The sequence below is a fragment of the Lontra canadensis genome, unplaced genomic scaffold (assembly GCF_010015895.1).
Source record: "Lontra canadensis isolate GAN:19392208 unplaced genomic scaffold, GSC_riverotter_1.0 scaffold3, whole genome shotgun sequence".
In the NCBI taxonomy this organism is placed as follows: Eukaryota; Metazoa; Chordata; class Mammalia; order Carnivora; family Mustelidae; genus Lontra; species Lontra canadensis.
This window is the reverse complement of record NW_022630997.1, coordinates 9,687,634-9,759,722: the sequence shown is the minus strand read 5'-3', so window position 1 is coordinate 9,759,722 and position 72,089 is coordinate 9,687,634. Positions and strand designations below refer to the sequence as shown.

At 45.9% G+C, this 72,089-nt stretch overlaps 1 protein-coding gene across 2 annotated transcripts; it reads right to left on the bottom strand.

Moving 5' to 3' along the window:
• Positions 1–16,574: 16,574 nt before the first annotated feature.
• On the bottom strand, positions 16,575–69,970 carry XPNPEP1 (X-prolyl aminopeptidase 1). 2 transcript variants are annotated; one of them, XM_032880489.1, is made up of 21 exons: positions 69,842–69,970; positions 62,013–62,101; positions 54,441–54,565; positions 42,780–42,843; positions 41,493–41,597; positions 39,049–39,141; positions 38,583–38,726; positions 36,514–36,609; positions 34,308–34,389; positions 32,555–32,765; positions 30,880–30,969; positions 30,268–30,318; positions 28,928–28,986; positions 28,710–28,787; positions 26,806–26,877; positions 25,205–25,265; positions 23,654–23,723; positions 22,609–22,782; positions 21,803–21,879; positions 20,484–20,582; positions 16,575–17,128 (listed from the first exon to the last, which is right to left on the bottom strand). In XM_032880489.1, the coding sequence occupies exons 1-21, from the start codon at positions 69,871–69,873 to the stop codon at positions 17,000–17,002; spliced, it is 2,001 nt and encodes a 666-aa protein (XP_032736380.1). In that variant the 5' UTR covers positions 69,874–69,970; the 3' UTR covers positions 16,575–16,999. The 2 variants fall into 2 exon arrangements, with proteins under 2 accessions (XP_032736380.1, XP_032736386.1); XM_032880495.1 differs by lacking the exon at positions 62,013–62,101 and having other exon boundaries at positions 69,842–69,967.
• Between the last annotated feature and the right edge of the window lie 2,119 nt (positions 69,971–72,089).

Here is a 72,089-nt window from a genome sequence, read left to right as displayed (position 1 = left end):
CAAGCTTTAAATGAGCCTACAACCTTAAATGCACATGGCTAAGTGAAAAAAGCCAATCTGAAAAGGCTACGTACTGTGTGATTCCAACTCCAGGACATTCTGGGTAAGGCAAAACTACGGACACAGTAAAAGACCCGGGCTGGCAGGGGAGCGGGGATTGGGGGATGAACCGCTGGAGCACCAAGGTTTTTAGGGTAGTGAAAAATTCTGTATGATACCATAATGATGAATACCTGTTCTTACACATTTACCCAAACCCACAGATCGCAAAATGTCAAGGGCAAAACAGAATATAAACTATGGATTTTAGCAATTATAATGCATCCCTGTAGGTTCATCAAATGTAACAAATGGACCACTCCGCTGATGGGTATTAATGACGGGGGAGGCTGTGCAGGTGTGAGGGCAGGGGTATATGGGAAATCTGTCCCGGCCTCTCAGTTTTGCTGTGAATCTAAAACTTCTTTTGAAAAAATTAAGTCTTGGGGAGCCTGGGTGGCTCAGTCCTTTAAGTGTCTGCCTTCAGCTCAGGTTATGATGTCAAGGTCCTGGGATCAAGTCTATACCGGGCTCCTTGCTCAGCCCGGAGCCTGCTTCTCTCTCTGCCTGCTGTTTGCCCGTTCATGCTCTCTCTCTCTCTCTCTCTCTCACAAATCAATCAATCTTAAAAAAAAAAAAAATAAATAAGTCTTTTAAAAATAAAAGAAAGGTCGGGAGAGCAAAGCTGTGGTGACTGTCTAGCATCTGGTACGGTGAAGCAGTCGCTGCCTTACTTAGCCAGATGGGCTCCCACAGCTGGGACGTTCTGAGGCGGGCATCCAAGTGCCAATGGGCCAGAGCACCGCAGGGGGTGCCTTAGAGAGGTTCTGCAGAAACCTCCTGCCGGCCCCACTTACACCATAAACCCCTGTGTGGTAGTCACCCGGGGACACGTGTCTCCCTGAATGCACCTGCTCTGTGAGAGGCCCCGCCGGGTGCACCTCTCCGTGCCCATCACACCCAGCTGAGGGGCCCACCAGAGCTGGCATTTCAGTCCTTCTTTGTTAACTGAACTCTCCCGACATTCCTGCCTATAGACACGGGCTGGGTACAATGATCTCTCAGAGGACACCGAGTGGCAGCCCCGTGAGCAAGGGAGGGTTCTCCGCAGGTCTTTCCTAACCCCCGAGAGTCCCACGCACGTCCCCGCCCGGCTCTCTGAAGAACCGCACTGCCATCTGCTGGCAGAACACGGGAGGGCCGCTGAGGCCCTCCTGTTAGTCCACGCTTACAGTCCTTTCCAATTGTTATGATAAAAAAGACGTCTTCCAGTAGATAAATGTATGAACAAACTGGAGTATCTATGCGATCGAATATTACTCGGGGATATAAAGAAATAAGCTATCAAGTCATAAAAAGTCATGGATAAAGCTACATATTGCTAAGAGAAGTCAGTCTGAAAGACTCTACGTACTGTATCGTCCCAATTATATGATCTTCTAGAAAAGGCAACATTCCAGAGACAGTGGACGGATCAGTGGGTGCTAGTCGAATGCACAAGAGGTGGGTAGTCCGAATAGGTGAAGCCCAGGGGACCTTTCAAGGGTGGTGAAGCTATACCGCACGATGCCGCAGCTGTGGATACGTAACACTACGCATGCTCCGACACCCAATGACCCACACAGCACCAAGAGTGAAGCTTACTCCACTCTTGGGAAAAATCATTTAGAGGTTGGGAGAATGCCAGGTTGGAACACAGACTGTGACAAGACACTTTAACTGTATTCAAATGTGGGAAACAAGTGTTCTGAAGGGAGAGGGGGGTAGGGTGCTGACTTAAGTCACTTTGGAAATGAGTGATGTCTGCAAACCAAAGCACAAGGCAGGCACATAAACAGTGTACTCGAGTTGATAAAAGTTCTTCCCACAGTGGTACAGGCTCACCATCCTAATACTGCCACACATGCACATCAGAATTCAAGTTAGGCAAATGGAGTGGGAGGTTCCAGATAAGGGGGGGGGGCATTAAGAATCATGGATTAGAGCTAGAGACATCAGTACAAGCTCACATCTAGCTTAATACAGACACAAATGGTTACATGTAGAAATTGATAGGTAAATGGATGACAGGTAGAGAGATGATAGAGATGGCTTAGTGTACATACATACATTTCCCTGCTCTCAGCTGGAAAGGCCTCCAAACAATGACAGTCCAGTAGCAAAGAACCCATCTACTGCCCAGATGGTAATTTTTTTAAGGATTTTATTTATTTAATTGACAGATAGAAATCACAAGTAGGCAGAGAGGCAGGCAGAGAGAGAGGGGAGGCAGGCTCCCCGACAAGCAGAGACCCCAATGTGGAGCTCGATCCCAGGAGCCTGGGATCATGACCCAAGCCAAAAGCAGAGGCTTTAACCCACTGAGCCACCCAGGCACCCCCAAGATGATAATTTTAAATACCTTTCTCCAATAAAAGGAACTAGGGCTCCTTGGAGAAATGGCTGATTCTAGAACTAAGACAAGAAACATACAAGATAAGCCTGGGGCTTCTTGGAGTGCCAGAAAATAAGAACATGCTTAACACACACACACACACACACACACACACACACACACACACATTATGGGAGTGTATCAAAAAGACAAAGGAGCCAACTGAAAGAGTTCCCTATGACCAAAGATGGAACAATTTGAGCAGTAGTATTAATTATAAACTAAAGCATAAGTCAATTTGGATATGAAATATCAAAAAAAATGTGAAAAAAGAAATAAATCTATGCAGAATTCCAAATAATTGATTTAGATAGACCACCCTCAAGAAAATTGAGCACAGCTTAGTAGGCTATACATAGTAACTTCCTTCCAGAGGACAGTGTGGAAATGGGAGATTAAAAGAGTAACTACAGTGGAAAAACCTGACAAACGCCACCACAGCCCGAGGACCATGGTCAACAGCAATGGGAAAGTCAGGTTCTAAGTCTGTACCTTGATATGATGCAGTAAAATTGACCCTTTATCTCTGTGGTTTTCCTCAGACATTCTACAGTACTCCTCAAAACTGCCATCGTCACCCAAAACAAAGAAAGTCCAAGAAGCACAGATAAGAAGAGCCTCAGGAGATATGACCAAAAAATGGAATGTGATATCCTGAATGGGACCCTGGAACAGAAAAAAGGACATTAGGTGAAAACTAAGGAAATCTGAGTAAATTATGGTCTGTAGTTACTAATGAACACCAACATCAGTCCATTAATTGTAACAAATGTACCATAATATGAAAGATGCTGTAACAGAGGAACCAGGGACATGGTGTAAAGGAACTCCCTATACTATCATCACCATAAATCTGAAACCATTCTAAACAATAAAGTTTATTTTTTAAAATAATGATATAAGAAAGAAGAAATAGGGGGAAATAAGCAGAAAATTCAAAAAGAGCACCTCACCTTCTGCTTAAAAATATAGGTGTCCCAGCTAATTGACTACTTACTACTTTACCTGTCTAGCAGTAGGCTAAGTGTTTTGTGCACAATTTTTCACATAACCCTCACAAATGTGCTAATAGTAAATACCGTATCATCCCCATTTACAGACGAGGATGAGGCCAGAGAAGAAATGTAATTTGCCCCACACTAGCTCTTAAGAGGTAGGACTGAATTCAATTCACTCCCGTGGTTCACTCTGTTAACATGTTTGGAATGTCGTCCAAATATTCACTGAGTACCTACTGTGTGCCCAGTCCTGGAAATAGCTGGTGTTGGACCCCAACGAGCTACAAGTCTACTTGGAGAGATGTGGGCAATGTTTGGTTTTAAGAAGGGAATATCCACTACCGTTTGTGAAGAAAGTAAATGCAACAGAAATTTAGAGCAGCGACTCTCAGAGACTTCACAGAGACTCTGAAGAAGGGAAGGAATTAGAAGGACAGGAGGGGGCCCCCTGCGGGGAGGCTGGAGCCAGTGGCTGTATGTGCTACAGGTCGGGTGTTGGGCAAGCAGCTCTCCTCGGTGGAAAGCTCTGGCTGGAGAGCCAGGAGACCCAAATCGGTGTCACACTGGTGTGGGCCTTCCATCTGACCTATTTCCTCCTGTGGTCCCTACCACCTCTTTAAAAATAATAATAACAAAAATGAGAAGATGTTAGAGTCCACACTAACAATGAGAAAGAGCCCCTCCACCATGTGACCCGGTGTGTCTTTTGCAGCCTCTCCTTTCAGAGAGAGTGGACGGGGCTACAGGAGCCCCCGGTGTCCAGGTGCTGCCGGACCCCAGTCACCGGGCCTCGAAGCCTGTCCTGGAGCTGACAGTCCAACAAGGAGACACCACAGCCACCCAGGAACCAAATTCAGGTCCCACGTGTGTGTTTGACCCACATATATTTTAGTTTTTTGTTTTATGTGAAGTCGGTTGTGGATGTTTAAAAACGGAGACTGTCTCCCTCCCTCTCTCTCTCTCTCTCTCTCTCACACACACACACACACACACACACACACACACACAGCTTCAGCTCCTCTTTAAAATCACATTAAAAAGTAATAAAATAAAAAATATGATCACATTTTAACGCTTCTCTTGTGAGCCCACCTTATCACAGGTCATGTGAGCTGCAGGCAGGCACCTCCTGCCTCCTTCACACCAGACACACAAAAAGACATGACACAAATGTGGGGGCTCAATGAATTATAATGCACACCCCAGTCACCACAACCCCATGTTCCTTCTGACCTAAAATGTTGCTGTGCACAATTCTGGATGGCAATCCCATACTTTTCCTACTGTTAGTTACTGGATCAGTTGTTTGAATACTAAAGGACATACTCTTTTCTTTAAAGTATGGTAACTTTAAAAAAGAATAATAATAAAGTATGGTAACTTTATTACAATATGTCCTGTTGGTCATTCTGGGTCTATTTATTCAGTCTGGGGGTGTTCTCCTGCAATGCATAATTTCAAACTTTTTGGGTTTTTTGTAATCCTGGGAATGTTTTCTAAAATTATAGTTTTTAATTTCTGTTCTATTTCCTTGCTTTAGTTTTCTTCTTTGGGGAAATCTATTGCATAAATGTTAAAACTTTTGCCTATCTTTTATAACTGCCACTTTCTCTTAAATCCTTTTTATTCCTTTTGGTTTTATTTTTTATTTTCCTCTATTTATCTTCTATTGATTTTCAAACATTGTCGCACTGATTCACTCCTGTGCTCCTTCTGGTTTTTCCTTCCTATTTAAAATGCTTCCTTTTTCTAATTCTTTCCTGAGTTCCCAATTTCCCATCTTTTCTAGTTCTGTCTTATGTCGTTCTTGCATGTTATTCTTAAATCTATAGATACCTTTTTGAAACATTGTTGTCATTTTTTTATAGGCATGTCTTGATGGTGTGATTTCACTGTAGGTAGGTCATTCTGCGCATTACTTTTAGGCTTGCAATAGCACGTTACCTCAATCTTTTCTTCTGTTGCCCATTTATAGGTGACATTCATTCTTCTGGAAGAGAAGCTTGAACTAAGGTAGTTTTATTCAGGGCTCTAGAGCCCCCTTTGCTGTCGACTTTGTGATGTGTTTAAAAATACAGCACTTCCTTTCTGCGAAGTCCTGGCTCTGTTCCCTCCGGATGGACGGAGAGAGGAGTCTTTCCTTTGTCTCTCCTGCACCAGCACTTGCTTCCTTTGGGATCCCATCCCCAGCAGCTTCTCCTCAGTGTGGGACTCTGTCCTAGGCATTCCTGGGACACCAACCACTCCAGCCCCAGGAGGCCTTACCGCAAATCCCTCCTGCTCACCTACTGGAGTGTGCAAACTACCCCCCAGTTCCAGGAGCTGCTCTCAAGTTGGCTCACTGAGATTTCAACTTCCTGAGAGTTATTTGGGGGTTCCTGGGTCCACTAGACCTTCAGCTTCATCCAGCACAGATGCTGATGACATGCTCAGATTAAGGGCTTCTGAGGATACTAACTGGTATAGACCTCCTCCATGAGCTTGAGTTTTGCTATCCCAGCAAAACCCCCATTTTCACGGCATGATTTAGGGAGATCCAAAAACTACAACTACCATCACCTTGCCAAAATCTGCACTTTTGTTTTTAAACACGGACACTATGTATTTAATCCTGACTCTGTACTCCAAGTACTTTCACATCTAGCAACCACAGTATGGGCTCTACCTGCCAACCCCTTCCCTGCCCCTCTGCACCTCCCCTCGGAGCCAAAAGTACTCTTTCAAGCTCCTGCATGAAATGTGTCACAAAGTGTTCTCATCCACTCCTCACATCCTTGCTGGCATGAATCCCCCAGCTCTGGGGAAACAAGACGGCAAAACCTCCTCCATGGCTCACAGGTACAATCTCGCCTCCTTGCACAATTACCCACTCCTATCTCAGTGCTGGGCAGCCAGTGCCAGGACAGGCCCTCAGGCTGGATCAGCAATGAGGGCTGGTGGTGGGCAGGCCCCTCACACCATGCATGGGAGACAGATGGACTTATTTGACCAGTGGGAAGTCAGCCCCTGATGCAGTGTCGGTAGAGTGGACCCCATATCTGTAGCCTTCCTGGAATCCTCTCTACCTTGTACATTAAACTTCACCAAGGGATAAACTGAGCGAGAAAATCAGGTATCTGGAGCAAGATGGCAGAGGACTAGAACTAGTATCATTGGGGCCCAGGAGTTCAGCTAGATAGTTGTCAAACCATTCTGAACACCTACAAACTCAACAGGAGATCGAAGAGAAGAAGAGCAGCAATTCTAGGAATAGAAAAGCGACCACTTTCTGGAAGGTAGGATGTGCGGAGAAGTGAATCCTAAGGGACGGGAAGATAGACCACGGGGGAGGGGCTGGCTCCCGGCAAGCGGTGGAGAACAAAATCGGAAATTTTTGAAGTCTGCTCCCCTGAGAGCCATCGCTCCAGAGGGTAAGCAGGGGTGAAGCCCTCGCAGGGACAGCGTGGTCTCAGGACCCGTGGGGTCACAGAAAGATGGCAGGTGTCTGAGTGTGGCAGAGCTCCCAGGTATCAGAGCGGGGAAGCCCACTACAGACACGGTGCCAAGGTGTGTGCTCTCAGCTCGGGGTTACCTTAACCCATGATCCATGACACAGTCTTCGAGCAAGGACCCTACAAGTGGCAGAACCAGGGAGACTCACCTTCCTCCACCAGGAGGAGCAGCGTGGCAGGAATCTTCTGGGTTTGGAGACTCCAAACAGGGCTGTGCGCCAGAGCTGGAAACACTCAGTCACAGGCCGGGTGACCTCGGATAGCAGCTGGAGACCAGGGAGATGGGAGTGATTGAGCACTTTTCTCTGAGGGCGCACTGAGGAGTGGGGCCCCGAGCTCTCAGCTCCTCCAGGCCAGAGATTGGGAGGCCGCCATTTTCATTCCCGTCCTCCAAAGCGGTACGGAAAGTGTTCAGGGAACACAGAGCTCCCGAGAGCAAACCGAGCAGATTACTTAGCCCGGCCACCTGGCAAGGGCAGTGCAATTCCACCTCCGGCAAAGACATTTAAGAATCACCGCAATAGGCCAATTCCCCCGGAAGATTAGCAAAAATATCCAGCCAAGACCAAGTTCACTGATCAAGGAGAACAGCGGAGTTCCAGAGGAGGCGAAAGCAACACAGAATTCATGGCTTTTCCCCCATGATTCTTTAGTCTTTCAAAGTTAATTTTTTTTTATTTTTTTCTTATTCTCCTTTTTAAATTTTTCCTCTTTCCTATTTTAACATTTTTTTAACTATTCTATCTTATCAATACCTTTTAAAAATCTTTTTTTAAATTTTCATTGTTAAAGTCATATTCTATCCCTTTATTGTATTTAGCCTAATTTTTTGTATACATATAGGTTGATTTTTTTTTTTTTTTTTGGATACAATTTTTTTTTTTAAGATTTTATTTATTTATTTGACAGAGATCACAAGTAGGCAGAGAGGCAGGCAGAGAGAAGGAAGCAGGCCCCCGGCCGAGCAGAGAGCCCGATGCGGGGTTCAATCCCAGGACCCTGGGATCATGACCTGAGCCGAAGGCAGAGGCTTTAACCAACTGAGCCACCCAGGTGCCCCGGATACAATTTCTTCTAAAAGGTCAAAATATACCCTAAATTTAGTGCATGGCTTTGTTCTAGTCTCCAGCCTGATCATTCTTTTCTTTTCTTTTTTTTTTCTTTTTTATTTTATCAACCAACATCTTATCAATTCCTTTTTTAGAATCTTTTAATTTTCACCTTCACATTCATATTCCATCCCTATATTGTGTTTACACTTATCTTTGTGTATACATATGTTTTTTCTTTCTTAAAATTTTGGGAGGCAGTTTCTTCTAACAGACCAAAATGCACCCAAAATCAAGTGTGTGGCTCTGTTCTATTCACCAGTCTAATAGTTTCATTCTGTTTTCTCCTTTCTTCTCCCCCACCCCCCACCCCAGTTTTGGGTCTCTTCCAATTTGGTTAGTGTATATTTTTCTGGGGTTGTAGCTACCCTTTTAGTATTTTGCTCTCTCATTCATATATTCTTATCTGGATAAAATGACAAGGCGGAAAGACTCACCTCAAAAAATAGAACAAGAGGCAGTACCAACTGCTAGGGACCTAATCAATATGGACACTACTAAGATGTCAGATCTAAGAGTTCAGAATGATGATATCAAAGTGCTACCTGGGCTTAAAAAAAAAGTATGGAAGATAGTAGAGAATCCCATCCTGGAGAAATAAAATCCCTTTCTGGAGAGATAAAAGAACTAAAATATAACCAAGTTGAAATCAAAAAAGCTATTAATGAGGTGCAATTAAAAATGGAGGCTCCTACTGCTTGGATAAATGAAGCAGAAGAAAGAATTAGTGATATAGAAGACCAAATGATGGAGAATAAAGAAACTGAGAAAAAGACAGATAAACAGCTACTGGACCACGAAGGGAGAATTCAAGAGATAAGTGATACCATAAGACGAAATAACATTAGAATAATTGGGATCCCAGAAGAAGAAGAAACAGGTTTGGGGGCAAGAAGGTATATTGGAGCAAATTATAGCAGAGAATTTCCCTAATTTGGTGAAGGGAACAAGCATCAAAATCCAGGAGGCACAAAGAGCCCCCTCAAAATCAATAAAAATAGGTCACACCCCATCATCAAACAAGTCTCAGTGACAAAGAGAAAATCCTGAAAGCAGCTCAGGATAAAAGGTCTATAACACACAATGGCAGAAATATTAGATTTGCAGCAGACCTACCCACAGAAACCTGGCAGGCCAGAAAGAACTGGCATGATATATTCAGAGCACTAAACAAGAAAAATATGCAGCCAAAAATACTATATCCAGCTAGGCTGTCATTGAAAATAGAAGGAGAGTTAGAAAGCTTCCAGGACAAACAAAAACTAAAAGAATTTGCAAACACCAAACCAGCCCTACAGGAAATATTGAAAGGGTCCTCTAAGAAAAGAGAGAGCCTAAAAGTAACAGACCAGAAAAGAACAGAGACAATATACATTAAGAGTCACCTAATAGGCAATACAATGGCATTAAATTTGTATCTTTCAATAGTTGCCCTGAATGTAAATGGTCCAAATGCCCCAATCAAAAGACACAGGGTATCAGAATGGATAAAAAAGCAAGACCCATCAATATGCTGTCTGCAAGAAACTCATTGCAGAGGCAAAGAAACCTTCAGATTTAAAGTGAGGGGGTGGAAAACAATTCACCATGTTAATGGTCATCAAAAGAAAGCTGGGGTGGCAATCCTTATATGAGATAAATTAGATTTTAAGCCAAAGACTCTAATAAGAGATGAGGAAGGACACTATATCAGACTTACATGGTCTCTCCAACAAGAAAATCTAACAATTTAAAATATCTATGCCCCTAACATGAGAAATCAGGGGCACTTGGGTGGCTCAGTGGATTAGGCCTCTGCCTTCACCTCAGGTCATGGTCTCAGAGTCCTGGGACTGCTCTGGGTCCTGCTATTAAGTCCCACATCGGGCTTTCCCCTTTTCTCTACGCCTGCCTCTCTGCCTACTTGTGATCTCTCTGTCAAATAAGTAAATAAAATCTTTTTAAAAAGTAACAAAATCAAAGAAACACATCAACAATAATACAATAGTAGGGGACTTTAACACCCCCCCTCATTGAAATGGGCAGATCATCTAAGCAAAAGATCAATAAGGAAATAAAGGCCTTAAATGGCACATTGGAGCAGGTGGACATCACAGATATATTCAGAACATTCCATCCTAAAGCAACAGAACACACATTCTTCTCTAGTGCACATGGAACATTCTCCAGAATAGATCACATCCTGGGTCACAAATCAGGTCTCAACTGGTACCAAAAGATTGGGATCATTCTCTGCATATTCTCAGACCAAAATGCTTTGAAATGAGAACTTGGCCACAAGAGGAAAGTTGGAAAGAACTCAAATACATGGAGGCTAAAGAGCATCCTACTAAAGAATGAATGGGTCAACCAGGAAATTAAAGAAGAATTGAAAAATTTCGGGGAAAAAATGAAAATGAAAGCACAACTGTTCAAAATCTTTGGAACACAGCAAAGGAGAGGAAAGTATATAGCAATACAAGCCTTTCTTAAGAAACAAGAGAAGTTCCAAGTAAACAACCAAACCCTACACCTAAAGGAGCTGGAGAAAGAACAGCAAAGAAAGCCTAAACCCGGCAAGAGAAGTTAAATAATAAAGATCAGATCAGAAATCAATGAGATAGAAACCAAAAGAACAGTAGAATAAATCAATGAAACTAGGAGTTTTTCCCTTGAAAGAAATAATAAGATTGATAAACCCCTAGCCAGACTTATTAAAGAGAGAACAGAAAGGACCCAAATAAATAAAATCATGAATGAAAGAAGAGAGATCACAACCAACACCAAAGAAATACAAACCATTGTAAGAACATATTATGAGCAACTATACACCAGCAAATTTGACAATCTGGAAGAAATGGATGCATTCCTAGAGACACAGAAACTACTAAAATCAAAGAAATAGAAAACCTAAACAGACCCATAACCAGTAGGGAGATTAAAGCAGTCATCAAAAATTTCCCAACAAACAAGAGCCCAGGGCCAGACAGCCTCCCAGGGGAATTCTACCAAACATTTAAAGAAGAATTAATACTTATTCTCCTGAAACTGTTCCCAAAATAGAAATGGAAGGAAAACTTCCAAACTCGCTTTATGAGACCAGCATTAGTTTGATCCCAAAACCAGACAAAGACCCTCCATCAAAAAGAATTACAGACCAATATCCTTGATGGACACGGATGCAAAAACTCTCATCAAAATACTGGCCCAAAGGATCCAACAGTACATTAAAAGGATTATTCACCACAACCAAGTGCGATTTATTCCTGGACTGCAAGCTTGGCTCAACATCCACAAATCAACCAATGTGATGCAATACATTAATGAAAGAAAGAACAAGAACCATATGATACTCTCAATAGATGCTAAAAAAGCATTTGACAAAGTACAGCACCCTTTCTCGATCAAAACTCTTCACAGTGTTGGGACAGAGAGTACATAGCCCAATATCACCAAAGCCATCTATGAAAAACCCACAGCGAATATTATCCTCAACGGGGAAAAACTGAGAGCCTTTTCCCTAAGGTCAGGAACATGACAGGGATGTTCACTATCACCACTGTATTCAACATTGTACTAGAAGTCGTAGACTCGACAATCGGACAACAAAAAGAAATTGAAGGCATCTGAATCAGCAAAGAAGTCAAACTCTCACTCTTTGCAGATGAAATGATACTTTATGTGAAAAACCCAAAAGACTCCACTCCAAAACTCCTAGATCTCATACAGGAATTCAGTAAAGTGTCAGGATATAAAATCAATGCACAGAAATCAGTTGCATTTCTATACACCAACACTAAGACAGGAAAAAGAGGAGTTGGTCCCATTTACAATTGCACCCAAAGCCATAAGATACCTAGGAATAAACCTAACCAAAGAGACAAAGAATCTGTATTCAGAAAACTATAAAGTACTCATGAAATAAACTGAGGAAGACACAAAGAAATGGAAAAACATTCTATGCTCATGGATTGGAAGAACAAATATTGTGAAAATGTCTATGCTACCTAAAGAGCAATCTACACAATTAAACATTATGTAATACAATCCCTATCAAAATACCATCAATTTTTTTTTTTTTTTTTTTTTTTTTTTTTTCAAAAGAAATGGAACAGGGACGCCTGGTTGGCTCAGTTGGTTAAGTGGCTGCCTTTGGCTCAGGTCATGATCCCAGCGTCCTGGGATTGAGTTCCACATCAGGCTCCTTGCTCGGCAGGGAGCCTGCTTCTCCCTCTGCCTCTGCCTGCTTCTCTGTCTGCCTGCTCCTCTGTCTGCCTGTGCTCGCTCGCTCTCTCTCCCTCTGTCCCTGACAAATAAATAAAAATAAAATCTTAAAAAAAAAGAGAGAGAGAGAAATGGAACAAATACTCCTAAAACTTATATGGAACCAGTAAAGACCCCAAATAGCCAGAGGAATGTTGAAAAAGAAAACCAAAGTTGGCAGCATCACAATTCCAGACTTCAAGCTCTATTACAAAGCTGTCATCATCAAGACAGTATGGTACTGGCACAAAAACAGACACATAGATCAATGGAACAGAATAGAGAGCCCAGAAATAAACCCTCAACTCTATGATCAACTAATCTTCAACAAAGCAGGAAAGAATGTCTAATGGAAAAAAGTCTCTTCAACAAATGGTGCTCAGAAAATTGGACAGCCACATGCAGAAGAATGAAACTGGACCATTTTCTTACACCACACACAAAAATAGACTCAAAATGGATGAAAGACCTCAATGTGAGACAGGAATCCATCAAAATCCTTGAGGAGAACACAGGCAACAACTTCTTCCTAGAAACATCGCCAAAGGCAAGGGAAACAAGGGCAAAAATAAACTATTGGGACTTCACCAACATCAAAAGCTTTTGCACAGCAAAGGAAAGTCAACAAAACCAAAAGACAGCCGACAGAATGGGAGAAGATATTTGCAAATGACAAAGCAGATAAAGGGCTAGTATCCAAAATCTATAAAGAACTTATCAAACTCGACACCCAAAGAACAAAGAATCCAATCAAGAAATGGGCAGAAGATACGAACAGACATTTCTGCAAAGACGACATCCAGATGGCCAACAGACACATGAAAAAGTGCTCCACATCACTCAGCATCAGGGAAATAAAAATCAAAACCACAATGAGATACCACCTCACACCAGTCAAAATGGCTAAAATTACCAAGTCACAGAATGACAGATGCTGGTGAGGATGTGGAGAAAGGGGAACTTTCCTACACTGTTGGTGGGAATGCAAGCTGGTGCAACCACTCTGGAAAACAGCATGGAGGTTCCTCAAAAAGTTGAAAATACAGCTACCCTATGAAGCAGCAATCACACTACTGGGTATTTACCCTAAAGATAGAAATGTAGGGCTCCGAAGGGGCACATGCACCTCAATGTTTATAGCAGCAATGTCCACAATAGCCAAACTATGGAAAGAACCTAAATGTCCACCAACAGATGAATGGATAAAGATGATGTGGTATATAAATACAGTGGAATACTATGCAGCCACCAAAAAAACCAAAAAACAAAAAAACAAAATCTGGCCATTTGCAAAGACGTGGATGGAACTAGAGGGTATTATGCTAAGTGAAAATAAGTCAATCAGAGAAAGACAATTATCATATGATCTGTCTGATACAAGGAATGTGAGAGGCAGGGAAGGGGGCTGTGCGGGGCAGGGAGGGAAAAAATGAAACAAGATGGGACCAGGCAGGCAGACAAACCCTAAGAGATTCTTAACCTCAGGAAACAAACTGAGGGTTGCTGGGGCAAGGGGTGGTCACTGGATGATGGACATTAGGGAGGGTATGTGCTGTGGTGAGTGCTGTGAATTGGGTAAGACTGATGATTCACAGACCTGTACCCCTGAAGCAAATAATATATGCTAATGAGAAAAAAAAAGGTAAAAAAAGAAAAAGAAAATCAACTTCCCTGGACTTAGTCCATAAATTTAGCATACTGCCTGTTTTTACACTCAACCTTTTTTTTTTTTTTTAATCATTTATTTACAAGTAAAGTCTTTTGATTCTCCTGTATCTCATCTTCCCTCTGAGGACTTGCACACTGCATTTTTATTCCAGTTCTCCATCTTTCTGGGATCAGCTTTGCCCACTTTGTCTCTTAGACTTCAGGCCATGACATGCAGATCCAGGCAGGAAGCTCCAGGCACCCAGGACCAGAAACCTTTGCTCCTTGGGCTTGAGCCCATTGAATCAAACTTTGCTCTAAGCCTGCCTTGGGAAGTGACAGGCTTATCAACCTGAGGAACAAACAGGGGCATTGCTGTCACACTTGAATTACAGTCTGCTTGAACTCCAAGTCTACTGCAATCCACAGCTCCACCTTTCCTGAGAGAAGAAACCCTCTGGGGGAGCAGAGGAGATCATGGTCTGAGTCCGAACAGGGGGTCTTCTAACTTTTAGAAGCATGATGGAGGACAAAAATGATTAATACATCCTGTCATTGAAGGAGAAACTTCTTTTAAGAACAATCCTATGGGACACAGAAATAGGAGCAAGTGTTAAATAAACACATTCAAGAATCATCTTTGGGGGATCAAGATAGTCCTGTTATTGGGTCCACATCACAAATACAACCTCAGAACCAGCCATGTAGCGTGCTTCCTTCCTCCCACACAGCAAGTTGGAACCAAAGAGCCTTCAGAGAAAATAAGAAGAGGGACAAAGGAAACGCTGGCAAGTGTTTTAAGGCACTCTGTCACTTAAGGATCGTCATATCAGTGAAAACTTCCCTGCTGACACCGTGGTTCTGAGTGGTGAAAATAGATTAGCTCACGTCATTTTCTGTTTCCCCAGCTGCAAAGTAGCGGACGTAGCCAACCATGCTTTCTTTGGTGGATGGCTGAAGTATGCTTTTATTTATTCATCTTTCAAAGCCATCCAAATCCAAGATACGGTTTAAGATTAAATGAGACTAGTTTTAAAAAGAACTAGCCACACAATTAAATATCAAAACTAGTCAAATCCACGCGCACCAAGATAGAAAAATAACTCGGACATACTGCCAAGTTAGAAAGCATATTGGGAAGTATGAATGGCATGACCCAATGTGTGTGTGCGCGTGACGTGTGTGTGCGCGTGATATGCATGTGCTGTGTACATATACGTCTTTCTCTTTTATGATTAAGGAGGTTATTTAATTACAACATTTTTCAGATATTAAAGCCATAAATCCAAAAATGGAAAATACTCACGTATTTTTAAAATTTCCCTCAGTTTCAGAGATCTGACATCTGAGTTTTGAACTGATCATTCCATCTTGGCAGTCGAGAAGAGGAAGACATACTTTTAAAGTTACTAATTAATCCACCAAACCAAACACAATGTGAATTTTCTAACAGATTAAAACTAGATTTACATTGTATGTATATAATGCTATCAATTCAGTCAAATACCTTTCCATTTCTGATGTTCAGTGTTAAATTCAGACTGGAAGCGGTTATCTCTAATTTTTTTTTCACTTTTTTTCATTGACATATAATTGACACACCATGTTGTATTAGTTTCTGCATACATACTCATTTACACACATATACTTGCTCTATATGTTACTGAATACTTAACACAAAGAAAGAAACTGGAGAAAATATATAGCAGATTAGTAGCTGTTATCTCCAGGTTATGTCTTAAGGTGGGTTCCTTAAAAAAAGCAGGCCCAGGGCACCTGGGTGGCTCAGTGGGTTAAGCCTCTGCCTCCGGCTCAGGTCATGATCTCAGGATCCTGCTCGGCAGGGAGCCTGCTTCCCCCCCTCTCTCTGCCTGCCTCTCTGCCTAATGATCTCTCTCTGTCAAATAAATAAATAAAAATAAAATCTTTAAAAAAAAAAAAAAAAAAGCAGGCCCTAAGACAAGGATTTATATGTAATTGGTTTATTGGGGGGATGGCCCTAAGAAATGCCAGTGGGAAAAGAGAGGAAGTGAAACACAGAAGGAAAGGAAGAAAGCAAAGGTGTGTTCTAGAACAAGTTACCATCTTGGGCAATGGGGCTCCATCCCACTGGGCAGCTGCAGGAGACAGTATAGACCACACCTCAGACATCCCAGCCAAGGGCTGAGGAAGTCTGTTCTCCCATACCCAACCACGATGGTCTGAGGTCACAGGGACATCAGCTCTTTGGGACTGTCCCAAGTGTGAAAGTCCCCATGGATGGGGAGTCGCAGGCACTTGCCACAGAGCGCTATGTACGAGTGAGGAGACAGGAGGGCTGTGGTGCTTTGGTGCCATGGTGGGGGGCAAGGGGAGAACCCACAACACGTAACACAGGGTGGACCATGTTAAACTCACTTTCAACATTATACTCACTAAAATGTTAAGTTTTCCAGAGAAAAGAAAAAGGCTTTCCAATTAAGCCAGACAATTATGTGGGGAGGCCAGGGATCTCTCCTCAAAGGGGAACTTCTGTCTTGACAATGTCTCCCCCAAAGGCCACCAGCCCTGGAGATGAGCTCCCCTAAGATGCAGTGAAGACAGTGCTGAGAGGAAAGACACGGCTGAGACAAAGCACATTCGGACATTTTATTCACTGATCATAAATACAGTCTCATGAATCAAGGTGATCATGAATAATGTACTAGCACCTGGAACTTGACCATCAGAGAGCAAACACTCCGTGTTTCACCATCACTGGCCAGAGAACTCCCTGGGGCTGCTCAGGGCATCTCCCCTGCTCGAGTGTTCTGCTTTGCGGGGACCCTCCTTCTGGTGCAGCAATTTTATTCTTGGCTAGTTCTCAACAATTAAAAAAATCATAAAAGATTGAGTGTTTGCAAGAAAATATCAAAGAGGATAAGAAGATTTTCAGTCCTTCTTAGAATCTCAAAGTAAAAAGGGGAAGGAAGGAAGGAGAGGAAAGGGGACAGACGTCAGGGATCTGCCAGGTTTCTTCCCTTCCCCAGAGCGTTTTACAAAAACAAAAACCATGAGGCATCAGTGCTGCTTGGAGATGGGCTGCGTCTCCCTGATGAGCCACTCGAGAGCTTCCTGGCGGCCCTGCTTCTGGAGTTCCTTCCCAATCACTTCCCTGCAGGTCAGGTGGTAACTGTTGAGCCAGTCGCACTGCAAGATGGGAGAAAGACAGGCAGCGTTCACACCTTTCGCAAAGGCTACACCGGCAAACAGGGAGAGGCCCCCAGGCACAGAGATCACGAGTTGAGGGCAGAGATACGCAAAACCTTTTCTCCCTGCTCAGGGCCAAGTGACTTCCCTGGGCTCCATTTCCCTTGAAATTGAGGGGACAAGGCCACACTGCTTATGGTAAAATGCTTCCAGAACAGTCTAGTGCAGTGGACCGGCAATAACCGTGAAGAAACTTTAATTCCTGAGAGCAAGTCATGGCTTTGGGCTTCCAAAGTGCAGAGTCACCTGTACCCGGGTATACTTCCCAACAGGCCCCCCAGGACACCGTGGGAGGGACGGGGCAGGGGTTCTGGTAGGTCCTACACCCACCCATGTGGCCTCCTTCCCTTACACCTCAGCCATCTCGGGGTGCCAGTAGAGGAGAGGGGGCTGAAAACTAGCCCCTAGATGCCTAGTAAGACTTCTGCTAAGGGACACACCTGAAGGTGTCCCACCAATGCACTGAGTTTCCACTGACGAAACTGAGTAAACTAGGATGAGCCGAGCCCCCGTGGGTGGCTATCTGGACGCAGCCCAAACCTCTGGTAACCAAGGACTGTGGTGCTGCAGGGTGCGGCCAGGAGCTTAACCTTCAGATGCTTGACAGAACATGCCCACCGTCCCAGCAGATGTTTTAAAAAGAGGTAAGAAGGAAGGAGGTCTGACAGGACTTGGCGCCTGGATTGGAGTGGATCCACTCTGGCGATAGTTCTGCGCCATAAAAGGGTGAATTCTCTCTGCTGGGGCAGGGCGGGAGTGAAGCAAGTTCTACCCAGAGGACGACCACCCGTTCTCTTCACTGGCCAGGAAGTGGGCCCACCCCGACACTCAGCTGCGGTGAAGCGGGCAAGACAGACACCGCCATCCGTGCCGCCACTGCAATGACCCACACGCCACCTGGGAAGGCAGCAGTGTTACAAAAGCACAGGCACTGGGGACTCCAGTCTGGACCAGGTACCACGGACAAGCTCAGGGGCTGAGATGGGCAGACAAATGCAGTGGTACTGCCAACGGGCTCTGACTCACCCAGGGCTCCACTCCCCACTGGGGAGAACCTACTGGCCCCTACTGGGAATTGGGGAGCAGGGCAGGGAGCGAAAAGCAAGCAAACTGCTATGGGTCAGGCAGGGCTAGAAGACAGCCAGCGGTCCAAAGCAGCCGACCCTGGAGCCGAGGTGAAACTCCCAAGACCCTCTGAGTTGTACGCATACCCTCAGGGGCCCCTGACCAACATCCCAAGGCCCTGAGAATGTGCAGCAGCCCATGTTCATGACCAAAGTCCTCAGCTGCCACCTCTGATAAATGATGGGGATGCAACCCCCAGAAGTCCCAAAAGTCACTGAAAACAATCTATTTGGGAGACGGTAAAGGACATGACCAGCCAAGTGGAGAGACTCTGGTTGTGGGGTATTACTGTGCCTTCCGACAGAATGAAGCCCCAGAGTTATTAAGTAATATAGAGAAGGAGATCTTCTTTTTTTTGCTAAAAGAGACAATAAATGTACTCTGCTTGGTATGTTAAATGCATCTACTGTTATTTGTAGGAACTTGCTAATGATCTAAGGAAAGAAGCTATTATCTGCCCTATAAAAAGTACTTGGCAGAAAGAAGAGTGCAGTGATTCGGCTATGCAGGGTATAGTAATGAACACTGAGTACGACAGAGCCCACAGGTCCATGTTCAATGTCATGGGGTGCACGGAGTCAGGTTAACAAAATTTCTCCCTCAGGGAAGAATGGCTTCACTCCACCTTCCTCACGCACTGTTTCTGTAGCTAAAGTGGACTGTCGCTGGGAGGAACGCCTCCTGGTGAGCACACTGCATGCGGCAGCGGGGACTGCACGACCTCGAGCTGTAGTAGGAAGCCACAGCCTTGGGCTTCCAAGAGCAAAGTGACTTCGTACTTGGACGGTCCCTTGCTGAGACCCTGGACGCTGTACCTGAGGCCATGAGAAGAGACCCCGGCTCCTGTGGTGCACAAAGGATTCAAGCAGGTGGCTTCCATGCCTGCTCATGTGGTCTTATCCCCCTTCCCCTAAGCCAGGGACCGCTGGAGAGACTCTTTCTGCCAGACCCGCACCGGACACTGGGCCACTAACAGGCTGTTCCCGTCCAGCGCCATGGACAAGCTGAATAAACCCACATCAGTCGGCCTCATTGAGTGGGGGGTCTGGCTGCCCAAGCAAGGTTAAGCAGAGGTGCCCATGCTAAGCAGGAAGCAGATGACCTTTTTCTGTCACCCCTCTGTGAGCAGGGTCAGGCAGAAGCAGCTTCTGGCTGGGAGACTCGCACTCCACAGCCCAACAGAAGGGGCCTCCTCGAGCCTCGGAGGCACCTTTCTCTCGTGCCAAGCGTGAGGGCACACCACGGAGGATGCCTGAAGAGGCACTTCACCGCCCCTGGGGGGAGGCCAGGGACTGGACTGGGTAACAAAACTTACTCCTACAGTGACCTGCCATGCTTGTCCCACCCTCGGCTCCCATCAATCATCTGAAGTTTGCAGGGACTTCTGACCACCTGCCTTGCTCTGAAACTTGTGTCCTTCTGGCTTCTGTCTTCCTGGCTTGGAAACTGTTTGGTTTGTCCAGTGCTGACTGTTCCCGCCCAGTTTCTGGCCCTGTCTCTGCTCTGATTTTGATCACTTGCCTGATCCCACAAGCCTTACTCCAGGTCCCGAGGCCCGCCACCTCACCTGGCCTCGTGGGCCTGGAACCCAGCACAGGGTCTGAAGGGGTTTCATGACCTGCATCACTCTAAGCCTGAGAGTGAGCCCCACTGGGCTCCTAGCTTTATGAAGAGCTTCACAGCCCGGAGTGACCAGAAGAGGAGGCACCACCTCTCTCCTTGTCTGTGTGACAACTGGGCATATGATAACAGATTTTGCTTTTCATTCCCTTAATGTTTCATTCAACATGAGAAAACAATCTGGTATATGCAATGGCCAACAGGCCCTACCACCCATCTGGCTTTTCAGAGGGAAGACGCATGGCCCACGGTTTGCTAAACGCTCCCCAGCGCAGCTATGGCTCATGCCCTCAAGGAAAAGCAATGGCGAACTAATCCTACTCGTGAAACCTTACAGCGCCCCCACCCCACACCCCGATGGTGCAGGATGGACTAGCTCTACCTGGAGAGCCAACAAATACAGGAGAAGCATCTACAGTCCTCAGGAGACCTCGGATTTTCAGACTCAGGTGGCACAGTCCTCTGAAGTAAAAAGTAGGAACAAACAAGAGAATGGAAGGTAGCTCTCCACCCCAGTCCCACTCTGTCTCCTCCAAGCCACCCTCATTACCTCTTTGTCTGTTAGAGAATCCACATCTATCATTTTGGTCTGTATGGGAACCAAAGTTAAAGGTTCAAAGGTCAGGCTTCCCCGGTTATTGAAGTTATACTGTTGGAAAAGGAAGAAAACAGAAGCTTTTACTCCTCTCTTACCACAGAGAGCCACCATGAAGACATTCCCCCCAGACACGACCACCCCCCAGGGCCAGGTGTGTGACTGGGAACCAAAACAGGGTTTGCTGGTCGGCATCTCCAGTAGGCCCAGGAGGCACAATGAACCCAGCTAAAGCCACTGTCCTGGAGCTGCCCCGCTCTGTCAACAGCTGCCTTCGGGAAAAGCCGAGGGGCTCTGAGCAGCAGGTCCCCAAGCTAACGTCCACTGTGATGGAGCAGCAGTAGGGGCAGGGCATGGCGGTGTCTAGACAAGGGGCATCACTGCTTTTGGTTCTCAAGACTCTACTAGAGCTTAAGTCCCCAACATCACTTTTATTTAACAGTTAATCATGTGTCCTCCCTCGACCAGCCAGTCCCATCTGGTGATAGGTAACAGGTTTGTCCATTCTATATAGTACAGAATGGCCAGGGCACCTGAGAGTGTGCTTGGTCTCTGCTCCTGGCAAGGCCTCTAGGAGTGAGGGGAGAGGCCACTCTCAAGGACGGTGACTTCGATGTGGAAGCAGAGAACAGAAGCCTGCAGGCTGAGGAAGCCACTTGCCTCCAACTATTCGATTTCCATCACCACTTTCTGTTTCCAAACTTTCTGTTTCCAAACAGAAGAGGAGTGAACGGGTCTCTAGTTAAAGCCTAGCACCTAAACCCTGGCACCTCTTGGTAACGGTGAAGGGGAGAAGGTGAAGTGCCTGTCTTCCGGAAGGAAACAGACCCATCTAATCACGAGCCTATGGGGCCCGACCCGCCGGGCCCCTCAGCTTTACCCGACAGAAATCATCTGAGGCATTTGTCGAAAATAGTTTCCAGGCCCTGGTCCTGGGTCTGGGTCTGGGAGGGGCCTTCAAACAAGCACCTCCCCTATCCCCACAGCACGTGTCCCCCTGACGTAGAGGAAACATTGTGACAAAGAGCCCCAAATCCCATCAGGCAGGGGCCTGCCTGGCACCCCAGGAATTCCAGTTCCGGGTCCCAGTTCATTCCGGAGTTTCCTTCTGGCTTCTGCAGAGGACAGTGATTTCTAGCAGACTCTCTGATATCAGGGGGAGGAAGCTTCATGTTGGCTCCAGAATGGCACATTCTTGGCTCCAGAGACAGCCTCGTTCATCTTCCCTCATTAAGAAACAAGGAAAATTTAAAAATAAACAGACCATTACCTACCTTGGTCTTCACAGGGACCACCAGGACAACATTTTCAATGCGAATTCCAAAAGCCCCATCTTCATAATAGCCTGGCTCTGAAAGAAATCAAACCCAGAGATGAGAAGCAGCCAGTGACAAACACGCCCGCACAGGCGAGAAGCACTCACTCCTACGATGACAGCCCCACCATGAAGGAGGAGGAGAGATAGGCCAACAGCCCGCTCAGCTCCGGGGCAAGAGCCCAGAGACAACTCTGCCTCCCACACAGCCACTTCCAACAGGTCCTCAAGGTACAGACGGAAAGATTCTAAAGTGCCTGAGAACTGGCACCAGGGCCGGGAGTACAGTAACAGAGGATCAACCAAACAAGTCCGGTGCTTATTCCTAAGACATAACGAGGCAGGCATTAAAATATATGCACAGAGATCTGGTAATGACCTGGGAAGAGGAAGTACATTAAGTTAAGAAAGCTGAATACAAACAATACATCCGGTATAATCTGAATGATTAGGAGAAAAGATATATACGTATATGAAAGACCCAAAGTTAACACATCAAAATATGAAGGAAGATATCACCTGGGTGGCTGGATTACAAATGATTTTCATTTTTTTGCATATGCTGCCCCACAGCCTCACCTTCTCTAAAATGAACACATATCACTTTTATAATTGTAAAAAGTTGTTGTTCTTGTTTAATTCAAGGTGACCAGAGGGGGAAATTATATCCAATTTACTTTAAGATAATCAAAAGCTAAGAAACAACAGAGAGCCTTCCAACAGACTCGAAGACCTGTGCCCACCCTGGATGGGAGGGACACTTACCATCAGTGACAATCATGCCTGCCTCCAAGGGCTCATCAGAGAACGTTTTATAACTGATGCCACAAGGACCCTCATGAACATTCAGAAAAGATCCAACACCGTGTCCCGTTCCATGCAGGTAATCCAGGCCAGAATCCCACAAAGCTGAGCGGGCAAACGAGTCAAGAAGGTGTCCTGAAAGACACATAAAGAACCACTCAGTGATATTTGTCCAGTACTTTTCAATTTGCAAAGCACTTTAGATATTAGATTTATTATGTTTGGCTCCAGAAAGTGAAACAGAAACCAGCGGGTAAAAGTTACTGGAGGGTTCCGATTTCAACCCAGCACAAGAAAGAACTAACAGTCACAGCTCCTAAGACAGCCACTCCCCAACCCGCCAGAGCTCAGTCCGAAGCTGGAGGTCTGTCTGTCCAGGACGCCAGTACAGGGGCTGGTCGCCTGCAGCAGCTAAGGGTGTGGGTGATAGACACATTCCCTTCCCAGGCTGGGACCCTGAGGTTTCAGAATGACAAAGATGAGACTCTAACCAGACTGCAAGGAAACAGATGCCCAGGGAGATGAGTGCAGACCCGATCTAAGCAGATTCAAGGCCCAGGTCTTGTCAACTCTCCGCCCAATGCCCCATCCATCAGTCCTCAGGCAGACTGGTATATATCTGAAGTCAGGTTCCCAGTAAAATAAATCCCAACAAGCATCCCAAAAGGAAGACAATGGCACAGCAAAGCAGGACAGTGAAGAGGGTGCACCAACCAACTTGCACTTGGGCCTAGAGGCCTTGATGCACTAGCCGCCCTCTTCTGGGAGCCACCTGCCTGTGTCATCTGACACCTCAGGTGGGCAGGAGAAAGGTACACAACTGACATCATACCAAACCGAGGCCTGGCTCCCTGGGAGGCACTCACTCCACGCAGCACTTGCCCTGGCTGGGCCTAAAGGGGCCAGGGCTGCCATGAAACAAAGGACACGTCCTTCCACTCAAATTTAGACATGTTTGGTGCCTGAACAAGAAAATGCCTGCCAGATGACAGAAGGAACCACCTACCTTTGGTTCCAGTCGGGAACACGGCTGCACTCACAGCTATGTGGCCCTTGAGGACATATGTGAAGCATTCCTGCCAAAAAAAAAACCCAGGGGCAAGTTGTAGAACGAGGACAGACGCTTCAGTCCTGGAGCTTTCTGGCAGCTCAGAAAACCTTGCTTCTGAAGGTTATTAGCAATACCACAGAGAAAATCGGAGGAAAAAGAAAAAACTCTGGTGGAAACAATTAAAAGCTTGCCCATGGGACCGATTTTCTAGAAAATCTTGAAATTAAATTTAGTTAAAAGAGAACCATCAGAGATGACCCCACAGGTCCTTCCCTTGAAATGAACATTCTGACACACTCCAGCTGCTCCTGAGAAAGATGAGCAAAAGTCACAGAACTGCCGATGTCACCAGCTAACAATCACCGAGCTACTCCTCCGGGTCAGACATGGTACTGAGCACTGAACCCTTAATCCCACGAGGGATGCTGGAGATGCTGCTGTCATCCCCACTCGACAGAGAAATTAACTAGCCTGCCGGACGGCGTAGTTCTTAAGGAACAACAGCTGGCCTTGAAGCCAGGCAGTCCTGCAGCAGTATCTGTACCCCTTCCTGATCTTAGACTCGGGGAGATCCCTACTGCCTAAAGAAGAAAAGTGATGCTTGGAAGGTTAGGGGCTTGCCAGGAAGGCGCAGAGCCAGGACTAAACCCACACACTCGAGCTGGTCGGGAGCTCTGTACCCAGCATTGAGAGATTCATACCAAAGGTATGTGGAGCCAAGGTCAGATTCTTCTAAGGCACTCGTGCCTGCAAACAGATGAGTCACAGGACTAAAAGTATGAAGTGTGCTCTGCTGCACTGTGTGAAACTCTCTTCCTTGGATAAACTCCCTGCAGGAGCTCCTAGAAAAACAGACTCACTCGGACTCAACCGGCATTCCTGGGTTAGTGACTGATCTGGGAATTTGCAAGGGTCGTGGAACTTTTATAACCAGCCTTGGAGGCAGGTACTCGTATCCCCACATTTATGGATGTGTCTCAGTGCTTTACTCAAGGTCACAGAGCCAGCAAACAGCAGAAGGACCTGAAGTCCGGTCTCCAGACTCCTACCTCACCGCCATCTCTACCTCTCCAGGCCAGACAGACCAGAAACTGAGCAGTGTAAACCATTTTAGAGGCTTCCTGAGCTAAACCTGTAAGTGGAAATGCTGAACTTGAAAAGAGAAGGGGGGAGTTGGCTTTCAGAATCAAATCTAGACGTTGTTTGTAAAAAGTATACATTTCACTATCCCACTCCCATCCCCAAAGAGATTTCCTGTTTCGAGAACACTGACTCTGTTTAAACTTGACTTTGACTTGCTTTGACCTTAGCAGACAGAATGCTTTTAAGATTTCTCCAGTAATTAATTAAATGGACATCATAAAGCAGATAAGCCTGACTCCACAGTAATGAGCTATTTTACTATCCCACATATAAATTTTTCTTCATTATACAATTCCTTTTCATGAGAGCAATGCTGTTCTTAAGAAAACAGAGAGGGCTCTCCAGTTTTCTGCCCCACCTTACCTTCTCATAGGCTGTGGGGGTCCCAAAATGCATGGTCCGTGTCACATCTGTCGTCCCATCCCTTTCCAAATGAAAGGACAAATTAGTTTTCACTCAAAATAAGCTTTGGCTCAGGGGACTCTAGGTGGTACAGTCAGTTAGGCATCAGACTCTTGGTCTGGAATCAGGTAGTCATCTCAGGGTGGTGAGATCAAGCCCTGTGTCTGGCTCGGTACTCAGCACAGAATCTGCTTGAGATTTTCTCTCCCTCTGCCCCTCCTGCTTGTGCTCTCTCTAAAATAAATAAATAAATCCTTTTCTTAATTAATTAATTAAAAAATGAGATAAAGTGTGAGAGCAAGGATGGCCACAGGTAGTGAGAGTGAACTCAGTCAGGTCCTGACACACACACACACACTCTTGGTCTGCAGTGTGAGGCCTGTCTCATGGGCGACACGATCATGGGGTTATAAATGAGAGGGCGGAGGACAAAGGAAATAGGAGCAAGTAGGAGCCTGCTTCTAGCAAAAGGGGGCCAAGCTCTAGTTCCGCCCATCAGGACAGCAAAGGAGTGGACCCTACAATTACCCAAAGACCTCTCTTAGAAGCACTAATCCATACTGACATAGAAAGGGGAACTTCTGAAATCCTGCTAAAATTTAGACGTGAACCAAAATTTACACCAGTTACCCAATTAATACCCTGAGCTCTAAGATGTTATATTATGAATACAAACATACACGTGTCCCAAGGCTAGGCTATGGTTTCCACCCATGTGGCAGAGCCCGCTTAATAATCAAGATCTCCAGGGGCACCTGGGTGGCTCAGTCGGTTAAGCACCTGACTCTTGGTTTTGGCTCAGGTCATGATCTCAGGGTCATGGGATGGAGCCCTGCATAGGGCTCTGCGCTCAGAGCAGAGTCTGCTTGAGAATCTTTTCTCCTCCTTCTCCCTCTGCCCTTCCCCCTGCTCTCGCTCTCGTGCTGTCTCTCCCTCTCCCTAAAATAAAATCTTTAAAAATAAAAAAAATAATCAGGCTCTCCATCAACCACAGTCCCAAATGCAGTGGCTGCCCGTGCTCTCTTAGTGCCGACAACACCCATTCGAGCTCCTTCCATGGTTCCACAACAAGACCCAGCCAAATCTTGGGTTCTCCTCTGAGAAACTTTCTGGAGGAGGAATATGAAAGCAGCAAGACATGAAGATGGAAATTCAGAAATTCAGGGGCAACCCTAATTTCTCATTTAGTCATTTAAAATTAATCCCCCACTTCCCAAAGTCAGGAGGCCGCTGCCAAGTGCAGAGTTAACAGGCAGTTTATGAACTAGGGCAGAAGTCTTTCCAGTGGTTTCGAAAGCTTGCTTTCAGTTATTTATTTAGTATTTAACAACTTCCGGCCAAGAACTAAACATTTCTATCAAACAGTCTTTTGTGAGAAGAGTCACCACTGGATAACTTCAAGCAGGGGTGAAAAAAAGGACAAGACATGAGAAGGATTCCATTAGGGGCTGGCGCACAGTGAGATTCCCATCTGGGTGCCCTTGGCTGGAGCTTGGCTTGACTCCTATTCAACTTTTTTGACCCAGCACCATCCCCCTCTGTGGCAGCCCTAGTTCACTTACTTGTATTGGGCTCCGGAGTCGATCAGGTACACTTCATCTAGCGACAACGTCCTATTCGTCTCAGGGACTGGCCTAAGAAAGTTAATTAAAAATTAATTATTCCACAAATGTACTTGTTGAATCTGGGAGGAGACGTGTAAAACTTCCTTATACTATTCCTACAACTTATATAGGTCTGAAAGTATATCAAAATTAAAAAGTTACCCACCAAATTGATTATTTCAAATAATTTAATCTTCTAGAACTACTCAGAGATCCAGTCTGGCTATCTCCCCAACTGGATAAAGAGCTCAAGAGAAGGAATAATAATTTATTTCTTTGTATCTATCTCCATTTGTGTCTGGAACAAAACAGTTTCATGAAACGGTTGTAAAAGGTACAAAAATAATAATCATTAGATGCAAGAGGACCAAGCTAGAATCCTGAGAACTGGGAACACAGCAGCGACGAGTCATCTGTCTCTGTGGCTGGAGGTGGGGGAAAGGGGGGGAACCAGGCCCCATGTGCTTCCCAGACCCCCAGACAGACAAACATTTTTATTAGGAAAACGAGTGAATCACAATGTTCTTATGCCGTAGCACTTTTTTTAAACGAACAAGAATTATTTTTAAAAAGTGATCTGATTTCCCCATGCCATTTCCAGACAGTCCCACTGCACTGGGAAATGCTAGAAGGGGTAAGGACATCCCAAGTCTCTGCCCACAGCTGAAAGAAGGACTCCTTCATTTCCAGGCACCACCCACCCCCTCTCTTCAGCACAAAGGGCATCAGTGATGATCACTCCAGCTGAACAACTGGAACCAGCTCTAGGCCCCGCTTCTCAACAGGCTTCCAACAGCCCACGGCAAAAAAATGTCAAAGTAGAAGCAGAATTCTCCCCGCTTGAGCTGAAATTTTTTAATGTGTTAATTACATGCAAAATTCTAGGGTACTATCCAGCCAAGAAATTCACCACCTGAATTAAACAGAAGACAAAAACTGAAGTCCTTTTTATATTTTAATTTTGGAACAGAAGCATTACTAGGAGAGAACTGCACAATCACAACTCCCACACACAGGTTCAAAATGTGCCCCAAGACTAAAAGCTCTAAAAGCAATTATTAGAAGGGGGGGATCTCCACCTGTGTATGGCACAGTGAGAAAGACCAAGTGTTCTTCCACTGACTGTACATCACAGACATGGAGCAAAGAACTCAAAATGCCCAACACTAGGCAAAACCACTCGACTGGGCAAATCTGAAGCTGGCGCCCAATGGCCAAGCCAAGTTCCATTTCCCACCATCTCTGCAGGCAACTGAGTCCTAAACTTATCAGTGCCTCTCCTGTCTCACAGCACAGAGAATGCTCCGCTCTGTGAATCCACAGGCTCTCGGAGCTCATCTGCTGAAATTCCCCATAGGCTGGGCGCCCAGCTTCAAGCCCGCAGGGAGGGATGAAAGGGTGCTGATCACCTCCCTCACCACAACACGATGCTCCACAACCTAGTGCTAAGTTTTTAAGTATGGAGGTGACAGAGCTCACAAGATGTCTGGACTCATTCATCAGGAAGGCTGCCATTATCAGGAAAGACAAACACTAAAATAGTCCGCTCACCATGATGAAGAGCTACGGAATACAGCTTCAGTTGCCTCAGAAGGCAAAGAGGGGGACAACCCGTCTGACTACCTCATGGAGAAGGTCAATGCCATACACCTGGGCCTCAGAGGAGGCTCCCAAAAGGCAGAGACTTGGAGATTTAGAGGCAATGAGAGAAAATAAGTCCTCAGTTCCCATCTAAGAACAGTCTCAACAGACCCAAGGAAGTGGGCACTGGGGCCTCGAGTCAAATACTGTCTCTCCCCTGCTCAGGCTCCCGTGCAGAAGCAGCAGCAAAGCCAGGCAGAGAGCAACTCCGCATGCCTTACGCGTAGTGAATGATGGCGCCATTGGGTCCCGTACTGGAAATCGTCGGGAAGCTCAGGTCCACGAAGTCAGCCTGTTGCCTAGAACAGAAAGACACAGAGAGGAGACCCGCTTAAAGGATTTTACCGTGCCGAGAATCAGGGCCCTCTCAGCCTCATTTAACTCACAAAAGAAACAACCACTATGTTCAGCAACTCCCACGCCACACACGGATCTTTACCTGCGCAATTCCTCGGCTTTGTCAGCAGCTGAGATCTCGGTCACACCACCTTTGGGCACCTACGAGGGAGTTGCTTATAAATCATCTGGGGTGATAAATTCATGTGCTTCATACAAGGTAAAGGGGATGCATTAAAAGCCTATTTTGTCCTCACTTCCCACGTCCCCACTGTCCCACCTACGGGACACAGCTGATGGCTCATTTTTAACAAGGAGGGAATTTACAAAGACTCTCATCAAAGCTACCTAAACTAGAAGGATTTCTATCCTTTCAATTTCTCACTCAGCTACAATTCAAAGGCATCTCCTGCTAGGATACCATCCTAAGAAAGTTATCCTAAATAAATAAAGAAGATAAATATGCAAAGATATTATTACAGGGTGATTGATAATAGCAAAAAAATAAATTAAAAACGATCTCAACACTTGAAAACAGGAGGAATGGCAAATGGGTCTAACCACAAAATGCAACCTCTCTACTTGGATCCATTTTTTTTTTTTTTTTAATGCAAATAGAGCTGACACACGATGCGATGTTAGTTTCAGGTATATGACACCGTGATTCAGCATCTCTGTGTTACGCTGTGCTCACCACAAGTGTAGCTACCATCTGTCACCACACAACGCTTTTACCATTTGAATCCTTTTCTAAAGGCCTCCAAGCACATGGAGAAGGCTCACACTATAGTACAGAGTGAATAAAGCAAAATACAAAATCACATCTATACACTGAGAGACATGTCAAAATGATTTACACAGAAGAATACCAGCCAGAGGGAATAAGCTAGTTACACAGGTGGGAGTTCTTTTTCTAATTTAAGCTACTTTTAAAGAGTTGTTTATGTAATATTTAAAGGGAACATGAGACTGTTCAACAACGACACAAAGAATCCCCTGCTGTCAACCAAAAGGAATGAAAAGGCAAGCAACTAACGGCCAAGGGTCAATTTACTATCAAAGGTTTACATCTTAAACTGAAGTCCAAAATGTACACAAAGACCTTTTCCTCTTAATACGGTCAACTTGCCGATAATATTATTTTGAGCCATTTTTCCTTATAATGAAATCCCACTTAGTTATAGGACAATGCCTTGACCCAGAAAGGATCCTCTCAGTTAAGGAAATTCTTTCCTCATCTGTATTACTATTTTCTACAAATAAAAAAATTTCTAAATACACACCAAATTTCCAGGAAGAACTACCAAGAGAAGAGTCCTAAAATTAGATCAAGACCTTGGACCTCATGGTCACCAGAGCATGGAGGGGGCCATGGTTAGAATCACATGTTGACAGTTTCTGAATAATGGCCACCCACGTGTTAAACAAAGACTAAGAACCAACCTCTTTCTCTAGCCAGTTAAAGAGTTCACAGAGGGCAACAGCATCTTTAATCTGTGGAAACAACAGAGACTTTTTTAAAAAGAGTTATTACTGAAAATCAGCTGGGCAAATTCAGAGCCCACCCCAACGCGGGACTGAAAAAGCCGGACCCACAGGGCACAACCACAGCCATCGGAGCTTTCCACGCAGGAGCTCCCTGCAATCAAGCCCACAGCAATTCCCACCAGCAGAGACAGGGATCCTGGGCTGCTCAACAGCTCAGGCACAACCAGGAAAGGGCCTGCCGGAAAGCAGGGGCAAATCCCTCAGCAGGTGCACTCCCACTCTCCAGAGGCAGGAAAGGCAAGCCACTGCAACTTTCCAGACCCACCGCTGGCCTTGAAACATACTCTGGGCCTTTTCAGAAGGAACAGAAGCATCACCTTTTTCTGTGGTGTACGCTGGACTTTGTGAAGATCTAGCGTACTGAGTATTTTATCTCATTCTCTCATTAACACTGCAAGGCTCAAAGCATTTCTGACCTCGTGCCAGGCTCAAAGCCACATAGCAGGGGAGGGGCTGGGCCTTCCGACCCCCATACACCCCCTCCTCTGCACTGGCTGCTTGACTCACGTGGGCTCGCCTCATGCCTTCTGATTCGGCAGAATTCTTCACAGCTTTGGCGATGCAGATGGGAGTGTAAGGCATACAGCATCGATGGTCCTAGGAGCAAAAGGAGTCATGTGGGAAATCAAGCCCGGCTCCACACACCCAAGACCAAGGTGATCTCCTCTTCACCTGGCACATCACATGCCATCTGCAGACCCCCCCCACTCAGGACCCACCTCACTGTGTCTGGGGACTGAAGACCAGCCCCTTTTGGATGAGGACTCTGAGCATGATGAAAGGGGCTTGAGCTCTTCCAAAAAGACAAAGTACATCAAGCAAGGCATTTCTCTTCTATCCCCCGCATCCTCGACTCTTTGACATTGCTGGCCGCCGGCCATCGAGAAGACATTGCTTTTCAAGCCTCCATGGTCATGGTCAGAGTTCGCTAATGATCAAAGCTTGACCGAAATAACCCCTTTCCTGCCACACAAAGGAGGCTTTTCCCCATTGTCTGGGGACACACATGACTGATGAGGGAAGGGCTCCCACTCCTTCCTCCCTCTTGCTCCGGAATCACACGTCACCTACTCTTCACGGTCTGATCATGAATGGCTAGGAAAGGCCCTTCCCGACTTAAGAACAAGTTAGAACCCAGCCCTGCCTTACAGGCGGGGGATTCAGGGCCATTGTGCACTTGCACAGAGCTTGCTGAAGGGGTGCACTCTCTCTCCACTCTTACTCCCTCGGTCTCCCATACACATCCCCCATGAAATAGAGAAGGCAGGCATCATCCCCTTACTTGGGTCAAGGAAGCAAATCTGAGTAACTGAGGGTCACATGGTGTGAGAGTGGCAGGGTACACTCGAGAGGCAGGTCTAGGGGGCCAGACCTAGGCTCTTCCCAGGATGGAGAGGGGATTCCCCTGGGCCTGTCCAAGGCCACTTGGCAGCCAGAGGCCCAGGGCGGGACAGTCGAAAAGGCTACATCCAAGGTGGCTTAAATTCCAGACCTTCCCTGAGCCCCAGTTAAAATGAGGAGACAGGAGACTGCTTAGCACCACCCAGCAGGGGCTCAGGAAAGGGCAAGGCTGTTACTATCATCTGACCTCTGACAAGTCCCCAACTTCCCAAGCCGCTCTTCCTAAGGGCCTCCAGTCTCCTCTGCTGTAATGTGCAGGGAGAGGGGGCACACACAGTGTTTTCCAGACGTCAGGTGCTCTCTTACCACCTACACAGCCCTATCCTGGCTGCCTACCCTCTAGGCCTTTATTTACATAACACTTTTCTTTAGACCATCTTTAAATCAACTTAGTTTCTTCAACCCTGACTTATGAAATAATTTTTATAATCTCATGGTCTCAAACGCTAGAAATGTTTTTTCTAGTATACACTAAATTTCTTCTGAAACAGATAACATTTAAATAACGTTAAGTTTTAATGTATACCCCCTAAAATTATCTCTCGGGTCACACTGTGGAAAACACAGAGGACTCCATGAGTTCTACAGACCCTCAGACTCTCAATATGGCTCAGCCCAAATGGCTCTTCCAGGGAGAGGGCATCTCCGGTCTGACAGCCAGTCCCAGAGACCGTCCAGAACAACCTCTATTTCAAAGACAAAGCTGCAGGATGCCAGGACTGGGAAGGGGCTGCAGCGGGAACATGGCAGGCTGTGAACGGGCCTCGGCAGGACTACCAACCTTGGGGATGGCCTCGCTCACGGCATAGCTGGCCTTGTCGCTGACCCACACCTTCTCCCTTGGGGAGAGATTGGCACACAGAGCCTTGAGCTCGCTCAGGATGGACTTGTAGGGAAGCACCTGGATTCTGTATTCAGCTTCCAGGCCCAAGTCAAACAGCAGGTGCTCCTTCACACTGGGGGCATCTATGCGGTCACCATCAATGAAGAGCCTGCAGAGGGGCGAGAGGTGAGGTGACAGAGAGACGAGGGCATGTGAGCGAGACCGGGGGGAATGGGGGACCACAGATATACAACGGGCTCCATCTTCTAACAATCAAAACCAAGCAGCTTCTCCTTCTTCCCCATTCCCTTTCCAAATCCTGTGCTCCAAGTTGTGTCCCCATCCCTGTATATGTTATCACCATCCACCTCACTCCCCCAGCCAGGACCTGGGCACTGTCCCTGATGTCCTTCCTCCCCTCCGCTAAGATCTCCAGACCTACAGTCTAAATCCCCATCAAGTCTGTCCAGCTTTGCCTCCAGCCCTGCCCAGTCACCAGCCGGGTTCAGGTTGCCACTGTCTCTCCATTGGACTGGTGCCATGGCCTCTGAGCTGGTCTCCCGACATCCAGTCTTGTCCCTAGACACCCCAGTCTCACAGCCACAGTATTCTTTATGATTTGCAAACTTGATCATGTGGTTCCTTATGAAAAATCCATTCAGTAGCTCCCCCGTGTCCTCAGAACAGAGGTCCAAGCTCCTGGACTTGTCTCACTGGCCTTCCTTTATGGGGCCCCACTCCCCTTCCAGCCTCTCACTCCACGTTCCAACCACACTGAACCATTCCAGTCCTCCACAAGCACTGTGCTCTCTCCTGCCCAGAGCCACAGCCCATGCTGTTCCCTCTGCTTAGATCACCATTCCCTTTGCTCCCCATTCACTGAGCCAACTCACATGTGCCCTTGATCTCTGCTTCAATTATTACTGGTCAGTCTCCTCTGACCCCCTCGGTGGAGGCCAGGCCCCTCCAGTAACACCCGTACCCATCCCACTGACAAGTCAGTGCCCACTTAGATGCCTGAATCCCCTGAAGAGACACTCATCTCCCCAGCTCTAGCCCAGGACCCCGCCTGTCTCAATCGTCCTAGCACCCAAGAGAGACCCTTTCAACTTAATAAACGTTATCAGACTAAAGAGAGCCATCCAAATCGAAGAGCCACCACAAGAGGGCCACAAGCAATTCTTTAACAGATAGACAATTCGACAAACCGCAACTGCGGGGGTTTTCCTGTGTCATTTCTGACCTTCCAAATGCCTCTGTTTATTTGAATTGTGGACCCAGGATTGTACAATGGAGCGTAGCCACATCTCCCTTTGCACCGGCTGCTACAAAACTTAGAATCAAATGTGGGGCCTGACCAAGACCTTGCAGCAGAAATTTTGTGAACTAACCTCACTGTGTTTTGTTTTTTTGTTTTTTACTCACTGTGGTTTTGTTCTGATGTCTCTGCCTACTTATTTTTTTAATCTCCTAGTACTAGAGATACTTTCTTTCATAGATCTCAAGTCATTTGAGAGATTAAGAGAGAGGCAGTATGTAAAAAATACCTAGTGTTTAGGAAGACCAAGGGAAAGGAAGAGAGAGGCAGGAAAGGGGAAAAGTAGCGCCTCAGCAGGATCTCAGGCAGGGATGGGGTTGGCCAGCAAGGGGGACAGAACCTCTGAGGAGCTGCGAGGAAGGAAGAATTTTCCGGTGTGGGGCCAACACTCACATGATCGTCTCCAATCCTATGATTGTATAGGAGAAAAACACCGGATTGTGCTCCACATCTGACCCTCGGAGATTGAACAGCCCTTAAAAAAAAAATAAAATAAAAAGACCCTGTCACCTGCCTGACTCGAGATTTGAACAGGTAGATTACAGAGGGAAGCACTTTGGCATGCATGGAAGGCTTCCATGGAAGGATTCCGTGACATCTCAGAAAAGCAGGAAACCTGACTTCCTGGTTCCACCTTTGGGCTGCAGTTGCTCAGGTCCACCAAATGATGGCACCAGAACTGTATCTTATGCTGCCACATCACCGTCCCGGGAACAGAATGGAAGTTAGTCAAAAAACTTGAGGATGACCCTCCAAACAGAGAGTTGAAATGGTCCGCCTGGTGGTGACCTGCCAGGCCTGGCCTGGCCACAGGGAAAACCTCTGGCTCTCCCAAGTGAAGGGAAAAGAGCCAAGCACTCTCTCAGTTTTAGACCCACCCAGGATGAGGGAGCCCAAATAAGGCCCTCTGGCTCACAGCCACAGAGCCCCAAGGAGGTGGAGCTTCCCAACACAGGAACAAAAGCAGTGAGTCAGCAGGGCTTGGGCCCATGAATGAAACCCAAATCGGAGCCCACCCAAGGGTAGGCTGTGGTGCCAAACCAGGGTGGAGGACCCTCCTACAGCCAGTGTGGAGGGGGTCTGAGGAGGTCGTAGGTTTAAGAGACTACGGAGGCCAGCAGAGAGCATCGCTATCCCCGGTCCCCTAGCTTCCAGCTGCCTGATGCTTGCTCTCCTGAAGTATAAAAAAGTATAAAAAAGACCCTGGTGAGAAAAGTGCTGCCTCTATTTGAGAACAATGGTTTCTCACAGTAAAGCAATGAAGCAACATTTTTTTACCTATCAGACTAGCACTTTTTAAAAATGACCGTACCCGGGACTGGCGAGGGTGTGGCCGGACGGCCATATTCATGTCCGTGCAGATAAATGTCAAGACGGGTCCAAAAGCTCTGCCAGGCACACACCCTCTAACCCGTAATACCGCCCCTAAAAGCCAACCTCAAAGAAAAGAAAATCACCAGAAACCAAGACACAGACTTTGATGCGCTAAGATTTTGATGGCAGCATCATAATAAAGTCATGGAAAAATCAGAAAATAACCCAAAGGTCATCCTTAGCGTAATCATTAAGTAAATTACGGTATAACCATATGATTAGGTATTTATTTTTACTGTATTATTATATATGCTTAGAATATACTGATACATTGGAAAAATCAAGCTATAAAATATATATATGTAGCGACTATTAACAGTGACTATCTCTGGGTAACGAAACTATAGGTGAGTTTTTTTCTGCTTTTTACTTCCTTTACATTTTCCAGCTTTTCCACAACAGGAATGTGTGTTCTTAAAATCAAAGGGAGAAATTAACTTTATATATCTTATTTTCTCTATTGTCAAGGTTGTTAATTAATTAAGAATATTAATCACTGACACAGGCCTGTCAAGCATCACTGATATTTGACGAAGTTTTGGGGCTGGGGACTGGAAAGATAGGACACTGTGTAGTAGGGTCTCTTTCTCTAGTGAGAAAAATAAAACGATAAGGTACTGCCTCTTCTCAGTTACCCTGGGCCAAATCCAATATCAGAAAACAAAGACAGGACAGGAAGGTTCAACCAGATTCCTTCAGGTTCTGAAACAATTACATAAGCGTTACATAAAGATTCACAAATTATTACTGTATCAAAAAGGCTGAAGAATTTTCAGTTCCTGAGTTTTCTGAGGTCAAAGTATTTCGAGAACATTCTCACTGTTAAGAACTTAGGGAACTAGAGGAAAAGTGTAGAGAAAAAAATAATCTCCTAGGACGCCACTTCTGCAGCTAGAGACTCAGGAGTGTTGACAGACACAAAATGTTAAGAAATGTCCTTCCTCAACAGTATCACAGTCCTGAAGAGACTGGCCAGAGGTGGACATCATCTCTGATTTAACATCAGCCCCTAGCTGAAATACTGCTCTGGGCAAAGCCACATTCCTCTCCAAATTCTCTGTAATTTTTTTCCATCCTATTTGGTGTATCAAATACCCATTGGTGACATAGTCTCTTGTTTACTCCCTGGCCACGCAGAAAGCGGACTGGCCTGAACACACAGATTCCCAGAGAACCAAGAAAGAGACTGGGTAATATGCCCACACAGTCAAGCCAGAACTCTTACATGCAATCTCATCCAGGGCAGTGACCACAAACCACACGACGTTCCTCTCAGCCATTTTCAGCCGAAGGTCCGCAACCTTGTCCTTCCAGGAGATGCCTGCAAGAAACAGATGTGCTTGGGGCGCCTGGGTGGCTCAGTGGGTTAAACCTCTGCCTTCAGCTCAGGTCATGATCTCAGGGTCCTGGGATGGAGCCCCGCATGGGGCTCTCTGCTCAGCAGGGAGCCTGCTTCCTCCTCTCTCTCTGCCTGCCTCTCTAATTGTGATCTCTGTCAAATAAATAAATAAAATCTTAAAAAAAAAGAAAAAGAAGAAGAAGAAGAAAGAAAGAAACAGATGTGCTTGCGACTCTGGCTCCAGAGACCCACGGGAGCCAAGTGAAAGAACCCATCCCAAACACTGTTAACCAGCAGCTACATCTCAGAGGGAGCGTGTTACTGGAGCAAATAGGAGTTCTGGATTCAAACCTCTGTCCAACTCTGTCTGACGTTCGAGAGCCCAGACTGCCTCACCCACAAAATTAGCGCATCTATTCATCCAACAAATGTGCATGAAAAATCTAGACTTCCCAGGCATAGCTACCTGTCAGGCACTGTGCTGGTCACTGCAGTTCCAGCTCTGAAAGATACCCAGCCCCTGCCCTTGGGGCTTATAATCTAGAAGGGAAGACCAACAATTAATTCAGCAACAGTCACATTTCTCTGTACAGGTTGCTATGAGAACATACTGCCTGGCAGAGAAAACTGAGCCAGTCCTAGAAGCCAGGGGAATATCACCCACCACCTTACGTTCTTGGAGCCCAGAGACTCACGTCTTGGTGCAAGACCTAGGAACTCCCTGCCATCTGACTCACTGTGACTACTGCTTCCAAATCACACTTGCCCTGTCACAGCCAGGATCTCCCTGTGGCTCTCCAGATGAAACTGCAGCCCTAGAGAAGCTCACCCCATCACCACCACAACCACCACCTTCACCCGCCATGACACAGCACTTACAACTCGGGTTACACCCCTGTGGAAACGGGGTAACCATCTGCCATATTCACCCAGCAGCTGGCACAGTGTCCCGCACGTAGTCAGCACGCATGTTTGCCCAAACAAAAGCGTATCCCCCCCATCTGCTCTTCCCTCTCCTAAAAGTAACAAGTTCGAGCCTCTGATTCAGTTTAAAAAAATTCAAAACATGCTCACGGAAAATGGATAGCTGACCCTGGGCCACTCACCGGACCTATACCCCTCCGTCCACGCAACCCTCCAGTGAGGGCGTCACAGGGAAAGCAAGCTGGGGGCTGCCCCCACAATCAGCACCGCTTTGAAGATCAGCTCGGAAATGCTGTTTAAAATTTGGCAAGAGTCTGGGCTGTAATGCTTTCTTCCCAGGACCCCTCTGGGCAATCTGCCTACATTCCAGACATCCCCCATCCACCTCTCCTCTTCTGTTTGCACCGCACGCCTCCCTCCCCGGCAGCCCCACCTCCCTGGCCTCTCTCTGCAGCTCTTGCTGTTCCATAAATCCACACTTTCAGCTCCCACGAATGGTTCGCAGTGCTCACTCCTCACCAACCACTAACACACAGGCCAAAGAAACCCACCCACGCCCAAAGCCACTAAAGCAGAAGGTTTCTAGATGCGGGGGTGCGGTAGGGGAGCTAGGAAGGTAAACCTACAGATGTGGGCAGAAGAAAAGGAAATGGAACCTAGAACCCACCACCCCCTGCCCTGGTCCTGCTTCCAATATCAGACATGTCAGAGAGGCAGTTAGCAACAGTGTGGTAAAAAAGTAATAAAAAGTAAAAAAGTAAAAAAGCGATCTCAACAGTGGCCAAAGGTCTGCCCAGAAGAGCGTGGCAAGAATAAATTATGCAAAATAAGTGGCAAGTAGGTGGCAAGTAGGTGGCCACCGCCGAAACAGAAAAAGCTCCTGCTTCCATCCAATGCCACTGGGCCAGGATGGGGCAAAATCCTGCCATAGGCTCAACTCTGATGCGGTGGGCTGGCATGGGTAGAACGATGACAGGTGCAGGGAATGGGGACGATGGCTGGGGGCCCTTTGGGTGCAGCGGGGGTCTGACCTGTGTAATCCAGGCCCAGTGTGAGGAGGGGCTTGCACGGGCGCTCAGGACGGTCTGTCCAGATTTTGTCCACAAGGTTCTCCTTGACAGGAATGAGGTGGTGGCCTGCACTTCTCAGAACCTTGGCCATCTTCTTCCAGTAATCTGGGGAGAAATACACATGGCCCAGCCGTGCATGAACCAAATGCCAGTTCAGCTGAGGGAATCAACAGTGCCTTCTGAAAGGCAATCCTCCCATGGCCTAGCGCTGGGTCTGCAGGATGGCAAACTATGGAAAGGTTATCTTCACCACCCACAGCCTTCCCCTGCCTCTCTGCCAGAACTCTTTTCTTCACCTTGACCTTTATTATGACATCAAGTTATACTGAGCCCCCGATGATCCAAGTCCCACAAGCAAATTAGGAATACGGAAAACCATCTAGAATCCACTTCCTCATCCACACTGGAAGGACTCCAGCTCACTCACCTGTAGGAATGATCAGTGGGTCCACACCAACCCTGGATCCTTCGGGAAGTACACTCACCAGCCAGTCTTCCTGAGTTGGTGTGTCCTTCAGACCTAGAGAGGGAAGAATGTAGAAGAAACAATCCCCAATGCACCCAAGCTCGTAGTCCTACCCAGAAGGATGCAATTCAACAACGTCATGTTAACAGGGTCTTTACAAAGCACCTTCTTTCTATAAGGTGGACGGGCAGCACTTGGAAAATCTGAACTTTCCTCAATCCTGGAAGGCTGCAAGAAGGGTAAGATGGTATATTTAAAAGCATATGATGGAGCACCTGGGGTGGATCAGATGGTTAAGTGTCCGACTCTTGGTTTCGGCTCAGGTCATGATCTCAGATGTGTGGGATTGAACCTCGCATCAGGCCCTACACTCAGCACAGAGTCTACTTGACATTCTCTCTCCCTTTCCCTCTGCCCCTCCTGTTCGTGCTCTCCCTCTCTTTCTAAAATAAATAAATCTTTAAAACAAAAAACAAAACATAGGGGTAAGAAGAAAGAAAGAAAGAAAGAAAGAAAGAAAGAAAGAAAGAAAGAAAGAAAGAAGAAAGAAAGAAAGAAAGAAAGAAAGGGCAGATTTTCATTTGACTCCTGGTAAAATGGCATCCTGGGAACCACTGCAACAAAGGTCCAAGTGTCATTGCAAAGGACATCCTCTCAGCCTTTGGTCACTTTGCCACTCCTGGGCACTTGATGAGCACCTGGGTGGCAAATGGCGAAGGCTGGGAGCGGGGGACCTTCCTCACATCTCACACCAGGTAAGGGAAACACGTGCCACAGTGCTCTCCCCTCACTGGAAGGCAGGATGGTAGACAGAAGGCTCCCAGCCCTGAACCAGGCCCGACTGGACAGCTGACACAAGTCTCACCAGCAAAGAAATCTTTCCAAAGATTATAAGAGGGCCACACAGGTCCAGTCACCATCATCTTTATGATGGTTCCCTGGCTTCCCAATGCCCAAGAGCAAACAGCCCTTCCCATTTCCAAGAGACTAGTCACAGGACACCAAATAAGCTTCAAGAAAGGAACTGAAGTTATTTTTGATATTCCAGTTTTTCTTTAATCTGAGCCAATACCTTCTATGTTTGGATGTATGCTTCTTAACTGATCAAATTTTTACTAACAAGTTAACTTCTTGGTGAAATAGATCTATATTTAGAGTGAAAGTTCGTATGTTCTAAAACAGTACTTATCTTTACTGTTTTCCCTCATGACTGCTGATAACCACATAACCACAGAGGGGAAGTTCAAAGGTTTATAAAGAAATGAGCTCATGAATCTCAATTCCAAAAAACTGCCTAAAAGCTGGCACTGAGTTGTTATTTTGCTATTTGATTCTTGGCTATTTCTTTCCAAACCGCTAGAAAGCCACTTACTAACGAAGTTTCTTTTAATGCCCCTAGTATGACTTCTATAGGATGAAATCATGCTATTTCCTAGCAGACAGATAGCTGGCAAAATCCCAGGGATGATTCACTTCCCAACCAAACCCACCAGAATTTCCCTGCACAGGAGAGATGCCTGAGGAAAGGGGGGCTTAAGAAAGACACGGCGAAGTAGAGAGGGACTTGGAAGGAAGGAGGACTCCTCCCCAGGGCCACCACATACCTACATGAAGGAACAGGCAGACAGAATTTGCCCCTCTGACACTCTGACCCCTAGTGTGCTGACAGCTGGAGAAGTAGGCCCCAAAGATACCCATACCCCAGGGGTAGACTGAATGATCCACTGGGGTGAAGCAGAAAGTATTAAGATGTCTATTTTTTCTAAACAATAAAGAAATTAACCTGTCCTCACATCTGAAATGCAGATGGACACCAGTACATATGTACACACACAGACACGAGTAGACACATATGTGCAGGGTGCACACACCATAACTGAAGCATGCGGTCAGAAAGTCTAAAGGCCGCCACCTGTCCATTTATAACAAATGTCTGCCTCTGGGTGTGCGTGTGCGTGTGCATGTGCATGTGAGAGAAAGGGGGCTTTCCTGCACCATGAACTGGATTGCATCCCCCAAAACTCATATGTTTAAGTCATAAGGGTGGCACTCTCATCTGATACGATCAGTGGCCCTTTCAGAAGAGAGACCTATCTCTCTGCCAGGTAAGGACACAGTGAGAAGGCGGCTGTCTGTCAATCAGGAGGGCTGTCCCCAGAACCTGACCAGGCTGGCACCCTGATCTTAGACTTCCAGCCTTCAGAGCTGAGAAAACAGATTTCTGTTGTTTAAGGGACCTAGTCTATGGGATTTTGTTATGGCAGTCCAAGAGGACTAACACACCCTGAATTCTCGAAAGGGTCCTTGACCTCATCAAAGGGTTAAGATCCAGACACCCTGAGGAATGCTCAGGTCCCTTCCCAGAGCTGGCCAGCTGAAGTTGGTCTGGCCGAGCCTCTACACACCCATCTTCATGAGCGTCCAGTTGCTGTCCATCTGCTTGGCCGCCTGGAGAAAGTACCGTCCGTCAGTCCACATGGCCGCGTGCTCTTCCGTGACGATGGCTGTGCCTGGAGCATGGGAGCAAAAAAAAAAAAAAGAAAGAAAGGCTTCTGACAATCACATAGACAACCGCACATGATGGCAGCAGGCCGGCAAGCCCAGTGAGAAGCACCGGCTCTGTGCGGCCCGGCCTCACACCATCACTCACTCTAGGGGACAGGTGGGCCTCTGAAAAGCTCTAGGCTAGAGAAGTCGATGCCCTTGAGAACCAGCTGCGGGTCACGCTCTGAAGGAAGAAGTCCTCGGGCAGCCCGGGCTAACCGGTCCCAGCACAAAACTCCACCTGCAAGACCGGCAGAACAGGAGGCTAAGCACCTGCAGTCAAAACGGTCTCGTGTTGAACAAGACAGACGTGGAGATGATTCCAGCACAGTGATCACAGCAGTCTGCTCCTGCAAATGCCCCGAGGGAACTGCTGCACCTTTCCTGAGAGAAACCAAGTGGAGTCTCAGTACTCACAGTGACTCGCTGGTCACCAGCAGGGAGCTCACGCCTCCCACCCCTACCTGCCCTCAGTCCCCGCAGGCCCCACAGAACCCCGGGCTTTTGGCAAAGCGGCCAACCACCACAAGCACGTCTACGAAAGGAAGCAGTTCTTCCCGAGCCTAGGAGCCTAGCTAGCTTAACAGAAGGCAATCTGAGGCGGGGGGAAATCACCCGAAAATTCAGGAGCACGGTTTTGGAAAAGTTAGGGCAGGGCAGCAATGCAACAACATGAACCTCTGTTATTTAAACTGAAAGTGAAATTATTGAACCTGTTATTACACAGGACCAGCAAGCTGAGGCAGATGTTCTGGGGTGCGGTGAGGTTCCCATTTCTTATGTAGAGTACTAGTTAAACAAGTATTTTCAGTTTAATTGATGTAATTTTCCATATGTATGCTATATTCAATAAAAAGTTCAAAACGTTTTTAAAGAAAAATGTTTTAAAACTTTAAGAGCAAAAAAAAAAATAAGTAAGAAAAATAAATAAAACTTTAATAGCAAAAGCATCAAGAAAAGGGCCACTGAAAGGTGAACTTTGAGAGCTGGGGGATGCCGGGAGTTCATACCTCTCTACAGAGGCTCCAGGGGGGAGTGTCTGGTTTACATTTTCTTTCTGGTTCTGTCACAGGCTGAAACTTGGCCCAGTTATTTTTGGGAAGCGAACGAAAGTACAGAAAGAACCAAGAGAGAATTTAGCAACTCACCCGCAGAGCCATCAAATCCAGAGACGAAGGCTCGCCGACAGTCACACGGAGCAATGTACTCGCTCTGGAAAACAAAAAGGAAGGAGAAGTGGACCTCGACCGGTCACGGGCGACCGCTCTCCACATGCTCAGCTGTGTGTGCGAGGCCCAGCAGGGACACAGAGGCTGGTGAAGCCTGGGCACCGTCAAGGAACAGACAGCCTAGCAGAAAAGTCAAGCTGAACACGAAAAACAAATGGCGTACACTGCAGAAGACCCTAATTAATGAAGGTCTAAGAGGGCTATTCCCACCAGCCTCTCTTCTGGAGAATAAAAGCAAATCAAGACAAAACATAATAAACTGCGATCTCCTCCCTGACATCTTACTCAAAAAACAAACCAACAGCCTTCTCCCTTCCTTACCACTGACATTTAGGCATCTGTTATTTTTCTGAAGGGAAAGGCTGAATTTCTGTTTTAGGTGCCAATAATTCTCTGAGATCTCTTTAGGCATGAGCTTGTTTCTGAACTTCCTGTGTGGGTTCCCCTCCAAGGTAACATCACCAATCGCTCCTATGCAGACCCTGTCCCTTCCTATTAGGAAATACATGGAAACGCTCCCTCCAATCCAGGAGGCTTCAGCAAAAGAAAAGGTCATAACCCAAACTAGGTCTTTGCCATTCCCTTGCCTCTAAATGCAAGGGGTGGGAGACTGGAAAACACAGTAGGTTTTCATTCCCGTGCAGAGGGTACATGGCCATGGGGTGCCTTCCGCCAACAGCCCGTGAAGCACAGAGAGTTAAGTAACTTCTCCAAAGTTCCACGAACAGCAGAGGTAGGCCTTGAACTTGGGCTCTGAAGCACTCGGCCATGCAGCTGCCATATGACCCATCATCTCCCATCCTCATAACAACTCTCCAGGACAAGACTACTGGCAAAAGAGAAACCTGAAGGGTGAAGACAGAAACTTTAATCAACCTGCCCACCCCCAGGACAGCAGCAGGGCCAGGATGTGCTGGGCCGGAAACCAGAGCTGCAGCTCCTTCTGTTGGCAGCTTTCTCTGGAGCTAAAAGACCCGGCGAGGTTAAGAATGCTGAGGATGGAGCGTGGGGATGCCGGACCAAGGCCTTTTTAGATCAACACAAAGTAGGGATGAGAAGGCATCCACGTCTCACTCCTACCCCTTTTACCGAGGCAGCTGCAGCCACAGCCCCAAAGTGGCCACAGGACCGCTACCCACGGGGATGCCAGAGGAGCCAGAGGAGGGAACCACGACAGGGCTCTAGGTGACACCTGCCACCAGCAGGCCCCGCGATGTGGTCCGCAGCAAGGCTCACGGCATCTCTCAGGCTCAGTTCCTCATTTCTAAAACAGCTCTCTTCAGACTGCAGCAAGCGACAGCAGGCACATGTTTTATTCCCAAAACAGAGAAGAACACTTGATCTTAGCACTAAGAACAAGAAGAAATGGCCCCCAGCAGCATTTATGAACTGCAGAATTCTCATTTGATTATAACCCAGTAATCACTGGGTGCAAGTAAAAAATGGAGGGCAGAGGAGCTCCCCCCCGCCTTCTCCTGGGGTTGCTGTGAGGAAGAGTAAGTTAATGTTTAAAACAACTCACCAGAAAGCTGAGAGGGCTGCATATATGCAATGGAACAGAGAGTATTAGTTTCTTCCTGAACGATGAGAAAGCAGCCAAGAGGCTGGGCAAACTAAGTCAACGAAAGTAAGTCTGGTGCTCTAACTCACAGTATACAATGGGGAAGACCCTGCGGACACTTCTGCTGGACAAGGAGGTTCCCCTGCTTGGGGCTCACCCACCTGTGACACACAGTGAGGATGCCAGCAAAGGGCAGGCAGAGAAGTACTGCTCATCTTGGCACAGCCAGACTCTTCCAGGCAGGGACGCACCTCTCCAGGAATGCCCCACCCGTACCCGGGCAACCCCGAGGGGAGGGACAGGGCCTCTCAGAGGAGTTGCCTATCCACAAAGGAAAGAGGCAGGTTTCTCCAAAGGGAGGGTGGAATTAACAGCAGGTGAACATGTTTGGTTTGGGATCAAGACAAGATCTGGGCAAGAATGTCTAGACGTGACCTAAGTAGTCAACATGCCAGGAAGCCGTCACTGACCAAAGCTGTCACCTCCACACCAACAGGCTAGGCAGGGTCCAGACAAGCACTGGGCCTGGGCCTCCCACTCTTCCCCCAGCAGTGGAGCTGGCAAAACCCAAGAACATTCTCCCCAGAGAATAGAAAAAGGTCTAAAATAAGCCAAAGCCTTAGCATGCTGGGAAAAAGAAACAAGGAAGCAGAGCTATTGGCTTTTTCTCCAAAACCACCATTTCTCTCCATCTGTAAGACCAGCACTCAGTCCAGGCCTCCAACATCTCCACCTCGACCAAGAACCCAAAAGCCCATTCTTCGCACACACTCAGAGTGAGCTTTCCCAAATGTCTCTGTAGGCCCTGTTAGCATCCTGTTCAAAACCCGCCAAAATCTTTCCATCATACTTAGGATAAAACCCAAACCCAGCCCAGTGTCCAATGAACTGCCCGACTGGGCCCTGCCGTCCTCTCAGAGCTCTCCTCCACTCTCCCAGCCATTCGAGACATTCAAGCCCCACTGCCTGCTTTCTGTTCTCTGTACTTCCCAAGCTCATTCCTGCTTCAGGGCCTTTGCACAGGCTCGCTCTTGTGCTTACCAAAGGCTCTCCTTGATGGTGGCACGGCAAGCTCCTTCTCATCACTGCATTTCAGATCAGATGTCACCCCTGCAGAGGGGTTTGCCTGGACCACCCAGAGTGGCCGCTTGGCCTTTACCTCTGAGTACAGCACATTTTTCTAGATGCTCTCTTCTTTCTTACATTATTATTGTATTAACCTGCCCCAAAATAGAAGCTCCATGAGTCCAGGGTATTTGTCTTCTTTTGTCCCCATCCCTAACCCCTATCACAGCATAGGTAGCATGTACTGGTCTGGCCCTTAATCAGTATCTGCTGAAAAAACGAACAAGCGGAAGGAAAAATGAACCTTTTTCCTCTACCTAGTTAAAACCTTAGCCATCTCTGAAGGTGAAGGAAGGGCTACATCCCAAGGAATGTAGGTGGCCTCTAGAAACAGGAAAAGGCAAGGAAATAGATTGTCCCCTGGAGCCTCGAGAAAAAAGCACAGCTGTAGACCTACTGTAGACTCCAGAACTATACGATAATAGGTTTCTGTTCTTGTAAGCCACTAAGTCTGTGGTCATTTGTTACAGCAGCAGTACGAAAATAACACATTTTTCAGACCAGCAGGGATTATAACTGTGGGTTCAAACTTCAATGTCTTGGGGTACAGGCAAGTAAACTAAGTAAGTAAAACAGGATAAGGAAGTGACATTTCCAGAGAGCAGCTCTTCTCAGCTCTGAGTCCTGTCATGCTAGAATGCAGGCCACATGTTCCCACCCTGCAGTATTTCAGAAGCTAAATAGATGTGTGTTCATGAGAGATCACCTAACTTTTAAGTGTTGGCATTGAATTCAAACAACGTAAATAATACACAGCCAAATAAAGCACATCTATAAATAAGAGAAAAAAAAAAACTTTAGCCACCTCTCAAAATCCAGCTCAAACATGTTCTCTTCCCCAAAGCTTTCTGACCCACTCCAAACTCAGAGAACAGCCATGTGTCAGAATTTTTCAGGATCATCCACACTGGCATTTATCCATGCCCTGCCTTAGGTGATGATAACACACCCCCAACTGCTGCCAACAACTATATTCCCATCTAGGACTTCATTTCCCAGGTCCCCATGCAGCTAGGTAGAGTCACATGCCTAGTTCTTACCAATGGAATGTGGGGCCGAGGTGATGTCTGGGTCAGGACAGTTAAAAAGCAATGTGGCCTCTCCATACTCCTCCCTCTTCCACAAGCTGGAATAATGGCATCAGAGGATGGAAAGAGCCTGGATCTCCGAATCACTCTCTTCCTAGTAGAAGAAAGTCACACACCAACCCAGAACACCCACTCCAGACCACTACGTAAACAAGAGACAAGTACCAGGCCACTGAAACTGTGAGATGTGGGACCTCTGCTAGCAATACTCTAATTAATACAGTGGATAAAATAAAATCACTACTCCACCCTAGAAGAGAGTCTGTTTAAGAAATACAAAACAGGAAGCTGACTCCAGGAAGAAAGGGAGTAGGACAGAGGTTAGGAAAATCTGATTCAAGTCTTCCAGAAGGAGGAACCATAAAAATAGCCAAAAACTCAAGTTGGCAGAATCACCTCTGACAGAACATGACCCTTTGATTACACTACGCCCAGGAGCAGAATATGAAGCCTTAAAGATGGGGAGGATAAAGACTCTGGATTTCCAAGCAGTGCTGGCACAGCTCTGGCCCTAACCAAGGATTCTCCGGGTTTGGAGCCAGTGGCACGGCCGAATCTCAATGTTTGGCTTAGATGGGACATGAAAGCAATGAGATTCCCGGAAGGAATGGACAATTCCTCACTGTGAAAGTCCCCCTGGGCCCAAACTCATGATTACCACAACCCTTGTTCTGGGTTTACAAAGAACGAACCCTCAGAGTTGCAGAGGACAGCGAGAAGCAGACTCCTGGTGTGCCTGGGCCTCGCGTCATTATGCATTTGGGGTGCATTTTCTCTCTAGCACGGAACAGTGTGTGGGTGTGTGTATTTGTGTTTCGGAAAGCACACAAAGGACAGAATTCAAGATTCCCCTTCACTCTCCAGCACCCTCCCTTCCCCACCCGCAGGAGAAATTCCATCAACCCTCAATCTAGCCTGAAACAAAACAATCAGGAACAAGAGCCACAGAGAACAGCAGCCTCTCTATTACTGGGAAGGCTGCTGTGGCAGGTCACACACAAAGCCAACCCTTCCTTGCTCCTTGTCCTCACAGTCCCAGCAAGGCCCCAGAGTCCCAAGGAGCAGTCACCCCAACTATGCCCCACCTCGCCAAAGGTACTGAAACAAGGAGCTCAGGACTTCTCATTTGTTTCTCTGGATGACCCCACAAATCCTCCCAGGTTCCAACCTTCCCAAGCCCCTCTGCCATCTACCTTTAAGGTCCACACTCAATCTGTGTTCTACTGCTTCTCCAAATCCTTCCACTCCTCTCTGCTCCTAAAGCCAGCACCAAGTCCAAGCCCTCCAGACCCTGACTCCGGGATCCCGCAATGGTCTCCCAATGGCTTCTCGGCTCCCAGTATGTCCCTTCTCCAATCCACACTCAACACTGCACCTTTGATTAATTGTGCCACTCTCTTGTTCCAAAGCCCTCAGTGGGTCCCTAGTATCTGATAAAAACCTAAATCCCTGACTCACAGATTCCTCATCCAGGGAGAAGCCATCCAATTATAAAATTCCGGGATCATGGGGCGCCTGGGTGGCTCAGTGGGTTAAAGCCTCTGCCTTTGGCTCAGGTCATATCCCCAGGGTCCTGGGATCGAGCCCCACATCGGGGGTCTCTGCTCCGCGGGGAGCCTGCTTCCTCCTCTCTCCCTCTCTGCCTGCCTCTCTGCCTACTTGTGTCAAATAAATAATCTCTGTCAAATAAATAAATAAATCGTAAAAAAAAAAAAAAATTCTGGGATCATTATCAGGGGATGAAGAGCTGTGAAGAACCTGGAACGTCACCTGTGGTTTGGCCAGTCTCACTGCCATTCCCCAGTTTAACAAGGAGCTGCTTTGGGCATATTAGGCCCAAATCAGGGTATCAGATTAGAAACAACTTTATAGGGCGCCTGGGTGGCTCATTCAGTTGGGTGTCTGCCTTCAGCTCAGGTCATGATCCCAGGGTCCCAGCGTTGAGCCCCATGTCGGGCTCCCTGCTCAGCAGGAGGCCTGCTTCTCCCTCTCCCACTCCCCCTGCTTGTGTTCCCTCTCTCGCTGTGTCTCTCTATGTCAAATAAGTAAATAAAAATCTTTTAAAAAAAATTTTTTAAATAAAAAGAATTTTTTTAAATTAACAGCTTTATAATAACAAGAAAAAAAAAATGGCTCAAGAACACCACCCAGAATGAAGAATATCGAAATAAACCTGGCTTATCTTGGCTACAAGGACATCCCCTACTAGTACACATATAGACTGTATCCTAACTCCAGGAAGAATACAAACTGAAATCCCAACCCACCCTTAACCAGAAAACTTTCAACTTTTAATTCAAATAACAGTCCAGCCTTTCCTCCACCAAGGCCTCCCCTAGAGGTGAAGGCTCATGAATGAAGCAGAATTGTAAGGAGTCTTCCGCCAGGACGCTACAACAGGCTGTGCGACCCTCTCAGAGGGGACACCCGATTTCACACAACAGTGTGCTAGGGGACTGTGAGGGCGAATTTTCTGTGTCACCCCGGGGGTTAAGTCATCCCCAGAGAGCTAGCTGGGAAAACACTATCGAGGTGGTTTCTGGAAGAGACAACATCTGAATCAGCAGACTGAAGACTGTCCTACCTATGTGCTCAGCATCTAATCCGCTGAAGGTATGGAGGAAAGTGGAATTTGCTCTCTCATTAGAGCTGAGACAACCATCTTCTCCTGACCTCAGAGATCACCGTTCCTTGTTCTCAGGCCTTTAACTCAGACAGGGACACACGCCATCGGTGCTGTCTGCAAGCTGGAGAACTAGGAGCCCTCGTGGTGCAGTTCAAGTTCCAGTTCAAATTCGAAGTGAACCAGGGAAGCCTCATGTGGGAGCCTATCCCTCAGGATTAGTCTCTCTGTATGGATACATCTCTATATCTCCTATTGGTTCTGTCCCTCTGGAGAACCCACACTGAGATAGTGACTCACTGAAGACCCCACACCAATTGCCACATAATGTGCTCCCACCACAGGAACCATCATCCTGCTCAAAACTGAGATAAAATGGTTGCAATCCCATCAGTCCAGGGCAACTGCCTGATGCTGGAAAGGCAGAAACTGGAAAACATCGCTAGTGCATCAGTACAGAATCCACATGACATGAAGCGTAAGTCCAAAGGCTAAAGCCTGGCACTGACAGGAGATGGAGGGGGGGGAGGATTTCTTCAGGGACAAGGCTAGAGTCTGCCCTTCCTAAATGCTGGGGTGCCTGTCACCTAGTCTCCTACCATGACTCAGGCCCAGACCGTGTTGACCAACCTACTTATTCACCTAGTCCTCAGCTAAGATGAAGCTTTGGTTCCTGTGAAGGTGGTGAGTCTTGTTCGTCTATCCTAGAGAACAGAAGTGAATGGAAGAATCGTTACCAACCCCCACCCTACACTGCACCCCACTCCCCCCCCCCCCCCCCTGCCTACTCAATCCAACAGTAATGTACCCCACCACCATGGCTTCTTCACATGCCACCAGCCCCCGCTCCAGCCAGATCTGCTACTTCTCCTATACTCACAACTCGTACTTTCTCGCCTCCTCCTTTGCCCACTTTTACATGCAGAACCCCAGTCTTCGGTGGCTTCTCCTCCCCACACAAGGATCTCCCTTTCCTCTCACCTCTTCAAGGATCAAGTTCTGACCCATAATAGCATGAAAAGTACTACTGTGGGTCAACGGACCAAGGAATTCCATGAAACACTGAGTCCCTGAGCCTGCCCCTGATAAGACTGTGGGAATTCCATGAACATTTTAAGTCTAGAAAATGCTGAATACCTCATCCTCTCCTTATAGTTGCAAAGTGCACATCTGCATATTAAAGGCCCTGAGAAGTCCTGCAGTTATGAAACTGTTCAAAAGAGCAAAGGGCTTGGGGCGCCTGGGTGGCTCAGCGGGTTAAAGCCTCTGCCTTCGGCTCAGGTCATGATCCCAGAGTCCTGGGATCGAGCCCCGCATAAGGCTCTCTGCTCAGCAGGGAGCCTGCTTGCCTTCCTCTCTCTCTCTGCCTGCCTCTCTGCTTACTTGTGATCTCTGTCTATCAAATAAATAAATACAAATCTTCAAAAAAAATTAAAAAAAAGAGTCTCTTATTAAAAAAAAAAAAAAAGAGCAAAGGGCTTGAACAGACATTTCTCAGAAAGAGACATACAGTTGGCCAACAAGCATAGGAAAGATGTTCAACATCACTAATCATCATGAAAATGGAAATCAAAACCACAATGAGATATTACCTCATGCCTGTTAGGATTCCACTACTGAACAAAAAATAAAAGAAGTGCTGGCTGGAACCCTTGTGTACAGCTGGGAGAATGTAAAATGGTACAGCCACCATAAAAAGCAGTATGAGCAGTATGAGTTCCTCAATAAATTAAAAAAGAATTACTGGAGCGCCTAGACAGCTCAGTCAATAGAGGCATGCGACTCTTGATCTTGGGGTCCCGAGTTCGAGCCCCACATCAGAGATAGAGTTTACTTTAAAAAAAAACATAGAACTGCTATATGATTCAGCAATTCCACTTCCGGGTATACATCCAAAATAACTGAAAACAGGATCCTGAAGAGACATTTATATACCCATGTTCACTGTAGCATTATACACAAGAGCCAAGAGCTGGAAGCAACCTAAATGTTCATCAATAGATGAAAAGATGTTTTTAAATGTGGTATATAAAAAAAAAAAAAATGGCATATACATACAATGGGTTATCATTCTGCCTTACAAAAGGAAATCCTGGGCACCTGGGTGGCTCAGTTGGTTAAGCCACTGCCTTCAGCTCAGGTCATGATCCTAGAGTCCTGGGATCGAGTCCCGCATCAGGCTCCCAGCCCCACAAGGAGTCTGCTTCTCCCTCTGACCTTCTCCCTTCTCATGTTCTCTCTCACTGTCTCTCTCTCTCTCAAATAAATAAATAAAATCTTTAAAAAATAATAAAAAATAAAAAATAAATAAAAAGGAACTCCTGTCATAAGCTACACCTTAAGGACATTATGCTAAGTGACATAAGGCAGTCACAAAAAGACAATGGTTTGATTCCATTTATATAAGGTATATAAAGCAGTCAAACTCTTAGAAACTGAAAGTAGAGTGGTGATTAGTGGGAGGCGAGGGTAGGGGACATTCAATGGGTACAGAGTTTCAGTTCCACAAGATGTAGAAGTTCTAGAGATCTATTACCCAACAATGTACACACAGTTAACACTACTGTGCTCTACACTTAGAAATAGTTGAGATGGGGGTGCCGGGGTGGCTCAGTCAGTTAAACATCTGCCTTCAGCTGAGGTCATGATCCCAGGGTCCTAGTACTGAGCCCCAGGTGGGGCTTCCCGGGGCTCCCTGCTCAGCAGGAAGTCTGCTTCTCCCTCTCCCTCACAACCCCTCCTCACAACCCCCCACCCCACTCATGCATGGTCTCTCTCATTCACTCTCAAATAAATAAGATCTTTCAAAAAAAATAGCTGAGATGATAAATTTAATGTTAAACTTGCTTACCATAATAATAAAAATAAATAACAATAGGATAATAATAAAATTAATAATAATAATAAAAAGAAGCTCATTTCACTATTTTCTTGACCACTGAATATGCTTTCTGCAGAACACCTTGAGACACAACAGGAATACTGTGAAAGACTGTTTGGGGAATACTGTTCCAAACACCGAAGAACACTGAACTTCACGCTATTGCCCCAAAATATCCAATCCCTTTGTGGTTATTCATTTCAGCCCTTCATTTGCTCCTGAGGCCAGGAAATCTTGTTTCCAGGCAGGAGTCCAAGCTTCCTGCTACCCTAGGTTAACGCTACTATCGCCACCATGGGGTCTGACACGTCTGGGAGGAGCAGAAGAGAGGACAGTTAAAGTGGACATCTTTTAGCAACTGTTCAATTTAACAGTAATCTCTTCCATGCCATCCCTCCATCATGGTGGACCCTCACCAGTCATGTCGGCACTACATGCCATCCCACATAGGCGCACACACACACACGCACACACACCAGGACCCAGGGTCAACATCAAGCTACCGTGCTAATCAAGTTCTCACCCAGGACTCTGGATTTTGGGATTGAGGTTCTAGCTCAGTCTGGTATCTTGAAAGTAAAAAAGAGCAAGAGATATAAATGTGGGAACTGTTGGATGGCCCCCTATTTACCATCTACCTTGCCTAAAAAAGGGAGAAACTGATCTACGACAAGAGCTGAAGCCCTTCCCATCCCAGTTGTTCTGGGCCAGCTGAGTTCCTGCCCTCAGGTTCCATGAGACCCTCCATCTGAGGCCCTGACATTCCACAAGTCCAGATACCATCATTCATAAGCTGGAGTTGGGCCAAAGCAGTGGCCCTGCCCTTATAGCCTTATAAAGCCTTTTTATTGTTCAGAGGACCTCAAGGAGGTTTTTATTACCTACAACTTAAGGATCCTACAGGACTAGCTGTATATCCCCCTATAGCTTATGCCCTCCTTGGGTTTCTGCCAGGGGGATTTGCCATGGTGTTTCCGAAAAGCGCTCCAACCTTCCCTGCATCTCCGCCTTTGCTCCTACTAACCTTGCCACCCAGAATCCTTTCCACTTCCTCTACTTATCCAACTCTACCCATTCTTCAACATCCAGTTCCAATGCCTCCCCTGCTCATGAAGCCTTCCATCATCTTCCCTCTCACCCTCAAGCTTCCAGTGCTTTGTCCGCATTTTTCTTTTCTTTTCTTTTTTTTTTTTTTTTTGTTTAAACAGACAGAGATCACAAGCAGGCAGAGAGAGAGGAGGAAGAAGGCTCCCCGTTGAGCAGGGAGCCTGATGCAGGGCTCTATCATAGGACCCTGGGATTATGACCTGAGCCGAAGGCAGAAGCTTTAATCCACTGAGCCACCCAGGTGACCCTGTCCGCATTTCTTGATGGCACTGCCACATTCCACCTTGTCATACAGACATGTCTTTTCTCCATGACTCAACCATATGCTTCTCAAGAACAGGGCCATTCTCACCTTCGTGTCCTGCAACTCACCTAGGGCAGTGCCTTACACATAAGTGAAGGCTATAAAGTATGTACGTAGAGATGACTCCATGTAAGAACAGTACTTTTTATGTTATCTCTTTCCTCTATCAAACCATAAACATAGTGAGGGCAGGAGTTTAATCTTAGATTCACCTTTGGAACCCTGCAGTCCCATTCAAACACTTGCTGACTCAACGACCTCAAAAAGTAGATACTAGAATCCTTTCACCCTCCTGCCCTTCGGCCCCATCACATGCAGTCTCCACCTCTCCAAACCCAACTCCGCCATGTTTAGGGCACTAGTGTTCTCAGAGGTAAAGGGCACTTACTGAGTTGCTTCCATCAAAGGTAATGGTTGGTGGGGGAAGGAGAGGAGAGGGTGATGTTCAGAATTATGCCTACAATCTGCTGGGGTAGAGATCCACGACAACTTTCTGGCTGTTCTTCCAGCCATGTCAGAGGGATGGGACAGTCTGGATGGGGAGAAGGTAGGCAGGACGGACAATTCTTGGAAGGACAGGGTGTAACAGAAGATGGGGTAAAGTATGTAAGCAACACAAAGGCCTAGACCTCTTCCCCTCCTTTTGTCCACTAATGCTTCCGCAGGTTATTAAAAGCTGGCTACATTCACCAGAACTAAGGAAGTCAGGGCCAAGTCAACAAGCATTCGGTGAGACCCTATTAGACACAGGCCCCTGTGCCAAGCCCTGGAGGACATGCTCAGTTGTGGACTGACAACTAGAATCCTACAAAGACACGGGGGATGGGGGAAAAGAATGAAAACAGAGGAGAGGCTGATGAGATCCATCACCGGCCCATCTCCACTCAGTACCTGATGGGCATCTCCTGACGGGATGATGTAGGCCTGGATCGGTTCAGCCACATACTCCGTGTTCCTCATGGCTTGTCTCAGCTGCCGAAGCAGCTCAGAGGTGACCTTTGGAGCCATTCCACCCTCTGAAACAATAGCAGAGTTAGTTCCAAAACCAGCCTGCCCCATGCAACTCAATGACTAGTTCAAAGGGAGCTCTAGAGATGCACCTGCCAGCTGCCCCACCCCAGGGGCATCTTCAAACTACCCACCCCACCACCAGACCAAAGGTCCCAGAAGCCCCAAAGTTCACAGTTCTTATATACCACTTCCAAATAGCCATTTGTGGCAAGAAAAGTTGAGCTACTAATGCTCATTTCCAAACTGATCTGTTACCTCTTTCACTTCCAGAACTATTTTCTAAAGAGATAAACAGATGCACAGAGATACCTGTTTATCTTTGTTTATAATGAAAAAGAAAAGTGGGGAGGAAATACATCATTGGGTAAATGCACTACAAAATCATTAAAAAAGTTACACAGACAAAAAAAAAAATTACACAGACCTATACTTAACTTGCAAAGACACCAACACTGGTGGGTGATTAAGAATAGATTACAAGGGGCGGTCAGTCAGTGAAGCGTCTGCCTTCAACTCAGGTTGGGATTGAGCCCTGTGTCAGCCTTCCTGCTCAGCAGTGAGCCTGCTCCTCCCTCTCCTTCCCACTTGTGCTCTCTCTCTCTCTCTCTCTCTCTCTCGCTATCACTAAAAAAAAAAAAAAGATTACAAAATATGTATAAACCATTCTTATTTAAAATCATGTATGTATATATGAGAGAAGTTTCTAGAAGGCCCATCACCCAAATGTTAATTAGTGGTTACCTTTCAATAGAAGCATTTGGAGTGATTTTTTTTTTTAAAGATTTTATTTACCAAAAAAAAAAAAAAAAAAAAAAAAAAGATTTTATTTACTTATTTGAAAGAGAGAGAGAGCAAGAGAGAGCACAGGCAGGGAGGAGAGGGAGGAAAGGGAGAACCAGACTCCCTGCTCAACAGGGAGCCCGACACAGAGGTAGATCCCAGGACCTGAGCAGATGCTTAACTGACTAAGCCACCCAGGTGCCCCTAGAATGATTTTTATTTTCTTTTACTGGTGTCTTTCTGCTTAAGTTTGACTGCATTAAAAGAGGTATGATTTATACTTTTATTTAACAGCCAACCACAGATTAGGAGTAGAAAGGTGAGTCCACTACAAATCAAAGTCAAAGTCATGTACTCTAGTGAATACCTACTATCAACTGGGTGTGCAACCTGAAGGAGAAGGGGATCGGACCCTCAGTGGTCTGTGTTTGCTGTTCTAAAATATGGCGGGAACAGAGTAGATTCAGGTTTTCAAACAGCCCTGAAAAAGTCGCAGGGGTCCCTAGGAGTCTATCCCAATAAAGCGAGACCTTTTGGGGAGAGAGTCACCAGCTCAAGGAAACAGAAATATGAAAATCATTAAAAAGAAAATGGTAAATGTAGTCTTACTAGAAATTCTTAAACTTTTACTAATTTCTATGTACTCAAAAAGAGCACTGCCTCCTAGTGAATACAGACTATTTCTATGTGTTAAAGGCTCAGATGATGTAAGCTTACTTTCAAATCGTTTTGCTAGTTCTTCAAAAAAACCTTTTCTCAAAAAAGTACCGGTATCAGCGAACAGTTCTGATAAATCATACTGTATGGTAACTATAGATATATGACTAGATAAGGACTCTCTCTAGTTATAGTCCCATGGATATATAACAAAGTAACTTCACAAAAAGCCAGTTATAAAACAGTGACCATACATATTTTTCTGTATCCCATATAGTAGCACAAAACTATACTATTAGAATTCAGGTTGAATAATGAGTTTTTTCAGCTCATTTTTAAAATAGATTTTATTTTTTTTTAAGAGTTATAGATTAACAGGTTTATACAGAGCTCCCATATACCTCCCTTCTCCCAACATAAACGCCTCCTCCACAATCAAGACCTCCCCACCTACGGAGCAAGAGTGTATTATGCTAAGTGAAATAAGTCCGGGAAAGACAAATACCAGATGATTTCACTCATATGTGGAATTTAAGAAACAAAACAAATGAACATGGGTGGGGTGGGGAAGGAGAGGAAAACCAAGAAACAGACTCATAACTACGGAGAGCTGATGGTTACCAGAGGGGAAGTGGGTGGGAGGCATGGGGGATGGAGATTAAGGAGGATACTGGTTGGGGCGCTTGGGTGGCTTAGTGGGTTAGAGCCTCTGCCTTTGGATCAGGTCATGACCCCAGGGTCCTGGGATCGAGCCCCACATCAGGCTCTCTGCTCTGCGGGGAGTCTGCTTCCTCCCCACTCTCTCTCTCTGCCTGCCTCTCTGCCTACTTGTGATCTCTATCAAATAAATAAAATCTTTAAAAAAAAAAAAAAAAAGGAGGGCACTGGTTGTGATGGGCACCAGTATTGTAAGTAAGTACTGAATCACCAAACTGTACAACTGAAACTAATATCACACTGTACGTTAACAAACTGAAATTTTAAAAAAAACTTGAAATAAAAGTAAGTTTTTATAAAAAGATCCCTTGCCAGAGTGGTATATTTGTTACTCCTCCACGAACCTACATTGACATGTTATTATCCCCCTAAATCCATGGTTCATACTAGGATTCACTCTTGGTGTGGTCCATTCCATAGGTTTTGAGAAATGCTTAATGTCATGTATCCAGGATATAGCATCATATGAAATAGCTTAATAGTTTTCATTACCTTAAAATCTTCTCTGCTCAGTCTACTTATTCCTCCTCTCACTGCCCCTCCACCCCTGAAAATGACTAATCTTTTTACTCTCTTCATAGTTTTGCCTTTTCCAGAAAGTCAAACAGGTGGAATCATAGAATTCACAGCCTTTTCAGACTGGCTTCTTTCACTAAGTGATATATATTTAAGGTTCTTCTGTGTCTTTTCATGGCTTGACAGCTCATTTATTTTTAGTGACAAATAACAGTCCCTTGTTTGGATATACCACAAGTCATTTTTTTCCTTTTTTTTTTTTTTAAGATTTTATTTATTATTTGACACACACGCAGAGAGAGAAAGAGAGAGAGAGATCACAAGCAGGCAGAGAGGGGAAACAGGCTCCCTGATCAGCAGAGAGCCCAATGTGGGGCTTGATCCCAGAACCCTGAGATCATGACCTGAGCCAAAGGCAGAGGCTTAATCCACTAAGCCAACCAGGCGCCCCTACCACAAGTTATTTATACATTCATTTTCCAAAGACCATCTTGGTTACTTCCAAGTTTTATCCATCATGTATGAAGCTGCTACAAACATCCATGTGCAGGTCCTTGTGTGGACATAAGTTCTCAATTCCTCTGGGTAAATACCAAGGAGCATGACCACTGGGTCATAAGGTAAGGATGTACCTAGTTTTGTACGAAACTGACAAACGGTCTTCCAGAGGGGCTGTATACCATTTTGCATTCCTGCCATTAATGAATGAACATTCCTACTCCTCCCCTTCCTCACCAGCATTCGGTGCTACCAGTGTGTCAGATTCTGCCAACTAATTTTTTAAACAAATGAAAAATATTTTACTTAACCAAAGGCACCCTAAATACAATGCTGTAACACAGAGTTAAGCTGGGGCCATTACACTCCCAGTTATCTTCAAGGACTGACATCCTGACTCACTGTAACTTGAATTCTGCTAGGTACGGATCTTTTTTAAGTTTCTTTTTCTTCAACATTTTCATCTGCTTCTTCTCCATCATCACCAGCATCTGGAGCTACAGAAGTCTCAGTCATGATGGTTACCTCCCATAGATCCCCCTATGAGGTACTATATTGACCTTGGGACTCACTGAAAAAGTACCCCGTTTTTTTTAAGGTTTTCTTTATTCGACAGAGAGAGAGATCACAAGTAGGCAAAGAGGTAGGTAGAAAGAGAGGGAGAAGCTGAGCAGAGAGCCCAATGCGGGGCTCAATCCCAGGACCCTGAGACCATGACCTGAGCCAAAGGCAGAGGCTTAACCCACTGAGCCTCCCAGGCGCCCCAAAATACCCCATTCTTAATCTGCAAGGGTAGCTTCAACCACCAGCCTTAGGACTCCATCTCAGAGTCTCCAAACGACAGAAATACTTAAAAGACAGAGTCACTGGAAACGGGCCTACTCACAATTCCAACCTGCCCATGTTCCTTGCATTATACCTGCTTCCAAATACTTTACTGAGGAACATCCTTTCCTTTTGTCTAATCTACTGAGCCTATAATTTCTCATCTATCTAAGAAAAAGAGATCACAGTTATCTGATCCAACCTAAGTTTATATGTCAACACCTCCAACTGGGTTCAAAATAAAGCCCACTGTGACCTTGTAAGCTTGCCAGCATCTGAAACTTTACTAGGACATTTTCAGGGGTTTCGAACTGTATTTCTAAGCAATTTAACATTAAAAAGAGTCAAGCCAAAATGTGGACTTGCCCTGGAGCAGTATTTCAACCTTGGCTGCAAAAGAGAACTACCTGGGGGACGTCTAATTTAACGACTCTGGAGTACAGCCTGGGCATCTGGAACTTAAAAAGCAAACACGTGACACAAGCGAATGTATTTTCTGTCAAGATCATTCATTTCCTTACAGAATGTGGCTTCTATTTAGGCACACGCTGACTTAAGGATTTCAATGGCACTGACTATGGTACATACCAACATTGTCACTGACTTCATCAATAAAGTCAGCAAAACCAATGGCAAGCACAAAATCCTCAATTACAAACTGAAAACCATCCAAGGCGAAATGGAACGGGTCGAAGGCATCCTCTGGCTCCAGAAGCTCCTCACCACCACACTCCGGCCTTCATCACCATCTCCTGCCTCGTCCTCGCCTTCTTCCTCTTGACGGTCTTACTCTACTACAGTGGCATTTCACACTTCTCCAAACAACGCCACCTGCCGTCACCACCGTCCCTGCCTCTTTCTCCTCCTCCTCCTCCCCCTCCATGCCCTTCACAAGTGGTTGGCCTGCTGCGTCAGATGCAGCCACTTTTTCGTCACCCCTACCAGACACAAAGAAAGAACTCCCAATACCTCAGCCCACAGTTAGGACGTGGTGAGCGGCAGCGGCAGCCACAGCCGAGGTGAAGAAGACCGTGAGTGACAAGAGCCAAAGCAATGGGCTGTGGCTGCGGAAGCAGCTTCCATGCACAAATGTGGCCGGGGCCGTTGTAGCCCTGCAAGTGACGGAATGGGTGGGGGGGACAAAGCAGCCACCCAGTGAGATTGGGCCCAGGTGGGGGCAGGGGGGGTCTTATAAGGATCAAATAGGTTATTATATACAACACACTCAACACACTTAGAAACAGTGCCCGGCGCACAGTAAATGTCATGTGTGTTTAATTCATAGAGTTAGATACACAATTAACTAACCATGGAAGCAGAGTGATAAATAGTGCAACACATGAACCTAATGCTTCCCCTCAAGAAAGTGACATGTCATCCTCATTCCTGAATAAGACCTACATATACGTGCTCAAAGATGGCTGAGCAATGTCTCAACTTTGTGTCGTGATCTTTTCAGACTCAATACAATCAACAGTAATGCATCTTCAGTGAAAGAGGAGAGCTAGGATACTAGACGACGTCAGAGGAGAGCTAGGATACTAGACGACGTCGTATTACAGCATCTGCTCTTTCCACATTCCATCACTTTCAGAAATTTAGAAGCAGCCAAGAGTTAATCAGGGTGTGCAGGGAAGTAGGAGGCCAAGAGCAACAAGCCTAGTCCATGATGTAACATTAGCCCAAACACTGCCAGGTATTTTTAAATCGTGCTTTAAAGAAAATGACTCATTTCAAAGTCTCTTGCATATGTGGGCTTGCTTTCAGAAATAAGTTCCGAAACCTTCAGCCTTTATCATAAATACAACTTTTCTCTGCTTAGAAGTACATGAAAAGCACACTGTGTTTACCTCACCAGGTGGACAGGAGAATTCAGCTTGAAACAACACATGTGAAAGCACCATGCACAGCATCTGGTACATTATAAAAGCTCAAGAAATATTATTTGAATCTGGATCTGCAAAACCAGCTGGGTTTCCTACATGTCTCATTCTAAGAATAGAAGGGGCTGGTTTACTCCAATTTCAGCATCTTAACAAACACAGAGCTGCCAGGCTGCTCCACCAGCATCAATCGCTTTTCAGGCACTGGTTTGCTTCTTGGTCTCACTGCTGAGTGAGGACCAAGGGCTTTACATACACTGGTGGCCAGTTCTCAAAACAACCCTCCCAAGAGAGGCTGCGGTATTCCCATTTTACAGATAAAGAAACAAGAGTTAAACACTTGCCCCAGTCAACAGGATTATCAAGCACCAGGACCCAATATCTATCCAACTCCCAAGTCTATGCTCTATTTTACCACATTACCTAGAGGACATGACAGAGGCTCTCTTAAAGTATTCGAAGACCAATGGAATCAAAACAAGTGGGCTCCGGTTTCTAGTTGGGATCTGCAACCCCAGACATCTGATGTTCCCTGCAACCTTCTTTCTTCAGACAAACTAAAGAGAAGTTCTCTCTGAACTCTACATTTGATAATTGTGACTATTTACCTTCCCTTATTTTTTTTCCCCTTCCTTCTTCCATCTTCTTCTCCTCCCAAATACCACCCAAAATATTTTGGATATATTTATATTTTTAAAGAAAAGGGACCTAATTGCAAGCAGTTATAGCACTGCTCTGCCAAAAAGAGAACAGTCATGGTTGATGAACTTCAGGTAATCAATTTTTTCAATCGACTAAAAGGAAGTGCTCTGGTTTTCCTGGGCGGCCCAGAGAAAAGCACTAGTTTCCTAGGGACAGAAATAGAATAATTTACCACTTTTCAGAATTCAGGTTTCTAGCAACCCAACAATACAACTAACCAGTTCTGGGAAAAGAGCATGGTTCCAGAAATTTTTCCCAAAAAGATTTTCCTGAATGCATAATTGATACATCAGAGTAGGATACTATTAACTTTTCTCTTTTCAAAATTTTACAACAAAAATTGAAAGCCAACCTCTAAGGTAACCACTAAAAGTTTACATCCGAGATGGGGAAAACTAGAATTGGGCTTTTGGTGGGGTGGGTGGGGTGTGCACGGTGGGGAGAGACTCTTAAGCCCGGAGTCGGATGCTGGGCTCGATCTCACAAGCCTGAGATCATGACCTGAGGCGAAATTGAGAATGGGAAACTTAAATGACTGAGCCACCCAGGCACCCCTAGACCCTAGAACCGGGCATTTTCAATAAGAATCTCTCTCTCCTCCTCCTCCACCACTGCCCAACCCCGAAGGAGGACATACAAAAATTATAATTCTGTAACTTACTACCTAAAGAAAGTGGTAAATACATAAACAGTAACCAACTACCCAGAACCCAAAGGACAAAATGGTTTTTAATTTCCAAATACATGCCCTCTTAGTCCCAGCCACGAGGAATTTTTAATCCTTTACCCTCTCTTTTCTCCCAACTTGGGAATAGGGTACAGGGACCTAAAATTCTTTCAAGACATTCCATCTAATTAGTAAGCATAATATTACCTCTTTCCACACCTGGGTCTCCTGAGTGTGTCACCTCGTTAGGCTCAATTATTCTTAAATTTTTCAGCTGAAAATCCTGGTGATTTGCCCTTAAGAAGAGAAAGAACAGGATATTGCAGACTTTGACCATAGGAAACGTGGCAAGGCTTAGTTAGAGAGGATATCTACTTGACTTAGCAGTTTTCCTTCATGACTCAGAAGGACTCTAACCCTGGTATCATAACGAAATAAGTAAAAGTCTCAGATAAAACTTGCACCTAGAACAGCACCATGGAAGGCAAACCTTCTCAGATCTAACCTCTAATTCTTGAATTCTCTTCAGCTATGTCTCATCTCCTAACTAGTCTAAAAAGACTTTATTTGCAATAACTGTACTTTTCACACGTATAAATTTATTTGGTTCTTTTTAAACTGCCTGCTCTTTCTTCATGGTGTCCCATTCTTTCACTATGGTTTCCATTCTTTCTCTTAGCTTTAATTATTTGGGGCTCTTATTTTAGAATTCCCATTAGAAGGTCAAAATCTTCAAGTTTGCTGGGTCTGCTGGCTTCCCCCCACTAAGTTATTCCTTACATGTTTTGTAATCTTTTATTAAGAGCTTATCTTCAGGGGGCACCTGGGTGGCTCGGTTGGTTAGGTGACTGCCTTCGGCTCAGGTCATGATCCTGGAGACCCAGGATCGAGTGCTACATCGGACTCCCTGCTCTGCACGGAGTCTGCTTCTCCCTCTGACCCTCACCCCTCTCATGTTCTCTCCCTCAAATAAATAAATGAATAAAATATTTAAAAAAAAAAAAAAAGAAGAAGAAGAAGAAGAGCTTATCTTCAGTAGAGACTACTTTATGTATGAAAATTAGACATGTCCTAGACAAACACTACTGTCCCTGTTGTTTGCTTATAAAACTAATTTCCACTTTGCTTTCTTAGATAGGAGATTTACCCACAATTCTCCCATCCCTACAGGGATAGTATGATGCCCTGGACCCCAGGTATGAAGGCCTCTGAGTGTGATAACCCCCCCCCCCAAGGCTCAGCATACCAGCTACCATTCAAGCTTTAAGTTCACCCAAATTTCTGGCACCTGAGGATTTCTCTTCTCTCAAGTCCATTCAGTCAACAAATATTCATTGAAACTCTTCTATAATCCAGGCCTAGACATAACATACTCTAGACATAACAGTGAACAAAACAGACAGCATCTCTGATCTCAGGAGGTATACAAGGGTGGGGGGGTAGGGGCTAGCGGATGCTGAAAAGAGAAGGATCCAGTTTAACCTCCAAAAGATAAAAAACAAGAATATGGTCTATCAGGGAGTATGTGTTCTATGAAGAAAAGTAAAGCAGGGCAAAAGGAAGAGTGTCAGAGAGGTAAGGTGAAAGGTGATTTTATATGGGGTTGCCAGGCAAGGTCTCTTTGCTAACAGATGATATTCTAGATAGAGTCCTTTAAAAAAGTGAGGAATCAAGCCATATGAATGTCTAAGAAAAGAATGTTCTAGAAAAGGGGAATTTTAAGGGCAAAGGCCCTAAGGCAGAAGTATGCCTGGTATACATCAGAGAAAGCAAAGAGGCCAGTGTGGTTGCACGTGCTGGCAGGAAGAGACATATACGTGGTTAGGAGACAAGAGCAGAGAGGCAACAAGAAGCCTTTAATAGGTGATACAAAGGGTTTGGATTTGGGATGTTCTTTATTGAGGGAATCATATATTCTTTCATTAAAAAATAGAACATATCAGTATTTCTTAAAAATATAAGTGCAGATGTCCTCAAGAAAATACTAGCAAAACTGAATCCAGTAACATATAAAAAAGGATCATACACCAGGATGCCTGGGTGGCTCTGTCAGTTAAGTGTCTGCTTTTGGCTCAGGTCATGATCCCGGATATCCTCGGATCGAGTCCTGCATCAGGGTCCCTGCTCAGTGCGGAGTCTGCTTCTCCCCCTGCCTGCTGCTCTTTCTCTCTCTCTCTCTCTCTCTGACAAATAAATGGGTAAAATCTTTAAAAAAAAAAAAAAAAAGATCATATTCCATCACCAACAGGATTTATCCCAGGGAAGCAAGATTGGTTCAACATACAAAAATTAATGTAATAAAAATTATCAATAGAATAAAAAATAAAAACTACATGACCACCTCAACAGAAAAAAAGCATTTTGACAAAATCCAACACTTCTCCATGATAAAAGTACTCCGTAAATCGGAAGAAGAGAAATTCCTCAAACTGATCAAGAATACTATAAAAATCCCCAAGCTAGCATCATCTTTAATGTTAAAAGGCCAAATGTTTTCCCCCTAAGATCAAGAACAAGACAGAGATGTCCAATCTTGCTACTTCAGTCAACATGGTACTGGAGGAGGCACCTAGATTAGAAAAGAAGGAAAATTATCTCTACTTGCAAAGGACATTATCTTCAATATAGAAAATCCTAAAGAATCTACACAAAAGAATTAGAACGAACAAGCTCATCAAAGCTGCCAGATACAAAATTAATATACAATAATAAATTGTTTTTCTATATACTTAAAATGAAGAATCCACAAATGAAATTAAGAAAAGTTCACTTAAAACAGCACCAAAAGAGAAAATACCTAGGAATAATTTTAAAATAGATACAAAACTTATACTCTGAAAACGACACACCACTGTTGAAAGAAGTTTAAGAAGACCTACATAAATGGAAAGACATTCCATGTTCATGGATTAGAAGACTCAATATTGGGGCACCTGGATGGCTCAGTGGGTTAAGCCTCTGCCTTCAGCTCAGGTCATGATCTCAGAGTCCTGGGATCGAGCCCCGCATCGGGCTCTCTGCTCAGCATGGAGACTGCTTCCCCCTCTCTCTCTGCCTGCCTCTCTGCCTACTTGTGATCTCTGTCTGTCAAATAAATAAATCTTTAAAAAAAAAAAAAAAAAAGACGACTCAATATTGTTAAAATGGCAATACTCCCCAAAATAATCTAGAGGCAACCCCTATCAAATTTCAGCTAGCTTGTATGTGCAGAAATTGAGAAGCAGATCCTAAAATTCTTATGAAAATAGAATCCAGAACAGCCAAATCAATCTGGAAAAAGAACAAAGTTGGAGGATTCATCCTTCCTGATGTCAAAACTAGTAAAACTACAGTAATCAAGACAGTGTGATATTGGCATAAAGACAGACTTACAGATCAATGAAACAGAACAAGTTCAGAAATAAACCTCACTTTTACTGTGAATTTTGTGTGTGAGTTTTAGTTTTATTTTTATTTATTCTCAAATATTTTTAATTAACATATAATGTATGATTGGCCCCAGGAGTACAGGTCTGTGAATCGTCAGGCTTACACACTCCACAGCACTCACCACAGCACATACCCTCCCCAATGTCCATCACCCCACCCTCCTCTCTCTACCTACCCAACCCCCAGGAACCCTCAGTCTGTTTCACGAGTACTGCCAATTTTTGACAACAGTGCCAAAACTATCCAATGGAGAAAAAAATAAATAGTTTCCAACAAATAATGCTGGGACAACCAGATATCCACATGCCATAAACAAAAATTAACTCAAAATGGATCATAAACATAAATGTTTTCTTAGAAGAACAGACATAAATCTGCCTGATCTTGGAGTGGGCAATGATTTCTTAGATATGACGCCAAAAGCGTAAGCAACCAAAGAAAAGAGATACGATGGATTTCATTAAAGACTTCTGTATTTCAAAGGATACCATCAAAAAATTGCAAAGACAACCAAAAAATGAGTCAAAACACTTGCAACTCGTATCTGATAAGAGTCTACCATCCAGAATATATAAAGAACTACTACAACTCAACAATAAAAAGACCACCCAATTTTAAAATGGTCAAGGGCATCTGAATAGACATTTTTTTTAAGATTTTGTTTATTTATTTGACAAACAGAGATCACAAGTAGGCAGAGAGGCAGGCAGAGAGAGAAAGGAGGAAGCAGGCTCCCCACTAAGCAAAGAGCCTGACATGAGGCTTGATCCCAGGCTCCTGGGATCATGACTACAGCCAAAGGCAGAGGCTTTAACCCACTGAGCCACCTAGGCGCCCCTGAATAGACATTTCTGAATACACATTTCTCCAAAGAAGATATACAAATGGCCAATGAGCACATGAAAAAACTTTAAACATCTTTATCCATTAGGGAAATGCAAATCAAAACCTTAATGAGATATAATTTCACATGCAATAGGAAAGTTATAATAAAAAAAGACAATAACAAGTATGGGTAAGGATGTGGAAAAACTGGAACCCTCAAACAATGCTGGTGGGAATATAAAATGGTGTAGCAACTTTGGAAAACAGTCCAGTATTCCTGAAAACATTAAATAAAGAATTATCCCGGGGTACCTGGGTGGCTCAGTGGGTTAAAGCCTCTGCCTTCGGCTCAGGTCATGATCCCAGGGTTCTGGGATGGAGCCCCGCATTGGGCTCTCTGCTCAGCAGGGAGCTTGCTTCCCTTCCTCTCTCTCTGCCTGCCTCTCTGCCTGCTTGTGATCTCTGTCTGTCAAATAAATAAATAAAAATCTTTAATAAAAAAATAAAATAAAATAAATAATCATCCCATACTCAGTAATTCCACTAGGTATGGGATACTGAAAAATCTAAGTCCACATAAAAACTTGTATACAAATGTTCATAGCATATTCGTAATATCCAAAAAGTAGAAACAATGCAAATGTCCATCAACTGATGAATGGATAAATAAGTGGTCTATCCATACAATGGAATATTATTTGGCAATTTAAAAGGAATCAAGTAATGATAACATGCTACAACACAGTGAAGTTTGAAAACGTTTTACGCGAAGTGAAGAAAGTCAGTCACAGAAACCATATTTTGCATGAATCTGTACACAATGTCCAGAGGAGGCAAATCCATAGAGACAGAAACTAACTGGCCACTGCCTAGAGCTAAGTGAAGCTGGGGGAAATGAGGACTGCCCGCTAACGTGTACAGGGTTTCCTCTTGGCAGGGGGGATAAAGATGTTTTAAACTGACAGTCCTGATGGTTGTACAACTCTGGTGAATATTCTAAAAGCCACTGAAATGTATGTTTTTAAAAGGTGAACTGTGTGGTACATGAATTACATCTCAATAAAGCTGTTATAATATTTTACAAAGTAAGAAAACTTTTTTGGGGGGGGACAGAGATCACCTGATTTCCCTTGACTTCATATACCCATTGACAAGACGGTGAGCCAAGGAAGTCAGTTTCTCTACACATTCGGAGTTAACTGGTCCCGGTGACTAATTGGGACACGGGCAAGAGAGCTGGAGGGAAATTACTCACAAGTAGCTCTACTCATTCACTTTATAAGAGAACAAAGATAACGTACCACAGGCCATACACAAGTGCAAAGACAAGAAATCAGGTCCGACACAGGATGCTCATGGGAGAATTTGAATTCAAACTCTCTCCCTAAGCATAACTACCTCTACCTTCCCATCAGGCTCAAAGGGGCCATGAAGCAGGTAAACATTACAGTTGTTCTGCTCCTGTCCTACCCTGGTCTCTGCAGAATCCAAGATCCTTGAACAGATACATTCTCAGGCTCAGTTGAAGAAGGGTTACCATTTTTTTCTTTTTTTTTTTTTTTTTTAAGGGCTATCATTTAAATGTTAGAGCTACAATGTACCTCAGGGACCATCTAACTCAGCTCCCTCCTCTAGACAAAGAAACAGAAACAGAGATCAAACAACTTGTTGGAAACCTCAGAGCTAGCTGGTGACAGAGCTTGTCTAGAACCACAGTCCAGGCCTCCCAACTGCCAGCAGTTCTCTTCCCATTCCCAGGACTTCCTCAGCCTCCACCTTCTCAACGTCATGATGTACCATGTGTCAGGAGGTGGGTCTGGGGAAAGAAGCATGTGAAGAACTTCTTGTTCAATCTTTGCACAAGATGGGTAGGGTACCTCTTTCTCGCTCTTTAAAGAAATCCCAGCAGGGTTGTGCTTATCATCCCCTTACCCTGGTCCATGAGAATCATACACGTCTATCACTGGGATGGGACAAAACAAGGACCAAGTTGCTCAGGGTATACTGAAACAAGTTTTAGGGTGCGGTAGTGAGAAATGCAGTCTTTTCCCACCCAAAGTCTACCCCCTCCCTCTTTTGGTCAAAGCACAATGGTTTCCCTCTGAGACTGTCTTGTCTCCATTTTCAGTCCACAGAGTAGGGATGAATCTCATCCCCTCACCCACCAACTTCTGGGACCCAGGCCTGGGCAATCTATTCCTGTGGCCATGACTGGTTCAGGAATAAACATAAGGTCAAGTCAGCCCACTGGAAATCAGATCTGGGATTTGTGCTCCAACCGTTAGGAAAGAGGGCTCTATTTCTGCTGGGGCTGCCAGCATAGAATGGTCGTACCTCCAGAAGGAAATTCTGCCTGAGAATGAAGCCAATACTTAAGAAATCAGAGCCAAGAGATGCAAAAAAGAGGCCAAGTCTGATGCCAGTGTTGGTCTCCTGTACTCAGTTGCACTAGAAGCCAGCTCAACCCTTTTTTACCTCAGTCAGTTTTACCCGAACCGCAAGAAGTTCTCCTGTTTACACTGAGTAGCTCTTAAATTTTGCCACTAAGGAAAGGGCCTAGGGCAAACAGCCCTTCTCAGCCTCTCAATTGCCTTCCGTGTGTTGTAAGGAGGCCCTGCCAGCTGATACTGAAAGACCCTTCTGCCCTCGAAATGTTGTGATTCTATAAGTCTAATCGTGGTCCTCAAAGCTACTTATGTGCCTAGGACCTAATTCATCATTAGCCACCTGCCTAACCCCATTGTCAGCAGTTAATATAAGGCAACTCCTTCCACACCAGGTTTGCCACACCTCCCCACATCCTTCCATAAGATAGGCCTGGTTCTCTACTCATCCCTCCTTCTCTACTCATCCCCAACATGATATGGCAAGGCCAAGGCCAGGTCAAGGTCAGCTTGCGATCTGTCCACTCAAAATCACAACTACAAGCCACGGTCTGTGTTCAGAAAGTGAGCCTGGCCATGCTTCCAGGTGTATTCACTCAAGTCGCAACTGGCCTGAGGATGACTGACCCCAATCCCGTGTGGATCGCCAAGGATTCTGGCTTCCCGTCTTTGTGATCTCCAAACATTTCTCAGTCTCCCACTTTGTCAGAAGTATAGCCCAGTTGTGGCGGGAGTATAAACCGAAATGTGTCTGAGACGAGGAGATTACCCTTCCCACCCCTCTGTCCCCAGGGAGAACCCAGGACAGGTTACTGGTGGGATCTTGGAGAGAATATGCCAAAGTATTTCCTCACACAGCCTCTGAAACCATGTGGTTTCATTGGCCCGCGGGTGCCAATCTTCCTGGCGATGGTAGATCAATAAGGCGAACTGCTGGTGTATTGTCGGGGCTGTAAATCTGAAGATTATATTCCGCGGGAAGAGGGGCAAGGACAGGGGCTCGCCCACTTCCCCCGACACCCGGAGGCGCCTAGAGGGGCCAACTTCCTGCAACAGCGAGGGCCTTCCTGCCAGGCCAGGGGTAGAGGTGGAACACGGACACCGCCCCTCGGGCTGAGCGCCGCAGCTCTGCCGGCACACACGTCCGGGGGCCGGGATCGGGCTGCCCGAGGGTGCACGCGGCCCTCCTGAAACGAACCTGAACTTGCCCGGCTGCAATGGTCCCCTCCCCCTGCTCCCGCTCAGGGGGCTCCCGCAAGCCGGGGCCCTCTCCGGACTATGGTGGGCCGCCTGCTGCTTCTCCCCTTCTGGTTCCTGCCCTCCGGGGTGCAAAATGCGCGTCCGGGCCCCGGGGATCGCGCACAGCCCAGAAGCCGGCTCCCCGGCAGAGTCCCTCACCTTACTCGCGGTGCCTTTCTGGAGGCTGCCATTCGGCGGTGACGTGCCCCGGCCCACGTCAGGGGAGCGCAGACCAGCTGATCACCCCGGGAAGAGCAGGAAGGAGCGAGGCCGGCGTGCACGCCGCAAGCGCGCGAGCCGAGCGGCCACGCCCCCTTCTGTGGCGTGCGCTCGCGCCGCGGCCCCGCCCGCCAGCCCGGAGCTCCGGGGTGTCGTCAGGGAGGCGGGAAACAGGAGGCGGGTCTGCGTTTCCACCCCATGAGGCTTTGCCTCTTTCCCCCGCAGCGAATTAAGGAGCGGAGGCCATACCACGGACCGTCGTATCTGCTGATTTTTCTCACTGTTCCCCAAAGAGAAAAAAGAGGAACTTTGCCGGCTGAAAGGGCTGTGGCGCGAAGAGCTGCCCTCCAGGGAGTCTCCGACCTTGAAGAGGGCAGAGAGGAGAGAGACAAAGCCAGTTCTGACAGTACTCCAGCAGGGTCTCCCTTCCTGAGGCTTTAGAGTTGTCCCCCAAAATCACTTCCCCAGGCAACGTCCAAATCCAGCTGGCCACTCCACACGGAGAGCTAACAAGCTCTTCAGACTTAATATGTCTGAACCAAGCTCCCGGCCCAAAGCATGAAAACAAAACAAAACTGCTCCACCAGTCTTGGCCATCTCAGCCAGTGGCTACTCCATTCTTTCAGGATGCTCAGGCCAAATTCGTGAAGCCATCCCTACCCTCTTCGCTCAAACACCCCCCACCCACCCCACTCCCCAACCCCTCCACCCCGCCGGTCAGATCCTGTTGACCTGTTTTTAAAATAAATCCCTAATCCGAGGCGTCTCACCACCCCTCCTGTCTCTGCTCTGGTCTGGCGCGCTTGTGTGATTGATTTTACTGGCCTCCCTACTGCCACCCACACCTGCACTGTCTAGCCTGAACACTGCAGCCAGGTCTATCCTTCGAAGTCTGAGATCATGTTGCTACCCAGCTTAGCACTTCCTGATGGTTCCTCAGGTCAGGCAAGCCGAAAGCTCTATTTGATCTGCCCCTAACTTCACTTCCTTCTATTCTCACCTTGCTCACTCTGCTCCAGGGAAAACTAGCCTCCTTTCTAGTCTTGAAAAAAACTAGGCACACTCACGCCCCAGGGCCTTTGGACTTGCTCTTTCTCCAAATATTAGGGCTCTCTTCATCACCTTTCTCTCAACTTGCCTGTGAGTCTTTGCTCACATATCATCTTCTCTCTTTAAATAAAAATAAAATAAAATAAAAATTATTGATTTGAGAATGAGAATGAGCAGGGAGAGGGGCAGAGGGAGAAACAGACTCCCAGTTGACCGGGGAACCTGATGCAGGGACCTGATGCAGACCTTCTCTGACCACCTTGTTTAAAATACAACCTTGCCACCAATCCTAATCCCCCCTTACCCTGCTGTATTTTTTTCCATAGTGCTTATCACCTTTTACTATGATAAAAATTTACTTGTATTGTATTGTATTGTATTCTATGCCCTCATACAAACACACACACACACACACACGCATGCACACACACACACAATAGTCATCAGTGCAAGGATTCTGTCTCTGCTGTTTAATGATGAACAATTCCTGCCATGTGGTAGGTTCTCACTGCATATTTTCTGCGTGAATGAATGCCCCTAGAATGTGCAGTTCTCAAGGGTAAGGGATTCTGGTGCTTAGAACAGCACTTGGCACAGAGTCAGCACTTAGGAAATTTTTGCTAACTGAAAGTAACCACGTTTTTAAAGGTGATCTACATTTCTTGCTTTGACCTTGGTGAAGGCCTTAAGACACCTTATCAAATAGGTCCTGCCATCTGCAAGAACTTGAAGTTCTGGTTGTTATTCACTAAGCATTTAGATAAGCTAAATTGGGCCCCACAGAAAAAGTCTGAAAGAACGAAAAGATGTGGCGCCTTGGAAAGCAGCAGACGGCTGTTTCATGTCCCCAGATTTAAAAAGCCAAAAAAGAAGGAGATTGTAAATAAAATGACTGGTTCCAGCCCACATCTGATAGATGGTGGGAAAGATCAAGTTGTAAGAGAAAAAAGGAAATGTCAGAGAGGCGGATAAGTGGGACGCAAAAGAAACAGGTATTTCATAATCATACTGCCTAGGAGGAGTCTGCTCAGGATTTACAGCATCTGGCTTTAGCAGAGAGAATACTTTGTGTTCCCTGGACCGGATTTGAATTCCGGTTTGCCGTCTTACAAGGCAGCCCTTCCCATCTGAAGCTTCT

Excerpts from the sequence above, each read along its gene's own strand:
- XPNPEP1 (XM_032880489.1), bottom strand. The coding sequence starts at position 69,873 with ATGGCAGCCTCCAGAAAGGCACCGCGAGTAAG. Across the intron at positions 62,102-69,841 it reads AGAAAGGCACCGCGAGTAAG|GGCAAATCACCAGGATTTTC; the intron begins GTGAGGGACTCT and ends TCTCTTCTTAAG. Across the intron at positions 36,610-38,582 it reads ACTGGGCCTGGATTACACAG|GCATCTCCTGGAAGGACAAG; the intron begins GTCAGACCCCCG and ends TGTTTCTTGCAG.